The sequence below is a fragment of the Homalodisca vitripennis genome, chromosome 7 (assembly GCF_021130785.1).
Source record: "Homalodisca vitripennis isolate AUS2020 chromosome 7, UT_GWSS_2.1, whole genome shotgun sequence".
Taxonomy (NCBI): Eukaryota; Metazoa; Arthropoda; class Insecta; order Hemiptera; family Cicadellidae; genus Homalodisca; species Homalodisca vitripennis.
The window spans coordinates 109,332,818-109,404,906 of NC_060213.1; the positions used below are offsets into that span (position 1 = coordinate 109,332,818).

A 72,089-nucleotide genomic window follows, 5' to 3' on the forward strand; every position below is an offset into this window, starting at 1 on the left:
GAATGCTTTTGATAAATAGAGAAACGCACCTAGCGTGGTATTTTGATTTTATATTCCCTCCACAACCAAGTTGAAATGACTCACAATAGTGTCTATAGTAGATTTACCTTTCCTGAACCCTAACCTTTCATCTGAAAGAGAACTCTGAAAGTGAGACTGGCCTGAAGTTGTTTGTAGAACTGGGATCGTCCTCTTTAAAAATTGGAGTAACTTCCGCGGTTTTAAGGAGTGAGGGTTTGGTTTGAAAACTTATTGTTTGAAGGACAAGTTAATGAGTTGGGTTAAAGGTCTCAAAATATGCTTAGAACATTTTTTGTGGGACACATTGACATCAAGTCAAGAGATCATTTGAGGTTTTGGCTGGGAGCTGCTGAACAACTTTGTCGAGCTCTTCTTCAACGACAGGTACTAGTGCCATTGAGGATACTGGACACTATCTTCGCGTGGGATTTAGCTGCGCCTGTAATGGTCGAGGGTTTAGCTCACAAGCCACAGACGCAACGAATCTGTTGAACTCGTTTGTCACCTCCTTTACACCACCTAAAAGTTTGTCTCTAATTTTAATTTAATTTCTTTACAGTGTTTTTATTTGTTGTTGATGATGCCCCAAATAGTTGTTGAAACAGTTATAGAAGAAATAATTGATTTAGGGGCATCATATTTTCCATTTGTTATTGGATAATTTTTTAGGTTTTTGTATTTTAATACTTTTTGAAAAAAAAAAAAAAAACAGTAGCAGTCGTGGGACTGCCGATAGAAGTGAAAACGGAACTATTAAGTTGAGAGTAATTAAAACTATATGCAAAAATTATATGAAATTTTTTATGTTTTATTTATTAGTTACATATGATGGGTTAAACAAATCATGAACAAAATATAAATACAAAGTGGTTGAAAAAATAATTAATATACAATTATCTTAACAATCTATATATATAAAAATGAATGTTTGTATGTTTGTCCTTTATGGAATCGTGAACTATTGGACCGATCATGATGAAAATTTGTACGTATATGTATTTTTCCACGGAGAAGGTTTATAAGCTATGCCCATCCCTTTCCCGATTCAGGATTCCGCCCCACTGGTTACAGAAATACCCATAAGAAATGCATTGCAGCAAACATATGTTAACGTCTTTTCAAATTTTTAATCAGCTGTTCTTTGTAAACATATATTACACTTATAGTTTTAAAGCATAGAGTAAGCTTAAGAGAAACGACAAATTTTGTTTAAACTGTTTTTGCAATCACTGTTAAACATAGACTTTACTATCCAGATAATACAATTCAAATTTGACGTAAAAATTCACCTTTAACTGCAATATTTATTTAATATAAACCATGCTCATGCTTGATCAGAAGAGTAATGCAGATATCATAATTACTATCTTACGTTGGCTACAAATATAAAGAATGTTATAAAATCAACCTTAGTTGTTTTTTTTGACAGAAGTATGGTTCTCAAAACTCCGTGTATACATATTCTCTCGATCGAGACAACAAAGCAAGCTCAATCGTGGCATCGGAGATATAAACTAATTTAATCTAAAATTTATTATAGTAAAAAAAAAATTTACTAAGTAATATAAGGACTTCGGTTCTTAAGATTTGCGTGCGAAGCCGTGGGTAACAGCTAGATAGAGGCAGGAATATGGTACATACCTTCATAATACGCCCAAGAGGCTCACGATGGAACGACTATCAATTATCTCAGCAATGTTTAGAATGTGATAGAAAAAGAATAAGTGAATATAGTGTACTGTTTTCAACGGGAAATTGCGTGCGAAGCCGCGGGCAACTTTTGCAAAAAATTATTGAAATGCGCAGCAAAGCGCGTCGGGCCCGCTAGTATCTTAATAAAAACAATAAATGAACATATTTCATAAAATCTAAAATTATTATAAAACTTTTTTAATTTTCCAATTTTAAAATCCACGAAAAATATTATCAAATAACTAGAAATCTATTTTACCACGCTAGTAAGATAAATCTTATACCGTAATAATATTCATTTCATGATGAAGAGGTTAAATATTAATAAACATAGAATACAAGTGAGTAAACACCGAGTGAACAACAGTGAGTTGAACACCGTTGTAAATAATACAGTTATTGCTACGGATAAAGTATATAATTGCAATAACAATTAAACCCACAATATTTTTAAAACTAATAAATTAGTTAAATTAACTTGGTTCTTTCGTAAAGGTATTTTTATTGCACAATAAACTAATTTATTGAGTTAATACGGTATCAGTGAGCCAATGCGCCAACTACAGTTCCGGCAGAAACGTTCACTCATCACTTCATACGCTACTACAGGCTAAACTAAACTTCCAATAAAAAAATTATAAATTACAAAAAATATTCATCTATTTTCACACAACTTTCTCGCTGACAAATTTTGTCTGACCAAAAAATAAAAAAAAATCCTCTCTTACTACTTTTTTCTTGTCATTGTAAACGCTATATAAAATGTAAACAATAATCAAAATTATTTCGAAATTTTTTTAATATTTAAAAATGTAACCAATAGATTGCCAATATTAAGAGCTTTAATTTGACGCATCTTACAGAATTGTACGACATTGGCTTCACTTTTAAATCGCGAGAGGAAGCCGTAAAGGTCACTGATTTTCGCAGTCTGTTTTCATACTCCGCCGGGACAGTTTTAACACAGCGAGACTGACTTTTTCATGCAGGTTAGTAGTCCGCGGCCAAGTCTACGGTTAAAAAACACAGCGAGACTGACTTTTTCATGCAGGTTAGTATCATTAGCATGTCGGTGACGCGAACCGAAGATTTTACCCTCTACCAAAACGCTCAACGCGCCTAAAGAAGTTTTCACTTCAAAAAAACAAAACATATGAAGTTTTCGTTACAATTGTTTTTTTGAGAAAAAATTGAGGTTTTCTCTCAAAACCAATACAAACTATGACGATGTATGACTGCATATATTTATATGTCAAAGCAGAACATCGTAAAACGTTTTGAATATTTCTTTGAAGAGGCACGTATTGAGAAGTGCAATGTTTTTAGACCTTATGATTCTTATTGTTTTGCCAATTTTGGGCTCCCTTTTAATTCTCTTTCCATTAATTATAAACTCTTGCATATAGTGGTCTGAGATTGCTGTGCGATGTTTGTAAGATTGACATATGTCTATTTATGTTGGTTGGATGTTTGTTGTCCATGTCGTTATTGTTGAACTCGCCCGTCAGGATGAATTCTTGTCGTTGATTGGTACAAAAATATGCGGTAAAAAAGTAAGGATTCTAATTAGGAAACAATTTATTCTTTCCCGCAGGGAGACCTTTAGATTCAAATTAAACAAAAATATTTAAATTCTCTGATTGAAAATCGATACAGATTGCTTCAAAATCTCGTTCGACTGTTTTTGAATTGAAAATGAGGGGAATGAACATTGATTTTCCAAAATTATTGCTACGCGCCGCCTCCTTTGTAGTGGTGTCTTAAAAAACACATTAGTTACTTTATAATTATGCAAAGCTGAAGGTTTTCGTTGTTGAAACCGTTTCGGTCACAACAAGGACATATGTGTTTTTATCTTCACACATCAGTTGGATTTCATCTATTTTGTTGGTGACCGATTGAAAATTTTGATGAAGCAGTCGTATGTTTGGATCAACCGTAAATTTACTCCGCCGAATGCAGACAGTATCTCTAAAAAAGAAGATAAACTTACATTAGTAGGGACTGCTAATCAACTAACGGTCTCCCTATATGCAATGTGCTACTGCCTGGCTGCCGACTCTCCTGGATCAGCAGCGGACACTGCAGGGAGTGCGGGGACTCTCACAGTTGGCGGCAGCCACAGAAGGATCCTCCTGCATCCCGCGGGCACAGGGGGAGGCTTTTCTTAATCATCCCTGCCAGTAGCCACATAGAAAGATATTAAGAGTGTCACGTGCAAACCTCCAGCTGATTCCATTAAAGCTCAGCAACCGTACATTGAACCGGTCAGCCAGTTCTTCAATAAAGTCATTCATGAATACGGTCTGATCATGAATGAGGTTGTCAATGTCTAGGTCATGGCGGTGAGCTTGAAGTTCCCTGCTTTGGCCTGACACGCCACGATGTATCCTTCTAGATGGCGGTAAATGTTTGATTTGATAGTACCTTAAACTTGTTGTGTGTAGCTACCGTTACTGACCTTTTTAGGCTTCACAGATTCCACGGTTGTAATCCATTCACCTCCGCGTATTGTAGGTCTGTAACTCAAGTTTTAGATTATGATTTTGGATTATATGATAGTGTATTAAGTTGTTTCGTCTCTTCAGACACAGATATACAGCAGATTTCAGGTCACTGTGTTACAACGTACTCAGTTAGAGAATGTACTGTAAAATGTTGCATATCTTCAAGTACCAGTGTAGGAGACTAAACTTGATCACTATACCTGTATTTCTTAATTTTTAAAGTTAAAGCCGAATAAAGGGAGGAAACTTACGTTACAGAATATGAATGTGTTTTCTAAATATTTTATACTCCCTTATAAGGTTTGCAGTTAACGGATGAAGCAGGTCCTCATGCAAAAGAATTTGCGCTGTTTGGAGTTTTCTAAATTTTTAGTTTACAAAATCCGTATCATTTTATCAGTAATCGATGAGAACATTAATTTTCTATATCTATCGAGAAATAAGCCTAGTTGGAGAAATTATCTAGTTTGTTAATATTTTTTTATGAAACAGTATACTTTAGTTCCCTAAATTGGTAAGAGTATTAAAATTTTAACGATATTATCGTCCTTAAAGGTTCTCAGTTTTCACTTGATTTTGATGTAAAATGTCATAATTTTAAATCAGATTTGAACGACGAACTGAGAATGAACAATTCTTTCGATCCACGAGCAGCCATTTACTCAGCTCCAAACAGAAAACGTGAACAAATATCAATGAAGTTATCTCTCAACACAAACTGTTATAAATTATGTTTCTCCACTATGAAACAGCACTATTGAATTAAGTTCTTCTTCACCTACATAGCATTCCATTATATAGAGCGGCAGGAAGGAGTATTCCTCCATAACCGGAAGGTGTGTGGGAACGCGATCAAGGAAAACCATCACACAATTCATCAGTCATAAAGTTGCTCTTTGCAGCGAAGACAAACAAGTGATAACTACAATATAGAAGGTGGAGAGTATTTTATAGCGCAATAAAAAGGCAGTTGGAGGCTAGATACGAGTTCTAGAAACAGTCGGTCACTTCATCACAGAATACTACAAAACATGATCGCCCTTGCTCTAGGTGAGTTTGAATTATTAAATACTAACAAATTATGATCATAACATGATGGTGGATGGAAATTTCAAGCAATCATTAAGCAAATGACTTTAAATTGGGTTGCTTAATGCTATGCCACTAAAGATATTGTCTTATAGTATGAGACAAATCATTGCAAGACTCACTGCTGGCTTTAATATTTAGTAATAATTCAAAGAATTTCCAGTTAATAATTTTAATGCTAGTGTTATCGTAAGAAACTAATTTTCTATACTAATAAAAAATTTAGACGATATAGCTCAGGCTTATGTGTCTTAGTCTCGCAATGATAATATTGTACTATAGTAGTGTTTACTTGGTTTAAGAACATTTTCAAATACAACGAATAAGTTTATTGATACCAAAATATAATTGATTATATTAAACAAGGTGCTTTAGCGAACCTTTAACCATTCGAATTGGTTATTCTTGCAATAATAAATGAAAAGTTTCTATTGAGGTGCTTCCTAAACACTTTTATACTTAGAGCATCAAAGTACTAGTAATAAAAGCATTGAAATAATACGCTTTAAAATAAAAATTGATCTCCTCTAATCAAAATGTACAATGTTATAAACCTTTAAATTTTAAAGTTAAACATTTCTTTTGCCAAAAAAATTTAATATAACATTCATTTAAATTATATGATGAACTGAGTAATATAAATACTTAAATCATAGTATATAACATAAATACTGCAGAATAATAACAGTTAATAAATAATGCATACTACTTAATGTTATTGTATTGATTACCATTAAATATTTGATAGAACATAATGGAGAATGCTCATCATTAATGATGACATGTTCGATGATCAAAAACTGGTATTGTTCTGAAAAAGTATTATTATTGGTTTACTAAACTACTCATATTTTTTAATTGTGTTTCTCCATTATTATATTCTTGTGGTATCAAACAGTACTTGATCAGTCTTTTTTAAATGGGTCTTATTTTTTCTTGACGCTTTAAGATTAAAGGTAAGCGTTGTAATTTTTTACAGTTGTAGAAGTAGTAATATTTATAGCATTGTTTGTGTTTTTTTTGTAGGCTGTATTCAGTAGAGCACCTGTATATCCACGTTACTTAAAGCCTTACATTCGTCACGTATATTTTTTATAAATACTGCAGTATTTTATATTTCAACAGCAATGATGAGCTAAAAAAATAACTTGATATTCACTCAAGTTAAAATGTTTACAATTCTTTTGTGTGTAAATTTTGAGCTTCACTACAGATCACCTGCCTCTTAGTGCAAAATTTGAAATCTGATGATGTCACCGATTTGATTCCTAGAGTCGGCAACGATGAAGCTCAAAACAATATCGTTTTGACATAGGATATACATAGACTTCAAAATACTGTGTATTAAAGGTTAAGCTGTGTTCTGATTGTCTGATCAGGAGTACAATTCAGTGCACTTTGATGTTTCTGACACGGTCCAAAAGCAAGTTAGAGCAACCGTGTTTACGTAACGTAGCTACGATGAAAATGGTTGATTCAACGTGAGTATTTAATGAATTCAATGTAGTGTGATTCAATCAATGCCAGAGGAAGTTGAACTGTAGCTAAACTCATCACATTGATTCAATCTGTCCCACCATAGCTACGTATTTTGTGTGGTCTTTTGCGCTCCTAATTATATATATAAATTTTGTAAACATTTCCGTTAGAAAATATGATTTATGATGTTTATACTACTATAACTGTTAGTATATAACATAGTTTATGTTTTTAGAAACTCCAATGGGAGAAAAATAACTTACTCAAACAGCATGAGGGCAAGGCCTAGTGGCATACAGGCCAATAGTGACAACTGTTGTTTACTAGTCACACTCATAGTCTGAGTAAGGTATTTAGTTACTGATCAATGTGAGACTATAACATAATACCATTTATTTTGAAAAGGCAAACTTTAAACCTTTGGTTGTATTAGTTGTACAGGATATAAATCATTTATGCAGACGAGGTATGCTGAAGTCCGGGGGTTTATTTGTCTTAGTTCTGGGTTGCGAAAACAGGGCTGCGCCACAAAACTTGCATTGTACTTATACAAATATTTAATACCTGAACTACTTATTATATTTAGTAAATAATTCGTAGTACGGATCACATAGGCTTTATTCATTTTCCGTGCCTCAGTTTATACCATTGGATGAGTTATCTCTTTTGTAACTAATACAATCAAAACTGCAACTCGTGAAATAATATTTGTACAATTGACCTTAGTGTTGTGTTTCTAGGAGTATTAATTGCCTGCTCAGCAGTGAGTGGACTGCCTGGTCCCCGGCCAGGCCCTGCTCCACAGCCCCGCCCAGGCCCCTTAGCACGACCAGGGCCAGCGGCAGGCCCCCTTCCAGCTCCTGTAGCTGATCCTTCCTTCGGATTCCCAGGTTATGGATTCCCAGGTTATGGATTTCCAGGATATGGAGTTCCAGGATATGGAGTTGACGAGGTTATATATGAGCCCTGTGTCTATGGACCATATGAGCAGGTGTTCGAAACTCCAATCGCGTATCCGTACTTGTATTGAAACATAAGCACATTGCATATAGTTCCTTTTAGTTAGTTTATCGTTTTGTATTAAAAAATACAAAATAAAGTCACAGCAATTTATGGTGAAATCCATTCACACATTATTTACCTTAGTTCTTGTCCAACAGGTTGCTATATCATATAACATACTTACATGAGTCTACTAAGTAAAATAACAGATAAAATTGCTTTGAATTTTTTTCAGATTCAAACAATTTGGTGCAGTTTACAGTGTTTAGTGTAGTAGATTAAAATAGAGTTTGCATTGAACTATAGTTTTCTTAAAATTTAAGGAAAAGCATTGACAAAGACAAAAATATGAAAATTCCAATACATATACTCAATAGAAAACACGAATATGATTTCAAAATGTGGTAAAATCTAATGTATGAGTCATGAGTCGAAGGGGATTTTATTTAAAGTTGCATACCCAATCTTGTGTATCTGTAAATAGTTATAATGGGTGATATCATGAATAAGAACTCTTATAAGGTTATCTCTGATGATAATAATTATACTGTACTACTAAATATTTAGACAAATATATCAGTAGCGATAATACTGTATATGCTGATATAGACTATGCAACATTGTTTTACCTATAAAAAGTCAAGAAGATGAGGAGAAAACATAAATCACAAACGGTTATTTTGAAAATTTAAATAACTTCAAATATTCCGACAAACACAGTCTAAAGAAAGCTAGATTACGTTGTGTGTGGCTCTTGCCAAAAAATATTAAACCAAAAATGGTTTGTTATTTTACAAATTTTCTTTAACTGTTGAGATAATGATAATTAACTATTATCATTATCTCAATGATAATTACCTAATGAAAAATGATAAATATTCAAATGAAACAGGACTGCCCCAGCGTGATCTAACTATAACATTTGTAAGAATAAGGTTAGTATGTGATAACATACAAAACCACAAGGAAAAGGCTGGAAAATGTTACTTACTACAACGTACCTCAAAATTATAGAAACCTCCAGTTTTGTGTTGGATTCGGGATGATGTCTCTGTTTTATAAACTTCGTGCTCTAATAACGGGGCAGGATTGAGTGAGGAAAATGGAATTTACCAATTAACCACAAGTTATCTCAAATGTGCTGGAAGAAGTTCAGGGGTTTACATCAGGAAGCTGAGGCTTAAATACGAAGCGTTTTTTAACTGAAGATGTTGGAAGTTTTCAAATATCCTCCATTTTCGTTATATGTGCTGTGAGATGTGTGCGTGCCCAGTTTACAGCTGGGTTTCTGAAAACGATTAATTTGGAGTCCTTTAACGTATAATAGGGAGCAATGAGACGCAATAATTTATCTACGATTTATCTCAAGGATACTAGTGAACATTTCCTAAGAATACTAGTGATTACTAGTTACCAAGTAAAGTCTCTAAGTAAAAACGTTTGAATGATATCCTACAAATGGAAGTCAGAGTAGAGTGCAGAGGCTGTGAGAGTTCAAATACACGTAGCTTACCTTAGGAATACTATTGGTATCCATGTTTATATCAGGTTCCTAGAGAAGGATTCAGGATATGATCCTCTAGTAAGGATTGGAAATATGTCCACTAACGATACGAATAAGTTGCTGTGATATATTTTCCTTCCAGTTAAAATCTCACGAGTGTTCCCCGTTAGTGTTAAGGTTCAAAATAATGTCCCCAATGGAGTCAACGAGAACCTATCCTAAACTTGTGTCCAGTAGAGAAGACAATCGAGGGCGTGGCCCGTACGACCTACTACTTAGCCTCAGCCAACCAGATATGCTGAGTTGTCAAATTGTCCAAAGAAGCTATGTGGATTTTTCTCTACAAAACTATAAACCCAACCAAGTCTATTACGAATAGATGAAATGTAAAGCTCTTCAAATGATTGTTAATAGCATCCCTAAATCTGCTCCAAGAAGGATCAATAACTATCTAGCACACACAATACCATTCCACTATCAGAAGTGGCTTAGAGAGGGAATTTAACTTTCTGAGCAAGTAACAGTACTATAACTACTAATAATCTGGTTTAAAAAAGAGGGGAATTTCACAAACTGGACATTTTTGGAGACATAATAGGCTATAAAGTTGTGTGAATTCCTTCCATATCACTTTAAGTATAATCGTATTGAATATGAGCCTAAGTGAACGAGGGAGGTGCAGAAAGGTGCTAATTCATGAATTACTCAACCGTGCTACACGAGGGTATGGTTAATCTAGTTTATTTATTTATCCATCATATGGCTGCACATAATAGAATATACATAATAGTTTAAGTGCAAAAATTTACATAAAACTATACAAACACGGGCACAGATTAGTACCTTTTAAACATTCAATTTAAACACATAACCAATCGAAACGTTTGTTGCTATCAAGAGTTCATCCAAATCGCCCCAATATGCCATACTGTGGCATTCATCACTATGTGTTGTATGGTGTGCTTTTATGCCTCGCAATCACACCTTGTTGACTGTATTCTGCCCCTTGAAGAGTTCGCGCATATGCCATGGTTAGTGCGGATTTGTTGAGTGATGTCCAAATGTTACGACAATATCCCTGATATGATAGTGAATAAAACCGGTCCTCCCCAGGATCCATTGACAAAACATTTTCTACTGTCTCAGGATATACTAAAAAAATGTAGATTATTCCATCTTGGTAGATAAATTCCATTCCTTCAGAAATGTAACTAATTAACGACGTCGACGTCACTGATATTCACGAAACTCACGCCAAAAGCGATGACCAGCTCGCTAAAAGAGATAGGTTACTAGAGAACGACATAACTGGGACAACACACCACAATGCCTACGAACTCGCAACTTTAATACGATGAACTGTAGAACACGCTCAACTGCGCAAAACTTCTAGCAAAAACAACGTCCACGATGTGATTATTAGGGTAGGTAGTATTTATAACCCTCTCGTTAGCTTCTGATATGGCCGCAAACCCCCCCCCCCCCCCGGTAGACTTCAATAACCACCAAACCCTATAATCTTGTATAAAACATGCGAATAAACGTCAGTAGTAAGCAATCATGAACACTTATTGCAAACCCAACTGACAATTACAGTGTCTGTGACTTCTCAAAATGTGACAGTGACATCGTAGATTCATACGGCTTAGCCACAGTTTGAACCAAAACCCCTTCTAACATCCTACATAATGTTGAAGTGTATTTTATTTATTTATTTAACGGCATTGCCATTTTTACAGTGTTTACAAAGTGTGGTGCACAACAATACTATATGGTAATTACAATACTGTTTACATGCCTAAAACAATATCAGATAATAAATAATAAATGCTCCAGTATCCACACACACACACACACACACACACACACACACACACACACACACACACACACACACACACACACACACACACACACACACACACACACACACACACACACACACACACACACACACACACACACACACACACACACACACACACACACACACACACACACACACACACACACACACACACACACACACACACACACACACACACACACACACACACACACACACACACACACACACACACACACACACACACACACACACACACACACACACACACACACACACACACACACACACACATAACCAAATAATAATAATAATAGATAATAATATATATATAAATATAGATATATAAATATAAATATTAATATATAGAAAAATAAAAATAAATATTAATATATAGAAAAATAAAAATTAATATTTTAAAATTATATTTTTAATTCAAAATTTAAACACTCAGTTCTCTCTCTTTCTCTTTTTTTACTGAGATTAAATAGATGGGTACATAAACCAAAGACCCATTTTTTTTATTTATTCATCAACGGTATCCACCATTTTACAATCATAATTAACACTGTTCGTATAGCTAATACAATATACCAATATAAGCCTACTAATATTAGATAAATATACAATAATACGTGCATTAAATATGTGGACAGCAAATAAGACAAAAAAGAAGTCAGCTGGTGAGCAAAACCCGTAAATAAGTATAAGAAGTCTAGTGTCTAGACAAGAAAAAGAGGGCAACAATTAAAAATAAAATTTGAACTACTATAACAGTAAAAGTTTTAAAGCAATAACAAGAGATAAACTTTAAAACAAACTCTAAAAATAAGGTAAAAATTATAAAAATAACAACATTAAATTTCCTAAAGAAATAACAAAAGATACACCTAGAACAAACTTCAACAATCAGGACGATAACTAACTATATTAAGTTAGGTAAGCAGAGTGTAACACAAAAGTGTAGAAAATTTACCCTCATCAGAAATTGCTATTTTTGTATGATCATGCCACAACAAAAGCCTAACTAGGGTTTCATATAAACCTTTCTGAATCCAGTTGGCCTCATGAAGAAGTCAATCAGTGGGGCTATGTCACTGCCACTGCGGAGGAGCCTTGGGACTGACGAGTTGTACGCATAGTATGAGGGCATGGATCTTCTCTGGAAGATTGTCCTTGATATATTACCTCTTGGGATGGAGATGTCAAGATCACCGGGCAATCCAGCACACCACTCGCTTGTTCAAAAACACAAGGTCGAGGAACTTACTTCGGAGAGAGAGAGGGACTGCAAGCCAAAAAACAATTCCCATTGCACTATTTATTCATATTTATTTATTCAGAAATGTAAAAACATTTTTTACTTGAAATTATCGTACTGTAAATCGACACATATGCAAGTAAAATTCATACAGTAATAAATTTTAGTTTTTGCATGTATGCGCTGACCTATGAATACGTAGTATAATTTGCATTTTAACAGATCCTCTATAGTTTTCAATGTAGTATTTTATAGCCTTATAATACTCGTATATTTAAACTATACTGGTGCCATACCATTCTATTTTAACATTTTTTATGAAGGTGGCTAGCTACAACTAGGCCTAGGCCAAGGCAGGTTTACCCTTGTATAGCTTCCAGTATTGTATTATATTACAGTATAGCATATTGCTTATTTTTGTATTAGAACTGTTTTATCTTAGTAAATATCTATACATTATTGCCCGTGGAGTTATAATTGGCATATTTCGTAGATTACTTGTAGCATTATTGAAACAAACAAAAATTCAATAAAATTCATTTTATTTTGTATTTTATTGTTTTTTATGTAAAGTATAATTTATTTAAATCAATTTTCTGAGTTGTTTCCATACTTGAGTAATTATTGTTGTTTGTTAATCTTTATTTTTATTTTTTGTTATGTTTTAGATATTTATAACTTGTTATATCTTTGGATACTTATTATTTATTATCAAATTTGTGTATACATATTTTGTTACTTTATGTAGATTTTTCATCTGATTGTATTAATTTTATTTTCCGCTGTATTCTACCATCTATGCTTGTCTTTGTAAATTGGCTGCTGCCGTTGGAAATAAATAAATAAATAAACGTCATTCATCCAATGCAATTAGTGAAATTAACACGAAAAAGGTGTCACTAAAACTATGATTTATGTCGTGTCGTTTCATGTCTGTCTGTTTGGTTGTGTTTTAAATAAAAAATGTATAATTAAAAACAGTATAAATAAGGAGTTGTTGTTTTGCATATTTTTATGACTTATTCAGATATTATTTTCTGTTCGAAAGTAATAATTGCATGACTATGCCTAAATTAGCTAATAAATAAACAATGTTGGGCAATATGTAAGCAAAAGATTAAACAATAAGAAAACAAAACGTACGGTTTAGTTGTCCATTGGGCTGACTTTATGTCCCAATCAATGACCTTTACAGTGTGCATAAAAGTTTCCTGTTCTCCAATTGTACAATTAAAAAATCGAAAGGTGCAGTTATACAAGTAGCATTTATTTGATTTTGGAAAATTATTTTGTTTAGTTATAGGTAAACTTTTATCAGCAAATTACTTTTATTATCGTATTTTCCATTAAGGTTTTTCACCTTAATGATTTTCGTTGGGATAAATTAACCTAGAAATATGTTAATTTTATATTAAAAACAGGTTTTAACACCATACACTGTTTTATTTCTACGCTCTAAAATCCGCCTTAAATCCGTCTTCAGCTTCTTTTATTATTTGACTGCCGGTTTAGGGTTATAACCATAATATCAAGAACTTTAATAAAATTATAAAAATACGTACAGTACACAAAAATCATTCTGATTATTTCAGACTAGTTTAGTAATATTTAATTTATTTTCCATGATTGGCGGTGTTGAACGCCTTGGGTAGGTCAAAACAATTTCCATTTCCCTGTCTCAGAATCAAGTGCCTGGACTAATTAAAAAAACAAACATTGAGTCTACGGTTGTTTTAACATTCAAATTGACTCATTATTTTTAACATAAAATGAAATCAGCACATAAAGAAATAATCTTTTGAATACCTATGAAAATGTAGATAGAATGGAAATTAGTCTGTAATTGTTACAAATTACCATGCTTCCCTTTTTGTGGGGTGGTTTTACTACAGTATGCTTAAATGCATTAGTGAACTTGCTTTCTTAGATTGAGTTGTTTATTAAATAACATAACCGGTAAATAATAACACTAAATTCTTTCAATAAACCGCATAACTATAGCCAACAGATGAATAAAAGAAGTGAAACATGTTAGCCATAGCGAAGTGATCACTGACCAAGGCACAACTGCTATAAATCAAACGTGTATTATCAACTACTGCTTTTTGGGAAGAAATATTGTAATATGTTGCCCCACAAATATTGCCTAGATGTATTAGAATCAATTTCAATATTATAAAAAATTCTGTTTTAATTAAGATTTCCTTCCATTAAATGTTATTTTCTCGTGAACTCAACTTTTACACGATGATTTATATCAAGATTTATTTATTAGATTATATAAAAAGTGTAACTAACTTTTTCAATGTACCTTTAGAAAGAGTGGTTTATTGTTGAAAACAAATTTGGATATTTTTGGGAACGCTATATCAATTTAATGGTAGATAATTCATAAAAGGTATTACATTTGTCATTAAGCCCATTTAATAGGAAAAAAATCTATCCAGCTTTCATTTCCAATATAGCCCCTAAACCTAAGACACTGGATATTCTGTGTTGAAAACCGACAAGCCATTCTAAACTTAGGTCCAGAAAATAACAAATGCTAACTTGAGTTTTGCCACTTGTCCATCAGTGAATACGTAACTTTCATACTTTTTACAGAGAATATCAATTAAAATGTTATTAATCCAAAGTTTTAAAGACTCCTGTTTTTGTCATTATTAAAAAACGCGACTCGTACGTCGTCATTAAATTTAAGACGTTCACACTCGAACTTTGCTAGATGGAAAAAACCTATATAATGCAATTATTTCAGTAAATGTCTATACATTCTAAGCTTTTCTAGTTTTCTCTACAGGCCCAATGAATGGTGTATAAAAAGTTGACGTGAATATCAGTGTCCAGAAATATACAATATTGCAATATCAGTGATGTAATGGAGGATATATTTTATGATCGTTAGTTTCTTTTCAGGCTTCATTTCCTCCTCGCAACACATGCAACAATAAGTGGAGCAGTTTTACAAGTTCCGTGAAATGATAATTTCTATTGCTTTAGGTAAGCATTTTACTGTGTTAAATTTTACAAACATTAATTGCGGTTATTGATAAACAATTGGGTATTTATATTATTTTAATACTGTACAATTTTAAATACTAAGCACCACAGGTAAGTTTTTATGAAAATTAATTACATTGAAGACTTCCTTTCATTAACTACATATAATAGTAATACCTAACGTGCCCAATTGATAATTACACTCCAAATTCATATGTTTACCGTCCAAGACGCTCACGTGGAAAAGAATATTAGTCCTTGAGGTATGCTTTGTAGATTCCAATTGGATTCAATAATAGATTATTTGAACTATTATCTTATGTATTTAGTTAGTTCTCAATATTATTATCATTATGTAAGTATTATGAGGGCAATCCAATTAATGTATCAAAAGTAAATATAGAGATACGATAGAAATACGAGGGTATAATATATTATATTTAGTAAAACTTAAAATACCTTATAATAATTTTAACCGAAGTTTACGATGAAAAAGCCACGGAGGGCAAACACCAGTAGCTAAAGTATTGAGACTTTTGGTTCATTCAGATTATTATAAAACTGCTAGAGGTAGATCAGGCTTATAACGAATAATGCTTTTCTTTTGATACCCCTAGAATGAACAGAAGCGTAAAAATATAAATATTGTGACATCATGATTGAAATGTATACCTAGGGTTCAAGGCATTATAAGGGTTTGGCAAAGATACACAACGAAAATAATCATGACAGAATAAATTCACAATGATAGGTCAAGCTATATTCGTCAATATCACCAGTTTAAAATCCATTGACGATAACGTATGTTCAAGAGCGAAATTTCGTCATGAGAAATGAATTACTAACATTTGATTAAGTACTCTTAAAATAAATAATAAACACTATACTTAAATTAATCCAGTTCCTAAATAAAGGAATATCAGAAAGATGGTGCATAAATTAATGCACAATGTTGCGTGTGTTAGGTTTAGGGTTAAACTCCATTATTGGTATGTTTCGGTTTCATAGCAGTTTTAAAGTATAATAGTAATACAATAATGACGCGTTATTTTTTACAAATTGGCATTGTAATCTAAATGGAATAATTTATCGTTGTTTGATAATGACTTTCAAGCCAGAAACAATAGTAACAAACTTGATATATTTAACGTTACTTATTTAGTTGTAGCAAAACTAAATCAGTATTCATTTCTCTTGAGAGTTCTTTTCTGTGTCAAAGATTATTTATCTCAATTACTTTTTTTCATTTTACACCACAATTCAGGTTGTCCCAAAATATTAAAGGATAGAATTTTGAGAGCGATTTTACACGAGAACACTCCATAGATAGTTATTACTTGTGAACTTTATTTTTTCATTTAAGCTCATATCTAATTCCTTACGTTATAAACTTAATATTAAAAAAACAAGTCATTAGCAACCAGTAAAATTATCAAAGAACATGTCTTTATTAGAAACATTACACAAATTAACACAATTATTCATTATTGTATATTTCATGAAGCAGTTTTTCCAAAGCGCCGTGTTTAAAAAGCTATTCAACGTTTCACAGCTATCAAGATTTGTGAAGGAAACAGGATTTTTCCGGGCATTTGCCATCGTTAAGTGAAACAATAAATCAGTAACACTACGTTTCGAGATCTGCAATCTGATCTCTTCTTCAGGTAAAGAACTAACCTAATACATAATATTACAAACTATGTTAAAATAACTAGGTTTTTTTTATTAAGTGCATGTTTATAGAGTTAGTGAAATTGACAAACAACATGTAGGTTGTGATTCCTGACTTAGGCGTGCCACAACGCTTTGGTAAGATTTGTTTATTTTAACCTAGTTTGTAATATTATGTATTAGGTTAGTTCTTTACCTGAAGAAGAGATCAGATTGCAGACCTCGAAACGTAGTGTTACTGATTTATTGTTTTACTGAACGATGGCAAATGTCCGGAAAAATCCTGTTTCCTTCACAAACCTTCCATCATCAAAAATAACCTTCAAACAAAGTATCAAGATTTCACAGTCACCACTAACTTCCTAATCATCTAGAAGCCGGAGTAAATTTTTACTACATTAGTACACATACTGGGTTTTATAGAAATTGTTAGAGGAATTTTTCTCAAATAAATTCGGTCGCTTTAGTTTCCAAGGAGGTCAAAGTTAGAGAAGGGGGTATTAAAAGGGGTGCAAATCGAGTGTTAAGGCTCTTAAGACATAGGGGTAATATTTCTAAAATAATATTTATCTAGTTTTAAACTCTAAAAAACTAATGACAAATATTAAAATAACATTTATATAACCGCCAGGGAGCGATAAAAAGAGATTGAAATTCGCCAACAATTTAGTATTGAATATTTGACGGTGTCTTTTGCTGTGAAATTAGTGTTGGCCAAAATTGGTGTAAGGGTCTACATATAGTTAGCAAGCGCTGATTTTAAGTACATTTACGTTTATAAAGGATGGTGTTAAGTATTTGAAGCTGGAAAAAATATATGTAAAAAGATTTTTATTTCTATTCTTTTAAAATTATTCTTTTTAATTCTATTGATACTCTCCTATTTCGAACTTCATCAAAACTAGAGTGGATGGTGACCAATTTCTTTCTTAAGACAATGTTCTTTATAGATTTCAAGAAAACCCAAGCTTTGTGGTTACGGGTTCTCAGCTCAAAAACTAATTCTCTTTAGATTTTTACAACTGATCTGAACATAATTCACTCATGATTCCCCTGTAACATCCATCATAGTCTTCTATTTTAGATTTAATTAGAGCTCCACTGACTAATTTTTATAATTAACGGGCTATTCGAAATCTTTCTTCAACGATTAACCAAGAACCATAATAATCTATGGAGAAAGAATTAAGAGAGCGGCCTTTTAAGAACTATGGTCACAAAAATAATAACATGAATATATATACAGAGGCGCTATTGAAACAATTTTTCTGTATGGGTGTTTTTATAGGTAGAGTGGAGACCGTGTGAAAACTTCGTGGTCTGATCCTATTTCGGTCATAATATGGATCAGTGGTGGTAAAACGAAGTGGTTGAGTTGCCTAGTCTAAACTGTAATAAAGACAGACTAAAGTATGTGCAAATTTATTTATTTATTTCTTCCAACGGTACATAACCATTTAGCCTATGACTAAAAAAAAGAAAAAATGGCTTATATATCTAGGTATAAGAACAACTTAAAACTATGTTTACATGCATCATGGAATCAAAATCTTCCAGTTTACCAAGACAATATTAACAAGACTACATTGCAATTGTAACAATGAAAATGGTATTAACAGAAACAATCGAATATCAAAATACATAATATCAACAAAACAATGAGATAACAATACAGTAACAACATAACAAAGACTAGTAACAAAATAAATAATTTTAACAAGGCAAGAGAATAACAATAACATGTTACATCACAACAAAGTTAAGGAGTAGTAGGACCTATAATTAGTTAACAATTTTCTTGATTTTTTTCGAAAGGCGAAAGACACCCCAGGAAGAAACTATTTGTAGCCTTTAAAAGAATGTCCGATGTTTTTGGTTTGGTTGTAAACATTTGAGCATTGTTTACTGCTGAGAAATTTCATATGGATAATAAGATTGATAGAAAACATTAGGCATGATATAAAAAACCGATGAATAGGTCTGTAAAAACTGTGGTTGAAGTGATAGTCTATATTGGTAACTAGTGGTGGGTGGCCTAAATTGACAACTGGGGAGTCTAGTCTAAACATGTATGGGGCGTATAAATGCAATTTCTAACGGCATATCCTAGGGTACTTTCAAAACCATCCCTAGGGGTGACTAAGTTGGCTGCACTTCAGACGACGAGCAGCTAAAACTCCACGAATAAGTAAAATGCTCACCAATCTCTGGTGGTGTAACTCTTTATCGATTGATAGGTAGAAAATAAAATAAATTAGTTAACCCAAGGAATTTATAGTTATCACCCTATTAAACTGTGTAAATATCAAAGGTGATACAAAACAAAATCTAGTATACCCTTAAATGCGTTATAGTATGGGATTTGAAATATGAGTATAATGATAATTGTTACGATAAAATAGTGATTTTTACCAGTGAGGTCTATAACGTGTGATATGGACATACTTGACAGATGATATAATAATTTTTGTGCGTGTTTATGTCGCTAAACTCCACCTGAATGGCTATACCGATTTCAATGAAATGTTTTGTGTGTCTTTAGGTGGATTCAAGAATGGTTTAGAAATAAAAATGTAAGCAGTTACAAATTAAATTTAGAAAATAAAATATAAAGGTTTTAAAAGCACCTGCATATTATAAACTGCAGTTACGACACAGGTACATATATTAAATAGCCAAACACTATTTTAAGGAGCTAAGTTTTGGTGTATATTTGTTTTTGAAATACAAATATCATATCTGGTTGAACTTAAAACTTGATTGTTAGACCACTTTATAATAAAGTACATGTACGTGTAGCATGCGGTTTATTATAATTTGGTTTTATTTCGCACGACACCACAGCCTACAAAAAATATTGTCACTTATAAATATAAGCAGTAATGAATGATTGAATTTTCATTATTTATTAAACGTTACTTGAATAATTTCAGTCAAAATAACTTGATATTTTGTCATATCTTACATGTTATAACTGTCACAACGCGTGATTTAGTTTTGTTAAAATTACTCAAAACTATACCTACAAATCAAAATACTAATAATATTATAATTGCGAAAGTGACTTTGTTTTCCTTTTACGCATAAGCTATTCAATAGATTGCACTGAAATTTGATATGGACATTATTAGGGTTCCTGGGATGAATATAGGACTATTCTTATTTCGAAAATCCCTCATGCCTACGCCCTACTGGTCTTTAAAGTAGCAACAAAATCCCACTTTGGTATCTAAATTTGCTAAATGTTAATTATTAAAAGAGAATTTCTAAATTAATCAGCTGTTTTGACTAAACATTGTTTATTATATTCAATTTATTAACAATTATATTGGGTAAGGACATTTGTATAACAATTTTAGATTTCAGCGATTGAGTAATCATCTATATTATAAAATGTCCCAAAAAATAAAATGGTAAGAATTTGACACAGAAGACTTCCTTTGCAGCACTCTGCAAGAATTGCTATATGCTAGAAGTTCGCTGGACTGTGGTTTTTAACTGATGAACTAATTTCAGCTCTAAATGTTCTAAAGTATGAAATTGCGTGCGAAAGATCGGGTAATTGCTGTCAGTGTATATATAACAGACCATGTATTCCATTCTTTAAACATTTTTAACGTTTAACGTCTGTTATCAAATCTAAAAGAGTTTTCTTTTGGCATAAGAAGGATTCTCAGACCTGTGTATGAATACATATATTCTTGGTCGGAACAGAGGAAAAATCAGCAATGGAAAAAAAACTAACATCGATGTAAATTACTAATAAATATACAAAAATATATTTTCTTGATTGTGGGAAGAAGGAAAACTCAACATTAGAGTCGGAAATATAATTCACTCGAACCAGGAGTGCACATACAGGTGCACAACCTACGAGATGTCCGAATACATAACATAACCCACAAATTGGTTCAAGTGGGCCTCATTGACAGACTGCAGTCCGTGCAAAATAAATTTTTAAGGTATTTGCACTGGAGAGAGCCTGATAGGCCTCTGAACTTGCTTCGGCTACATCCACTGGTCGTTAGAAGGGAGGTTGCAGATGTTGTCTTTCTTTATAAGATTCTCAACTTTGTGGTAGTCTGCCCCCCTCTTTTGGAGCGAATTGCTTTTCGTCTTCCTTCTGGCACAAGATCGCGCTGCCTCTTCGAGCTGAGCCACTTAAACCGCAACTATCTCCAGTTCAGCTCTGTCCCAAGAATGCTTCGGCTTGGCAACGAGGTGTGCAGTGAAGTAGACTTTTTCTGCAATCGACTGGGTGCTTTGAGACTGCTGTGTTGACAGTGAGGCTGGAGGCATTTGAGTCAGAGTGAGCTTGCCGAGTCCTGCACAGTATTACAGTATTACAATAGTTACTCCATTGTTATCTTTGCCGATTTAGTCTATTACTGTTATCATTATTGTTATTGTTGTATTATTATTTTTTATTACTTGTTATATCACTACTTGTTATTGTTATTGCACTATTGTTATTGGTACCACTTTCGTTATGTTTCACATTGTATTAGTTTTATCTTGTTATATCTATTTATTTCACTATGTCGTAGGCATGGTCAATTGCTGAAATTGCTGAACTTGATTTTTCAAACTATACTTTTTTTATGAGAATTTATTACTGTTATTACTAGTCATCTTAAGTATTGTTATTTTGCAAAATGGTTATACCGTGGGAATGTAAATAAATAAATAAATAAACATAAGAATCTTCGGGTTATTTTTTGATTGCGGTTTAATTTGGCATTGAAACACATGCAAAAGCTAAGCAATTATTTGCCACTGTTCAAGCAAGGGGATTGAAATATATAGGCAGAACGTGTTGGATTTATTTTATCGACTTAGTACCAAATCAAAATAAGCAGAGCGTATTGTGAAAATTACCGAAAATATTTTAGCCGGAAACGTAGGATACAAGGAAGGACACGGAAAAACAAATTCGTCCTGGAATGCTATTTGTATTACATAAGATAATCACAGTTTGTGTTGCACGTGCTCAAATTAGGAATCACGTATGCGATATGAATGCTGCGTTTTTAGGCAAAATAACGAAATTAAAAAATCAATTTATTTCACCATAGTATATTTTATTATTACTTTCATCTATGTCATAGTAAATACAAGGCGATAGGACGCAACATTATGTGTCACTTGATAGGATTCGATAAGGTTGCGTTGCAAATTTCATGTCTATACAGGCATAAATACAATCATACTGAAAAGAAATGTTAACATCCGCAAGGCAAAAGAGAAATTGTGCCAGCCTTAGTATAGTATACACCACGTCCGCTGCATTATCACGATCCTCTGTAACTGTAAGTGATCCTGCATATTTAATGCGTTTTTATTGATGTCATTTCCTTATTTTAGCATAACTTTTTAAATTTTCATAATAAGTAAAATTTGGTACAGATCACATAGTATGTGTTTATAAATGATAAAATGAATGTTATTGAAGGCATTTGATATATTATACATGTATATATTACGCTTAATGAGTTTTATTGCCTATAATATCAAATATAGCATTACTATTGGTTATGTGGATAAACTGAATTGTAATACTTGACTGAATTACTAATGTCATTAGAGCATTTAAATTTATAATTATAATTTAATAGGAAGTTTATATTACTAGAGATGCAATAAACTCAGTCATTTAGTCTATGATATAAATGTGTCAGTACAGAAAACAAAAGATCAAAATATTTAACAAATTAAATTTATATTTTAGTAAATGCTATCAAGAGGTGGAAAAAAAAACAAAAGCAAAGCGTTTAATAGTCATTTTTTAATTAATTATTGAAATGTTCAGATAGGAAAACATTCATAGTCTCATAATGAAAGTTTGTATGTACGTGGTAGCATTATTTTAAAGCTTTTGGTTGTAGGATTTTTGGTGGCCATGACGGAAGTATCTGGTGTCCCCATGCCGGAGCCCCGTCCTGGTCCACTGCCAGCCCCCGCCGCCCTTCCTCGAGCCGCCCCTGGGCCCCGTCCATGTGAGCCGTTCTACGGTTACGGAGGCTACGGATATCACTACGCCACAGATAATGTGGAGTATTTGCCCTACCAGTACAGTGGATTTCCGGGACATGGTTTGGGATACGCTTTTGACTGTAATTCCTACGATGTGTACCCATACTATGGATCCAATAACTTTCTTTATTAAAAGTTAAAAAAAGAATATTTTATTTTACATGGCGGAATTAAGGCTCTCTACCAGTTAACCAGTGAACTAACGGCTTAAAGGTGACTTCCGAACCACCATCTATAGTCGGGCAGGTGGGCTTATTGCAAGGACAGGATCGCTCAGCGGTCACCCGTTCAAGCGGCAGCTACGCTAGACGGCTACTACAGTGCGTCATTGCGGAAACAGCAACATCTTCTTAAATAGCCTTAGTAATGGACTGGTGTGGATGTATTGTTAGTTTTGACGTGACAACGTCTTAAATTAGGTTACGGCTCGGAGTCACTCATGAAAAAGTGTAACGCCCGGTAACGTTACGATGCCCGTCCAGTGGGTCCGCCGCACGGGATCCGCACGGGATAAAGCAGATAACTGTGGGTCCGCCGCACGGGATAAAGCAGATAACTATGTTTATTCGTGAAAATGTGGAGTGCTTAGATTCGTCATTTACAACAACTACAACAAGAAAGGTAAATAATTGTACACTGATATTTCATTATCGTAAACTATGATTCATTGATTAATTGTTAGATTGACACAAAAGTTGAGAAACTGAGTTTATAGGTTATGTCATACTATTGACAAATGTTGATAGTGTTAAGTAAATTATTAGTTTAAATCACTCTGCAATCAATCGTAATTCAGTCGATTGAGAAGAAACAGCGCGTATTGCTAGTCAAACATTTAAAATAACAAATTATAACCTCTAACCTGTCATAACAGTGCGACCAAACAAACGAACTAAACCGACCAATCACCACGCGCGGAGTTAGAATTTAACTGTGTTTAGCAAGAATTTCAAATTCCAATTTTAGTAAATGTTTTATTCAACTTTACCATTTACAATAACAAATTTTAATTAATTTCAAATTATGTACAATGTTTTAGTAAACAAAATATATTTCTATAGTTAAAATTTGTGCAATTCTTATTTTCATTCAATTCCTTGTTCCTATTGTGCAATTTAATAATATTCATATCAATAAATATTCTACCGAGAAAAAGACGTTGTCACGTAAAATCTTCGCCCGTAAAACCGACTTTACAGGCAACCATAATTTTTTTTTGAAAATGTAATAGCTAACTTATCGTCATGAATGTAGAATACAGATATAATAAACAGTATTCAATGTGAAATGCACAACATTTTTATATATATGTAAATGTTAACAATAAATAGCTTTACAGTTTTAAAACTGTTTTCATACATACAATTGTATAAAAAAAGTAATAGATAAAAGCTGCCTTTAACATACTAAAATAAATACGTTTATTTAAAAATAAATACGTTTATTTAAGTTCCCTAACAATATAATCCAACAATCTTCCATTAATTCAACATAAACATGAATGGAGCTGAATTGTTTAAAAATAATACGATTTTAATAAAGTAAAGTCCAAAAAGCGGAAATGAAAAAAGAATAGCAGCTTAAACGGGTATAGTTGTATTTTATATTGAAATTTACTTGTTGAATATTTCATCTAATTTTAGTTTTAAATTAATAAATTGGTTTAACCTAAAAATGTGTAAGTAGCGTAATTTATTAATCCTATGAATGCCATGAATGATAATTTACAATTATTGCTTCTAGTATAGTTTCCTGTATAATGACCTTGTAAGGAGCTAATAATTACATTAAATTATGGGTCGTATGTCGTTATAAATAATGAAGTCAAGATAAGGAATATTACAAATCTATAAATCAAAGAATATTGACAATAAATATTCCCCACAGCTACTGCAAAGAAACGCTAGAATGTCACCTTCAAATAATTACATAAAGATACACTCGTGATAAATCAGCTCGTTTTAATGTACATTAAGTTCAGCTTGATACGATCGCCAAATACCTACTGAATTTAGATTATAAATGAACATTCATTTTTAATCACATTATTCGATATAAAAATAGGAGGATATGCATTATTTAGTGGGAGAAAGAAAATAAACTGCCTTGTTTGATATCGTTACTGCAGTAACGAAGACAATAAAATTAAATTTCTTGATCATAGACAATTGTATAGATCATTTCCATATAGATTATGCTATCCTAATAATTGGTGTTCCTTATTTTAGTTTTCATAACAAGTATTTCTTGTTTTATAACTTATTTGGCCAAATAAGCAAATATAATAATAATATTAAATTAATTATACAAAACATATTTAACTTATACACATTATTCAAGACTAAAATTTTAAGATGAAGGAGGTTGATTCAAGGCTGTGGGGCACCACTGACTGGTTAATCAACGGAAAAATAAGTCTGAGTTATTGAATAATATTTCAATTTTATTCAAAAATAAGTCTCAGTTTTACAAAGTCTTATAAAAAGTGGCAAGGTATTACACATTTTAGGACCCGTGTGATACTAATTTTTCAAACGTTAAGCTGGTGTGCGGTGGTATTACTAGAGCATTCTTACATCATGTTGAATACAAATGGGTATTGGAGAGAAGTAACTGAATATTTGAAAAAGTACAAATCGAAACTAAAAATATAAAAAAATGAAGGTAAAGTCAAATTATTTATCCCAAGTTATACCTCCCGACAGCTGTCATGACTACGCGGATCACACATCACTCAAACAGCCCTCTTCTGAAGTTTGAAGGCGCTGACAATCTAATTGACCGAAGCAGTGCCGCAATAAAATAAATGTATTTGTTAATATAGGTAAATAGTAGGGAAAGTAAATTATCCTATTGGTATACTTGCAAAAAGTCTTTGACATACGTACTTAATATGTCCTTGAACTATCCAATTTAGAAGTAATGTACAGTAGATTCCTGAATAAATACATCTTAAAAAAGAATAGCTACCTCACTCTCATCCTTTGTGTTCAAACATTGACTATTGTAGTTTGGTTGGGATTCAAGAAAAGTTAACTTGCAAAGAACCAAGATCTTTTTCAATTATAAAAGAGGACACTAATTGAGATGTAAGAGAGTCAGCAGATTCAGCTTGGATAGCATAAATAATTATTTAATAATTAAATATTGTAAGGTTACCAGAATTCTTTGTATTATAAGGAAATCAAAATCGGTTTTTGCCACGTTATTAAATTGTTTTATTTCGGTAAATATGATATTTAAATTTGATTTGGTTTTCTATTACTACCTCCATGCAACCGACCAAATAATTTCACAACCGTACATAATTTTCAATATCAAAGAAAATAAGTACACTGTGAATTTATAAAGTGTTAGCCTACGTGCAATATTAAACAGAGTATACAGGACTTTTTAAAAATTAATCCTGCAATAACATTTTCCATCACCATCAACGGTTATTTCCTAATTTAATAGAAAACTATCTGATTTACTACTATCTTGGCTGCCCTAAGCTGGTACATGGCTCGAGTCGCAGTAAAGATGTTAATCTGGTTGTTCTCATGGGCTATTGCCTATGCGAGAATCTTATGAAACGTAATGAAAGATCACATAGCACACATAATGAGGATTCATTAACATAAGCTATAAGTACTTCGTGGCTTGAAATACTGAAAAGTGGTTTTGTGAGATCTTAGAGAATTTTCCTGTACATAAACAGGGAAAGCCAGAATCAAAAATATGTTCTTATCGATGTATCAAACACACATCACTGAGCTATGTGTATGAGCTTTCTAGAAGGAGGTCGCTAAAGGTAATAAATCACAGAGATTAATTCATGTTGATATTTTAGTAGCGGAATAACCTACAATTTCCATGGAAGGTGGAATATAGCTCAAACATAACTGATTTTGGCAGAATGTTGCCACAAAAATTGCGCAAATATAACAAAAATATGGTACTAAAATAAGAGAAGATAGCACAGAGAAAAAAATTAAAGAAGCATATTAGTAACAGAACATCATAATCTATTCTTATTCACCTTTATTAAATGTTTTAAAACCTTATATTTGCTTAAAAATGAATTTGTTAACTTCCCAACTAACTTTTTCCTCTTGATCTCAATTTCCGAGACCATTGGGTATGATCTAGTACAGTTAGAAATAACATCCACTTTATAACAAAGAAGTCTTGTAGAAGAAGAGGGATGATAAAACCTATATATTTTGAAAAAATTGAGATAGAATAATCCTTCTATAGTATGACAATTTTATTAGAGAAAAGTGATAATTGAATAGAGCTTCTCATTACAACTGGTGAAAATTCACCTTCAGACCTTGCTCACGTGTAGAAATCAAGGACAAAGGAATGTAATTGGTATATCAAGAAAGAAGCATGCCAGAAGTACATGAAATTTGTAGACGGGAGTATATTTTTTCATAGCACTAAGGATCAAAAGCATCAATTACCCGACTTCTGCTTATCCATACTCTTACACTTACAGAAGATGAAGCAGCGTTTCGGCGAGCAAGAAAGTGGATGTACACATAATTGGTCGAGGATCTGTTCACCCCATATCTGCCACTTTATACAGAAATATGGTGAGTACTGACTTAATCTGGCATTATTTGTTACAATCTACACTTTGGGACTAATACTTAAAATATAAACTAACAAAATAAAACCAGTTTATAAAATTTTTTTACTCACAGAAGGCTATAGAAGCAACACAAAAACCATGATGGTCATCAAAAGATGAAAAATACCTAAAAAAATAAGAAATATTTGAAATTATGTACATAAGTACTTTTGAAACATATTGCTAACACATATAATATAGATTTCCTTAATATAAATTTCCTGTTTTAAATACCAATAAAAATAAATATTTTTATGTTATGTTGGCTCTTAAAAAAATACTCAAGTGTCTTTTATTTTGTTTGATGTATTTATAAGTCTATGGTACGTGCTGAAAAGGTTTGGAAAAACCCGTTTCTAGAGAAAAACGTTTAGAATTTAAAACGTAAATATTCTCACTTTGGAATGATAAAAATATGAATAGAAATGAAATCAGAGATCAATCTGAAATATTCAGTGGAAAATAAGTGTAACTCAAAAGAAAAATCATTAATGAAATTGAGATCAAACGTACTTTAAGAATCTCCACAAAAACAAAAAGAAAATACATATATTTGTTGCTCAGAATTTGGACTGACTAAATACAACTGATTATATAGGACTCCTTACTAATGAAACTTCCTGAAAAAATATTTAAAATCTTGAATTTGTCTAGAAAAAATCATTTCATGAATATCCTTGTAATGAAAAAATTAAGGGCAGGATCACCAGAATCAGTGACAGTCAGGAGTATTTGCAAAGTATAGGTATTACAGGGTAAATCTGAAGCTACTCTGAATCGATAGTGTTGTATTTTATTGTGTTTAGTAGTCTACTTAAAAAAAGATTTAGTGTACTTGAAATTGATGTATACATTCAATTGTGTAATTAGAATATCAATAGTAAACATATTTTATAATTATCTGATTCTTAAAAAAATTATTAGCAATTTAAATCTTGAAAAATATGCCTATCCTGTAGCCAAGTTTTTTCCAACCTCCATTAAGCAATAAGAAAGTTTCTTAGTATTAAATTTAGTCCGTGGTGATACTTTTCAGTAGTTCTTAGATTTAATCTTTGTTTAGAATTAAAACTACTCACAGCATTTTATGACCAGAGAAGAAGCTGTGGATATTTTTATGTCGATCACCTTAATTTTATAGCTGGCCAAGATCAGCCAGCTACTTTATGTGCAACACAGTTTGTACAGGTTTGAGTGGATTTAAACCAATACATAGCCCCTATGTCATAATCTTGTTAGGGTAAATTAACTAAAATCTACCACCTATGATCTTTTTAATCATAATTTTTATTAATATGTTGTGAATAGTACCAATTCCATTTAAAAGAAAGTAGGAGTACCCAACAGATTTTTATAAAGGTGCATGTAAAGTTAATTCCAATCTCAAGGGAGCCAAATCCCACGGATAGTCACCATCATTGAAATCACTGTTCTTAATATAGAAACGAACAAAACTTTAGGTCATTTCTTTTTCGCGATACTGTGAGGAGAGAAGACGCAGACAGACTTAAATCAAATTTATCCAGCCCATAGTAAATAGGCTATCCTAACCCTCCGCTAATAAAAAAAATACTATAGATTTTGGTAGTTTTTAAATTTAAACTGTAGAAGTAGGAAATAATAGGATCTTATGATTATTTTTTTCATCATTTGAGTCTCAACAGCTTACTGAGGAGTTCCGGAAATATGAATTAAGTCCTGGCAGTTTTCTGTTTCAGCGATATTAAAAACTGAAAACAACTGAAAGGGTGTTGCTGAGGGGAACGAAATTACCTTTGCTAAGCACACTGAGGTAAAAAGTAAGTGTTCCGATGTTTCGTCCCAATGAATTGTCCCTTGAAATGGAACTTTCGAACGATAATTTCTCAGATACCCAGTAATAAGGATCATCAACCTTTGAATTATGTTTGTGATCAGGAAGTAAGCGATCATTTTTTAATAACTTTACATGATCTATTATAAATTATTGCTACTAAAAATTAAAAATCATAGTATAAAAAATAAAGAACTACACGTAAAGTTGCTATGATGGGAAGGGTTGATGCAAAATGAATGTTGAGTTCAGCTCCAGTTCACCTCAATCCCAGTGCAGGGTCCGGAATCAGATGCTGTCATAGACTCCTTTAATCTGGACCCATGCTCGTCTGAAGAGATAGAAAAAAGTCGATAACGAGCAGATCAAAACAATTAATTTACATAGTTTCGACATCAGAGACACCTAGATTAAAAAATACCAAACTCCAGTATAATTCAGGTTAATTGGCGTTGGTCTCATCAGATGCACAATTGAGCGCACTATGATGTAAAACGCTATCTAGAGTTATATATTTATCAAGTAAACTAAAAAAACTGCTTTAGTCAGAAAATTTTGATTATTGCTTGTTATGCTTTTCCAATCTTATTGAAGCTGTGGTATGACTCTTTGGGGGAACAGGACAAACTCAAAAAAGTACTCGTCTAGCAAAAAAGACTATAAATTTGAATTATGTGTGCCATTATTTAACAAATTTCAAATCAATCTTCCAAGCATTTATGTTTATTAAAAGAAAATTTGAATAGCTTTTAAAATAGACAATATTTTCATTGGCATCATACAAGAAATAAATAACTATTAGACCTGCTCTTAGTTAGGTTACATAGAATTAAAAACAATCATATTTTATTGAATAAAAGTATTTAACAAGTTACCAAAAAGAGTATGAGATGTTCAAGTCAGTAAATGTAAAGTTATCATAGGAAAGTTGCTGAAAAGCAAGGCTTTTTACTTTGTTCATGACCTGTGTGTGACCTCTGATATTGGCTCTTTAATGATTTAATCCTTATTTACTTAGTCATAGGACTTTAATTAATAAAATGCTATTTATGTATTTGCTAAAGATATTGTATTTATTATTTGAGTATATTATACGATGATTTTTTTGTATTACACAAATGATTTAATTTGGGCCTTTATTAAGTTTAAGTTCTATGAAAATCTTGGATTTGCTTTTATGATGATTAAAATTTCCTAGTGGTTTTTATTCCCAATCCTAAGTATTTTCATGAACAGGAAAGTAGTGATGAATAAAATTATACTTGGCGGTAAAAATTGTAATACGGTATCTTTTACGAAACACAATTTAATGCTTGTTTACAAGATAGGAAAATCAATTATATAGAATTCTCAAGTGTATTTGCAATTGCTTCTTTACAGAGTTTAAAGGCATCTTCCACAATATGTAGTGAACTAATTTGCTCCGACAACAAGGCAACTGTTAGACAACAAGTCTTTACTGTAGCGAAGCATTGTGAAAAATAGTTCCGATAATGGCCTTTGATACCGACGCACAGTTATATAGCGCCATGACAAACATCGTTATCAAAATATATAGGAAGTAAATCAGGTGGTACTTTAAAACTTCCCCCACACTCTTAGCAATAAAAACTGCATTAGTTGCATTAGGCTGTCTCACCAGAATGCGATGGTGCTTACCAAGATGTCGGTTATGCTGATTGGTGCGTATTTTAATTACCCCACATGGATATCTCATATCTAACTATTAGTATACTAAGAAATATATATTGTAATATTTTAATAAAAAGTAGTAATAGTAATAATTATTTAAAATTACAATTTATTTGTTTTTAAGAGATTATTACATTTTAATTTAATTGGGTATATCCAATATTTTAATAGATAGTTAAAATATGGCAATCACTAATTTTAACTATCAACGCGCAAAAATATGTGAAAATGTACTGTTACTGCGGCATTGATTTTTATTTCAAAAAGACCATTTGAATAAAAAAAAAATAGCTAATGATTGAGTGTTTCGCAAAAAGAAAAATCAATAGATTTAAACTCAAAGTACATAATTTAAAACGTATTTATTGCTTTTGATGTATCTACACTAATAACACAATTAATGTACACAGAACTTAGTTTAATAAATGTAAAATGTTGCCACGTCACTAACCCGTTTCAAAGTATTCGAATGTTTTCAAGGTTTTTAGATATTATAAGTATATTCTAAAATCCTACTTCAATGTATTTATTGTACAGCTCCAAGCAAACTTTAAAAATGTAAACGGTATAAAATAAGAAAAATCTAAACAAAACAGAATTTTACTAAGTAGAGCAAGTAGACAAATAAAATGAATTTTCGTAATGTAGTAATTTAAATTTTTTTAGTCACGAAATACTTTAGTTAATATCATATCTAATATTTTTTAATTTATAAATAAAATATAATGATCTTTAAATGGTTTTTGTGTACATTCGCAGTATTTTACATGTAATAAACTAAGTAGTTCTGTGTACATTAGATCCGCAATAAATGGGTGGATTTTAATTTATCAGAAAAGCTATTATTATAAAAAAATTAAAAAAAAACACTTAAAATTATCAATTTAGTTTCAGTTATGATTTTTAATGTTTAAATTATTTGGAAATAATCTTTAGGTATAATACCAAGCAATACACGCGTTACAGACTTTAACAACCCAAACGCATTATAAGAATAATTTTCTACTTGAAATATTTTAATATTATCAAATAAGGACGGACGGTAAGTAGCATCATAAAGAGAAATGAAATGAAAAATGCATTTATTAAAGGGACAGAATTGGGGATGTACAGCCCTCTTTACCACTCAATCTCATATCATATACAGTACATTTACAATAGTTTAATTCAGAAACATGTAAATCGTTAACATACGTACTTAAACTTTAAAACAAAATGTAAACAAAAAACCTCTCAACATAAAAGTACTACAACATGCATATTCTATGGTATAGAATAACTCTATATATTGCACTAGATGGTACTCGTATGATAAGGTGTGGATGATCCTGATGAATGAGTAAATGAATAAATACGATAATATGATTACGAGCATTTGCAGTCGTTATGTGTACTAAAAATATAAATATGTAAATGCTTTAGACTCAATACATTCTTATTGTTAAATTTGTTTTTAGTGAGACATCGTCTTTTTTATCAATTGCTCACGGATATCCTAATGATGTTTGAAAATATTAAGCCCAATAAAGATATCCTATTTCACTTCTTGAATCGTAATTTTTTAAATAACGTTGTTGACAAATACCCGATGTAAAGTTGCAGATTTAAGAAAAACAGTCATAGCTTCTTAAGCTCCCACATTTTCTAAAGTTTTCCAGTATATATCACTTATATCTGAGTTAAATTGCCTTTGATTTTATACATGTCAGCCATTTAAAAATCATCTCCCAAGGTGTTCTTTAACCCATGTTACACAAAGATTTGGAAACATTAAGTGCAAATTTTAGTACGTAAACATGAAGTGATGCCTCCAGGGTCGGCGTTCAAAAAAGCAAGCACTGCGCTGCAGCGTCGGCCGCAGTCAATAAAAAACCTGAATTTTCTTCATACATTTTTTGAATATTCCAATATTAACAAATGGTTTTACTATTGATCTCAGAATAACAAATAGTGATATGTTATATGAATTAATATGTAGTAGAAATATTAGACTTGCATCCATGATGGACGAACCAAAACGGCCGCCAAAAAGGGGAGGCTGCTTTAGCGCCCCTGGAATAAGCAACCCCTCGGGCTTTGACGCGGGGGGTGCTAATTCAGCACATGGACATGGTCGAGGCCCTGAATTAACAAACCCCTGTTCCAAGGGGGTGCTTATTCAGCCCAGTCACTGAATTAGCACTCCCTAGCATTCAATCAGCAACACAAGCAGATTTGTCTTTAGAGATTGAATTTAATCGTAAATATAATTGTAGTAGTAAATATAAATGTGTAGGCTCTTTCCCTTTAAGTTTCTTAATAAAAATTAATTAGATTGCTGATTAAAACTAATAATAAATGCTGTTTTTGTTTAATGATTCATCCTTTTGAGATATAAGATTTTTATTATTTTTGGATTAAGTTCTTTCATGTCAACTATAAGAATACTATAAAACACCATAATTTGTTATTTTATCACTTCAATATATGATATTTACTGCTGTATGTACAGTTATATATTTTTGTAAAAATAAACGCTGTTATTGTTTGATTTGACATTGGGTTATTTTGTTATTTCAACAGGAAAAAGTAGATTTTTGGAATATTACGGAAAATAAAGTCTAATTATGGTTTTTAATACACAGGTAGTCAAGTATATATGCTGTGTCATTTTTATTCTACAGACATTGCTTATTGGGTTTTCTCAATAATAGAATATATCAGTGCAAGTTTAAGCTAATCGTGAAAACTAAATGGATCATGTTTCTCGATACAGTTAAAACTACGCTATGCTTATATGAAGCCATAATTAAATTACGTATTTGAAACGCGTATTTTCGTATAGCTTCACGAAAATTTAATTTTTTCTAAGTTTAATTATGTCAATAAAATAACTCATATAATTTTATTAGAGCCCCGATGTTTCCCAACACATAATTTACGCTAGTATTTTATACAAATAGTTCACTGCTATTTTCAGATTTTCTTGTTTTACCTGAGTAATATTTGATGTATAACTAAACCTATGGTCTTATTTTATTTAATTGGCACTTGAATATGTCTTGAAACATAATAAATGTAATGTTTAATGTTTAATTTAATAATTAAATTTCAAAATTAGTTTTCGTAAAATGTAACAATTGATATGCATGTTTCTACCTATGGATAGCATAGAATTTTATATTTAATGTTTAATGAATTTGTTTTAATCTCTGTAGTTTTATGACATATCTATTTACAAAACTACCTTAAACCTCCTAACTACCTTATTTAATCTATCTTTTTTTTTATAATCATACGACAATCAGATGTGTTTCCAGTAAAACAGCTTATCTATTAAAGCATTATTGTCTGAATATTACTATACGATTGTGCTTGTTGTTTATTATTCTTAATTTAAAACAGATAACCTAAAGTCACTCGTATTTAGTTTTTTAACATATATTGTGAATAAATTAAGCCTTATAGTAAATAAAGCAGTTTAATGCATCAAATAAGTTTGTGTTTGTCTGTCATTGTTCATAAAGGTGATCATTGTTGATAAATTTACAATATATATTAGTTTGTAATTTATTAGAAAAAGTGACTTCGCAACATATATTAATGAATTTCATGTATCTTAAATGAAGGAACTCGGATCTGAGCGTAGTTGGCAATAGATATTCGGGAGCTGCCGTTTATTCGGTTTTTGTATTGTGAGCTACTCACTGAGAACCTCATTTTATGGAACATACTAAAATTTAACGGGTAGTTCTAAGTAACTGTTCAACTCCATAATTTATTAACATAATGTATTTATGCGATCCCAATGAGATACAATGTGAGAGATGGTAGACAAAATACCGTAGGATATGATTATTTGACATACATCATATATGGGAGAAACCCAACCTTCAATAAGTACCCTGAAAGATCTACAAGAATGATTTTTTTAATATTGTGTTGTTTACCATTTGCTCAATTACTTCGATTGCATTTTTGTGTGCGCAAAGAAACTTAAAAAATTTAATTTAAATTAATTAAATCAGGGTTTTTAAAACAGGCTCTTCCTTTTCAACCTAAAAGTGCAATTTGGAATATTTTTTAATACATTATTTGTATAATCACAGTAGTAATCAAACTATCGCTCCAGATTTCAAATGTTGCACGTAAGAGGAAATTGAACTCAAAATTCGCATTGAATCAACCTTTCCTAGAAATGCTGTGTTATATGTAGGAAACTAAGCATTTTATAAACTGTAAAACAGGATTTACAGTGTACTGTGAGTTACTTAATTGCTTTATTTCAATCATCAACACTACCACATAACGGTTTAAAACAATAATATCTGAACAATGGACACAGTACCTACGCATAAGCGACCTTTGGAAACAGTAGAAATGAGAATTTCTTAATTAACAGAGTAGATATTTTTTTAATTTTATGAACGGAAACTGAGCCTCACGAAAATGATGGATCTGTATGAGCACTGATTATAACAATGGGATATGATGTGATTGATCAAGAATGCATACAATCAGTAATTCTATGGATAGATCATAATCCTTATTGATTCGATTTATTAATTAATTTACTACTGAAAAAATATACAATTCAATCAATTATCCACATTGATTATACAACAATATTATGGCTAACTAACAGAGTGACTGTAGTTACTAAGTGATATTCCTTTTTTTAAATTCTTTTAAAACCACTGTAGTCTCATAAAGCTCTATAGAATACCTAATAAACAACGAAGAATGTTTCTATGTTTTTGTAATAGTGTGCATTAATTATTTTACAACTAATTTCAGTGACTATCCATTTTGTCAACTCTTCATGTTTCAACTTTTATCAACTTAAACCAATCAGTAGGTGACTTAAAGTTTAAAATTAAACTTAAACCAATCAGTAGGTGACTTAAAGTTTAAAATTAAAAACTTTGTAGCATACCAGTTTAGTTTGTCACGCACGGTTACAGAGCCAAGGTAAGTTTGGTGATCATAAGCTAAGAAAGCAACTTGGTAATTTTGGTAAAATAATTACTAATCAAAGTTATTATGCTGCCATTATTGGCCTAGAAAACGAAATTTACAATATTTAAGCTGTGTTAAATAGTTTTACACGTGCAAAAATAGTAAATAAATTAATTTGTGTGACTGAAAAATAACTTAGAGCTTGAAAAAACTAAGGTTCAAACGATGTACTGTTACAGGATTCCTGATTGGCATCTCGGCGGTAGCCGCAGATCCCATGCCTGTGGCAAATCCTCAACCGAACGCGATGGCAACGCCTTTCTCACAGCAAAATCAAATGCAAAACACTCAGTCTGGACCAATGGCTAAGCCCAATCCCCAACCAAATCCAATGCCTAACGCAAATCCACAACCTAAGGCAATGGCATTTGCACAACCTTCAGCAAAACAAACTCAACAAGGACCAATGCCTACATCTCAACAAGGACCTAATCCAAGTCCTCAGCCAGGGCAGAGTGGTTCCTCATCTGGACCAATGCCAGGACCTCAACAAGGATCAATGTCAGGACCTCAGCCAGGGCCAAAGCCAAATCCTCAACAAGGGCCACTACCAAATCCACAACCGGGATCTAATTTTGGCCAATCTTCTGGACCAAAGGCGGGACCTCAACAAGGATCAATGTCAGGGCCTCAACAAGGACCAAAGCCAAGTCCCCAACAGGGGCCTAAGTCAAATCCTCAACAAGGGCCAATGCCAAGCCCCCAACCAAATTCTAACTTTGGTCAGGCATCTGGACCAAAGGCAGGACCTCAACAGGGACCAAAGTCGGGTCCTCAACAGGGACCGAAGTCGGGTCCTCAACAGGGACCAAAGCCTAGTCCTCAACAAGGTCCAATGCCAAGTCCTCAACCAAATTCTAATTTCGGTCAAAACTCTGGACCAAAGGCAGGACCACAACAAGGGTCTATGTCAGGGCCTCAGCAAGGACCGATGCCAAATCCTCAACAAGGACCTACATCTGCATCTCAACAGGGAACAAATTTTGGACCGAAGCAAGGTCCTACCCCTAATCCTCAACAAGGACCAATGCCTAATGCTCAACCTGGACCCATTTTTACACCCAATCAAGGACCCAAGCAGGGACCCCAACAGGGGCCAATGCCAAATCCTCAGCCAAGTCCTAGTTTTGGACCAAATCAACTCCAACAAGGACCAAGTCCTCAACAAGGGCCAAAGTCGAGTCCTCAACAAGGACCACTGCCAAGTTCACAACCAGGGCCTAATTTCAATCAAAATCAAGGACCAAATCCCCAACCAACAGTGAACTTTGGGTCTAATTCAGGACCCATGCCAGGGCCTAACTTTGGATTGAATCAAGGACCAATGCCAACTCCTCAACCAGGACCTAATTTTGCACCAAATCAAGGTCCTATGTCAGGTCCTCAACCGGGACCAAATTTCCCTTCACTAGGTAACCAAGGACCGGCTCCTACTCCAGTTCATAACCACGTACATGGCCCATTGCCCAATCCTCTTCCTACTTCCAGCTTTGGACCTAGTTTTGGTCCTGATGCCAATCCATCTTACAATCCAGGACCATCATTTGGGCCCTCTCCAAGTCCTCAACCAGGACCTTCATTTAACCAGCCCTCAGGACCTTCTCCAGGCCCTAATTTTGGTTTTCCATCAGGTCCATGGGCTAATCCCTCACCTACACCAGCTGCTACTCCTCAGCCAGAACCAAACTATGGACCAATGCCTGCCCCTTGGCCAGTTCATCAACATACTTACGCTGGACCAAACTTTGGTACTCAATCTGGACCATGGCCAGAACCACTTCCATATCCTGAACCGGGACCTGTTTTCAATTCTCAGTCTGGTTTTAATGCAGGGCCAATGCCAGGACCAATGTCTTTACCTAACTTTGGCCCTCAACCAGGGCAAATGTTTGACTCGCAGTCCTTTGGTCCAATGCCAGGTCCTCAACCTATCTACGGCCCTCAACCAGGACAAATATTTGACTCGCAATCATTTGGTCCAATGCCAGGTCCCCAACCTTACTTCGGCCCTCAACCAGGACAAATGTTTGACTCGCAGCCGTCTGGCCCAATGCCAGGTCCTCAACCTAACTTTGGGCCTCAACCGGGACAAATGTTTGACTTCCAACCCTCTGGTCCAATGCCAAGTCCACAACCAGTACCAAACTTCGGATCAACTCAAGGACAATGGTCTGGTCCTCAACCAAGTGGACCAAGTGCCAGTCAGCCTAACTATGGTTCCTCTTCTGGACCTTGGCAAGGTCCTCAACCTAACCCAAACTTTAACGGTTACAATTCACAGTCAGGACCAGGGTCTTGGCCATTAGCTATGAACTAACTGTTTCTCTCAACAAGCCGTGATGTTAGGCTCGAATAGTTTTAGGATCTGAATGTTATATGTCAGGTTAGAAGAAGAAGCTCACTAATATGTTATTGTGAACATAATACTTATCATAGCAACATTAGCATTCAGCATTAGCATTAGATATTCATTTAGATAATACCACAGGTTTAGAAAGTATCTGATGCTAACCGTTTTTTATAGCATATAGCATATAGTTTATATTTTGAATTTATAATAAATATATAAAAATGAACACTTGTTTTGAATGATCCCCACAGTTTAATAACACTACAAATGGAGTAATACAAAATAATACTGATAGTTATAGCAACTTATTAGTACCGTTTATCTGGATAGAAAAACATTTTATTTGTTGATAATATTACATAATATAATTAAAGATTGTTCAGTTTTTCTCATAGAAAGATATTTTTTAGTTAAAACCTTTACTTAAGGCTCAGGAGTATTCGCAAACGTTTTGAAGATACAGTAAAACTCCTTAATCTGGCATCCTATAGTTTGGCACGATTGGTAACGTGGAAAAACAAGCATTTTCTTGATCATCGCAAAACATCAATAATTTAATACGCAATGATGATTTCCGTTCGTGTTGGACACGGTGTTTAGGCGGGCTTATTCATATTCGGGTGACTTCGGGGGATATCGATTAGATTCGTGTCACGTGAATGACCTAGGCCTTTGGCTATTAGCCTGTGTAACCGGTTGCACTTTCGTAGCTATTGAGTCGTATTTCGCATTAATTCAACCGAGTTTAGTAATGGTAGGTAGCTTTTACAGTCAATGTACTCAGCACAGGTTTGTGATTGAAGGACATCTCTAAGAGAGTACCTTCTGAGATAGAGAAGGCGTTTCTGGAGAGGCTGTTAGTGGCAGTACGGTGTAGGGCTGTTATTAACCGGGATGAAACCGCCCTCGACCTTGATCGTGTTTCGCCTACTTATTGTGATACGTAGACAACGCACATAAAATTGTTCCAATTCTTAATCCATATATAAGGAATACCTGAAGGTTGAATTTAAATAATCGCGTTTTCACTGTGACTGATTATTATATTTGATAATCCGGCATTTCTCAAGTCCTGACTGTGCCGGATTAACGGTAGTTTAATGTATTTTAAACGGCAATACAGATTTGAAATGCGTGCAACAATTCAGTATTTTAAAATTTGATTACATATTCAAGCTCATACTCAATTTTATTATTGTATGTAGAATAATAAATATAAAACGTGTTTGAAGTTAAAATGCAAAACACTTTAAAAGTTATAACGAACATATACTTTTAGAGAACGTTAAATTGTATCTAAAAGAAATTACTAATGCGGAAATCTGTTCAAATAAGTGTACAAACATTCGTTAACTAGCATATATTTATAAAAGGCATAGCCTTCACTAAACGCACTACTATGTCTTACAATGCCAAATGCTATAGAATGCTGAAGTGAAAAGCATATACTAGTCACATACGCTGTATCCAAAAAGTAGATCGGGCGATTAGGTGATGGGTCAGTTTATGGTTTATTCCCTTTCGTGAGGATGACCAGTTTCTGTCTTCCAACGGCTGGGAAAAGAAATAACCCCTCAAGACAAGAATGAAATATCATCAAAAGTTACTATAGCCTTAGTATAATGGCTGTTTTAAAGGCAATATTTGGAGCACCATCCGGGCCTGGGTCATTTTACTACAGTCCTTTAACAGACCGGTGGTATGGTATATAGTTATTAATTAAATGTATTCTTAGCTTTATGTAGGCTATTCAAATTTATTATTGCGTATCAGTGCTTGGTGAATGTTAATTTTGCCTGATTGCACTCTGATGTAAAAAATTCTTTTTTTAATATGCAATTTTTTTGAAACGAATAGACAAGTGTATTTTTGTTTTTGAATAGTACCATAGTTTTTTATATTTTTAAAACTAGGCTATAGCCTCTACCAACTAGCCTACCAGTTACTTTTACAACAGCTTTGGAAATGTGATCAAATTATTCACGGTCTAATACATTATACATTATAAGGAAGGTATGTAATATACTTCTAGCCTTTGTTATATACTATAGGTAAGATATTTCCAGCACCATAGTAAATTTTGTCTTGCTGTCCCTATGAAGAAAAACATATATACGTGGGATTGAGAAGTTTACTTCGGCTAAATTGTGCTTACTTTCGGGCTTTTACGGCCTACGAGGAAATCTTACCTGCTTTTCTTTTCTAATTCATGTACAGGGGGAAATACTTCATGGAGCATTCCAAATTAATCGTTTAATAAATCGTGCAATAAAAATATATTTGCTGTTAAAATTCCTGTGGAATGAAATAAATTTATACTTTCAGGTTTTTCCTTGACATAACTAAAGTTTTTACTTTATATCCCGTAAAACCACGTGCAGTGATAAAAATATCATTTTGTATTATACTACTTTCAGGGATTCTGTTTAAAATAAATAGATCTCAAATATAATAGAAAATAATGGTAAAATGACTATCGTAATAATAGTGGTGTGAATTTATTACAAATTACAAATTACGGTACAAAAAAGTTGTGGACATGACCCAATCTTAAAAATATTTAAAGGGGGATGTTTCGTAAATAATATTTGCACGACGACTGGACGGTTTAGCAAATATTCTGGGAATAATATGAATAAGGTATTGACCTTATTGGTGGAAAGGTGTTTCTTGCAATACATCATGTGTGTGACAGGATTACTTGTTGTAAACTTTATTTTGGTGATATCCATGAGAATATTCAGGTAGTCAACAAAATAGTTAAGCAGTGTTTACATCAACGCAATAACATTTCAAACAAACTTCTAAACAAGATGTGTTATGATGTTCAAGCAAACGTTTTTATGTCTCAATTTCTACGGAAAATATACATAGCTGTTACTATTTGGTTGTCAATTAACAACAGTTAATATATTACTATCATTCTATCAAAAATGGGAGAATCTCCAGGTAAATCATTTAAAGATTAATCTCTAAGTAAGCTTTAGGCAGATATCTTGTCTATCTAATGTAATGTGTACTGTGAACTATTCTCTATCTATTTATTTATTTAATATTTTTTTATCACAATTACGACCATAATTATTAACTTTACGTATCTTGATATGAATGTTCTAAGATAATAAGATGAAGATCCTTGTTAAGGCCAATCGGGCCAAAAGGTGTGGAGCCGAGGATAAAATGTTCTTTTTACACAACTACTTATAGACTATCTTTGGTTGGATGGATATTTATAAAAACTGAAATGGACATTCTATGTAATAAATATTGCCACAGGAAGGCATTTCGATACATTCACGACAAGAATGCAGTGACATTGCAATAAAACTATTCCATATAAATATTACGTTAGACTCCATTTAGTTGGATAAGTTTCAGCCAAATATAACTTGATTCTTTTGTAGAATAAATAATAACAGAGGATAGGTTATAACTGCTTGATGCCAAGGAGGTGGACTCCCCAGACCAAGATCGTTTTTACAACAATACTATAGACGACTTGAGTCTGGATGGATTTTAGTCAAAATTGGAAAAAAAACTTTCCCAATTTGCGTTTATTTGAGATCTGTGTAAACCGTTGAATGCATGCTGTTAATAATGTTAACAAAGGATGGTTTTTGTACCTTTTGAGGCTCGGGGTAGAGCTATATGATGAAAGTAATTTTATAACGGTTTATTAAATACGACCTGACTTGGATTGATTTAAAAATTGGAATGAAATTTTTATGAAAAAAACAGGAAAACGTAATTAAGTTAGTTGAGCCTTGAGACAGAAGATATGTAAATTATGGTTTCTGCGCAATGTGTCACTTAAGTTATGAATACATTTAACAAGACACTCATATTAACAGTCAGCCATTATTTATTTAGATAATTTTGGCTAACGCATTAATTACGTGATCAGCTAACTTAAAATACAATAGTATGCATGTAAATGAGCAAATATTCACACACTAAATGTATGAATATGAACACTAGTAGTAGAAGAAAAAAGAAAATCCAAGTCAACGTTATCAATCTTTCAAGTATTCAATATAGTTCAATAAAATAAAGCCAAGAAAGAATTAACAAAATTAAATTTGTGTAATTTGGGAGGAATGGTTAAAGGGCTGGTATATAGCTTACAGGCTCTTATATAAAAGGCCTACCGGCAAGTAAGTTCGTTCCGGATTTATAGATTTGCCGTATCTGACAGTGGACAATTGATCAACTGGTGATTTTACATTAATCATTTCATTCTGATATTTTAACATTAGGGCCAAAAGCGACATCATGTATTTTATTACATTCTATATAACACACATTGCTATTACACTAGTACATTACCCTTTGGAATGGTAATGAGTAAATGAAGCAGGATGAGTTTAACTCTTAAATCAAAGTATAACATCCTATAAGTTACTATTGTTTTGTACTCTAGTTTTCTTATTATTACAATCTGAACACTTAATACATTGTTATTATTAAAATAATATTTTTTATTTGGGCCAATACTTATAAATTCATATATGTTGTCATGTTTAAATACAGTCAAATAATTATTTCTAAAGAATAAAGTATAAAATGTTTTAATCTGTGTTTATAAATATTTGTTACATTACAATGCTATTGTTGTAGGCTTTATTCTATTTAAATAATAAGTTTTATTAAAATACTGGGCACAAAAAATGTGTAATAACTGATGTTGATCCTAACATGTGTAATACTCGAACAATATATAAAAATAATAAAACATTTAGGAAATCGATTTTGTTATAATAACGCGGGTTTATTCAGAAGTAAGCTAATTGTTTGTGTGGGAAACAAGAAGCAATATGCCAGAGAATATCGCTGTTATTTTTAGATTTCAGATTTACCACTCTATTCGATGAAGTATTTAAAGGATATCAGTTTTACTAACGTGGAATGTCATTGCCGTAACATTTTGTTGTAAATTTCGTTATTGTTAAATTTGGAATTGTAAATATATTAATGCAATTTACTGTAAAAAAACTCTTTAATACAGTTCCATTAATAATAAGTTTAAGTTCTTTAATTAAACTCTATAAATTTCACATTACGAATACGAATAACGGCAGTTTTAATACAAAACAAACTGAACTGAAACAAACAAATATAAACAAACTGATATAAATAAAAGTAAAAACAAACTGATATGTGTAATATGTGTAGATATGTTGAAAATAACTACTAAAATTTAAATAGAATATTATACTAATCTGAAGTAATTTAAAGACAAACATACATTTGAAATTTTTAGAGGTTACCATTAGTATTATTTAAGTGTCAAATTTAAACTGATGGGAATATTGCAATTATCATAAATGGCTGAAATATTAGTTTTAATGTTTTGAAAGTAATAATATCAATTATTTCTGCACAGTTCTTACTCATTGTTGTGTAAAATGGCTTACGCAGTTTATATAATTTGAGGTTTCCGCCAAAGGATTATTTTGTATGCAGGTTTAGAAATGTTCTGTAACATATATCATTTTCTGAACCGCAAGGTATTGCAAATAACACTTAATTATTACCTAACCTTTATAAAATATGGTGGCACAGGTAATATACAATCAGGTTTTGGATTTGAATTATTTAAATTGCTATAACATTTAGTTGAATACTGCTAATAATTGTAATTGAAATATACGGAAATGTGACCTGGCATATTAACACTGATTGAAGGAGGAAAAGGAGGATGAGATTGCTGTCTATTGAGGGCCTAACACTGTATAGACACAATCCTTGATTCTCACACAAGATACAGATCGATGAAAAATGTGGCATCAAAAATCCTTTGTCCACTGCGAGGAGCAAATAAAATAAGGCCCCAACGCAAAGTGCAATATTTGATGGCTAAAATACCAAATTAGTGCAGCCAGCCCGTAATTCAATGGCGAGGAATGTGTTATTGATCAAACGTAACTTTATATAATGTCTAGTCTGCAGGTGAAGAAGATGCAAGAAGGGACGTTCAGGAGTGATAAGTAAGACACACAGTGTATTAAATAAGGTTTTGAGAGACCTTATGCATATTCTAAGAACTAAATCTGAGGACGCAAGAAGGATAAGAGAAGCGAAATGGCATCGCAAAGGTGTGGGTGTTTGTGCATTATGTAACATATAGAAATTTATATTTTTTGTAAACTTCATTTGAGCAAAAATATATATTCAGATTAAATGTTACACTTGCTAAATTTGAGTTTTATAACTACTAAAGAACGCTTAATACTCCTTCAATATCGCAACAATCTACAAAGTGGATCATTCATAAATATGGAACTTCTATAAAGATGCCTTTTCATATTCTTATTTCCTGCGATGAGAATTAAAAATTTAGTAGACAGCAAAGGAGAGAAGATCAGAGGCTATCTTGGAGGGAAATGGCAGCAATACCAAAAATTATCCTTAGATTTAGCCTCCGCCTTCTCACATATTTAGTGTAAGTCCATTTTGAGGTATCATGGCGCATCCATGTCTAGGGATTCTAAGAATTGGTTACTCGCTAAAAAGAAACATACTAACAAGAAAATTAACGTCACAGCGTCTCTCGGCGTGTCTTCTGACACAATTAACAGCGTCTCGCGGCGTGTAATCTGAAACAATGAGACAGAAAAGTGATAGTGTGGAGGGGGTAAGGGCATCGTTACAGCTCTATGTTCTGGTCCTAGACATTGGTGTCATGATGTGTGCATGAATGTTATTAGTTGGGGTTTTTTTATTTTTTAAATAATTTTATGCTTCCTTGTTCCTACCTCGAAAAAAGGTAGACTTATCCTTTACTTTGCTAATTTTATGTATGAAGTCTCAATAAGTATGCATGCAAAGAAATTCCACTCGTGGTGTTCTAAGTTGGCTTCATGCCATTGTGATGATTTTGGGATCAACAATGTGGAAAACTAGCCCTTTTTCGTATTTTCTGTATGCTCTTTAATTCTCACATTTACTACTCACATTTAGAGGTCTTTTTGTACCGCCTATGTCTTAAATATTGTATAAACATATTATATTTTAAGCGCAGTTTTGGAGCCCTATCTGCTATTTTTTTTGTTTGCTTTTTATGATCCATAGTCTACGGGTGCTTGTTATTCTAAAAGCGGTTCTAGTGGTATATCTCTACAAACTCATATAAATTTCTCCGATAATTCTGGCACAAAAGGAATTGAAATATATATAGATTATTTCTTGTTATCATTTTCTGTTTCACGATTTTTTCTATTGTTTCTTTTGACTTATGTATGACAGACTGAGACTATTCATAAAATATACGATTCAAAAATTTTGATTTATTCTCTTAACCCATCTTTGTTTAAGCATAAGCGCTTTCGTTTGCAAAAAAAGAATATGCTGATCAATAAGTCTGACAGAGTTTTGATGGTTCGATTGAAACTCTAGATATTGGCCCTATGTGTTTTCTGACGATAAACTGATGTCTTAAAGACATCACTATCTCTCTTACTAACATAAAAAAGAGGAGTTGGTTTTGGACTTCTACCTCCATGGTTAATTGAGGGTGGAATGCTGGTTACGTGGGACAAAAATGCATTCAGTTCAGTGTCTCCATGAGGTCCATCGTCAGATTTTTGGTTTTGACTGAGTTGAAACCAGGGCTTTTGCTCTAATTCTCCAATTAAGATTTTAGCTAAAATAGGGGTTAGAGGAGATCCCATCGCAATTCTCTAAATTTGATAGTAACTTTTAACCCTCTAGTTTAGTTAAACATTGAGTGCATAGCTGTGATTACGTGGATACGAAGTTTCGTTCTCTAGTTTATCGATTGATCTTATTTTATCAAAAATTCAATAACTTTGAGTTTTTCTGGAACTGGTTCCTTGTTAACAGACTTTCAACGCCAAGACCTGTTGGTTTCAGCCTGTATCCATGTTTTTAACGTCTCAACGAACGTTATTATTTGAAATTTTTAATAATACAGTCAATTGTTTATTACAAGTAGTGTCAGGATGATTCCATACACGATGGATTCCGGGAAATAATTATTGGTCAGACAAGGATGCCAGTAACCAGTAATTAACATTCAAACAAACCTCGACCAACAAAGATCGCATACACACGATGACACTAAGGTCTAAGACTAAAATATGGATCTGGTTGGAACTGGCCTTCCCCCTTCCCCATCCAGACCATCGCCTTCCTGTCTCATTGTTTCAGATGACACACCGCTAGAAGCCCCGACATTTGATGTTCTAGTTAGTATCCCATGTTTGCCCGTGTTACTGTGACGTGTGCTAGTGCTGGAACTAGTGACTTGCATCCTGTGCCGTGACAACGTCTGGGTTTATTTTCTCCTCTCTGGTCTCCAAGAAGATTTTGAGTATATGAGACCTTTTTTCTCCTCTTTTTTATTTCCTTCACAAACTACATCCTAATTTTATGAAGAGGATAAATTTCTGATGATACGGAAAAGTAAACAGAAAACTGTAACTCTATGATCGATTTCTCTCTCTTCGTTTATCGTCTTTCTGTCTACTACTCGTGCTTACTAATGTCAAGAAAATGTAATACTGTTAATTCGATAACATGATTTTATTCAGTTATTATTTATCCGTTCGTAATAAATCAATTATTGTTACATTTTTCCATTTACATGCTCTCTATTACGTGTCTTGAATGTTGTTTCTTTTGGTGGTTATCATAAAACTTTTTTCAAAAGTTTCTAAAAATACCAAAATTTTGATACTGTGCCTGCTAGATATTCTTTATTTAAACTGTAGGTAACATCCTAGAGCGACATACTAAACTATGGCGGTATGGCTTCAACTGATTGTTAGATATTACTTATTAAAATTAAAAATACAGACACAGAGTGAACGAATGTACACCGTAATGTTAATAAATCTGTGTTTTATTTTCCCCATACCGAGGCCCCAATATATCTTTTTTTCCATGTTGTTTATAATTTAACAAATATATGTTACATGTGAGTTTATGTATGGGATAATTTATTAACAGGGTTAAAAAAATCTCATTAGAAGAGTCGTATGTAATCAATGTTTTTGTAGAATTGTAATTTTATTTGTACAAACAATATTGGCAGAATAATGGAATCAATCGTCTTTTCCATGATCGTTTACTTTCACAGATTTTGTTGCCGTACACACCTGGTTAGTTACCAAACTTCTTACTGCCTAATAAAGCCATTTGTGAACAACTTTCATTGCAATATTATGAAGAAAATGATCACCATTCATGTATAGGCTTCAAGCACTGGGGTATTCCCTAATCTGTCCCACCCGTTGAAGTTGGAAAATAAAATAGTTTGGAGTAGTTGGTTGGTGGGGGATTGAGTATCGCCCTTATTATTCTTCCATCAGCCACAATATCCATCTGTTTTTGTCTATGCCAAACAGACTTTAAATAAAGGATTGCTACAAATTATTTCTCTATGAGAAAAGCTCCAAACAGTACGTTAAAACAAAATCGTTGGTTTATATTGAATTTTTTTGGTTTCCAGATGTATGAAAGCCATGTAAGTCTGCCAAATGCAGCCTATGTAGCAGTACTGCTATTTATACCACTTACCACTTTGAAAATTTCAATAAAGCATTCCGTTATCACGTGGAGCTAACATGGTTATCATACTACACACAGAGCTGTGTGCTTAAAACCCCACGTTTCTACACGACCTAAATACAAATTGTAAGATTATTTCGAAGATAATAGTTATTCTATCCTCTGGCCTTTAGTTGAGAAAATATCAACGCCTGTTATTGTTTGTCTGTAGAATATATGAGATAAAACATTCTGAAAGCCACACGTAAAGATAAAGGCCCATACACACAAAGGTGAACAAATAAGTAACTATCGCGATGGAGTCGTTGAATATTGTTTCTCGTCACTAGAAATAGGAAAGAACACGAGTTAGAGCGAAGCAATTCTTGTGCTATTTTTCCTTATTCACTGACCTGACCGTTCATCGGAGAGGCAGGATGAATACTATAATTTTTGGTGAGTGTGATTAAATGGAGTTAGTGTATATATACCATATTGATTATTTCTGTAGTATTTTTGCGATTTATTGTTACTAAAACGGCATTACACAGGGGTTACATTTTAAAACGACCGTTATCTGGGGTTTGGGAGCATTTTCGAATATACTGGCTTCAAAATTCATTCTATACTAATTATAGATATTTCAGTCCAAAACTGTACCGCTGAATCTTGGAATCATAAAATATGAAATTCTTTCTTAGCAACCTACGTATTATGTCGAATAAATTTGAAACTAGACCATAGCTACGGATTGTGGTGAAAGAAAAATCTATTTAACTTGTACGATTCATAAGAAATTGCATAGATTTATGGTCTTACATATTATAATATAGTTTTAAATTTAACGTATTCCATTACTTAATAAGATGCTATTTTTACGAGAATATGAATAATTTTGTTAGGCGTGGCGCTTGAAATATGGTACTGGATTTTATAATATCAAAAATTTAAACTTCATATTTTTATCTATGTGTTATGATACATCACCTAAAACTTTTGTACACCTTTAAACTCTTTAGAAATGAGTTTTTAGTCAAAATATGTATTGTTAATTTACGCGTTACGTGGTGTATAGTGCTGTGTGACACCTAACTTTAAAACTCGCATTAGTCTTGAAATAAGGTACCACAAGGTTTGTCTTTTGAGAAATAGAGAGGATGTGTTTTTCTAAAATACAATTAATTTATCACTCTGAATAATGACCCAAAAAGCAATTTAAGATAGGGTATTTTAAACGTTCACAAACTTGCTTAAAAATGGTAACCTAGTATAGAACACGTTATGGGTTTTCACTTATACGTTCCAAAACAGTTTAAAAAAATATACAATTTCAAAACTTTGATTCTGTTTGATTTAATTCTTAAAACCTTAGCAACATATTTCTTACCAAAAAATTGTCTTACCCTCAAAGAATTGATAGTTATGTTCAGCATATTCGCTACTAAATAAGGTCTTGGATGGTTAAATTGTGAGGATATAAAGTACATAAAGATAAATAAGTAAAAATACGAGTGCAAATATTATAAAGGATTAAATTGATATTAATTTGGTTAGTTAGTGTTAAAATCAAGCAGCTGATATCAACTTGTTTAATGGATTGGGAATAACTACCTAAGAAACACATGAGTATTTTATTAATCAGGTCTTTTAAACTAAGCAAAAATACTCTCATAAGATTATCAATAATACTTGGAAGCCCGCCGGGCAGATTAAGGCTAAACTATAGTATATAGTATAGCATGAGTACTCCCTCTTACCAAATCACTACGTCACACATCGGTTCGGCCGATCGTATACTTAATGTTTATCATAACTGATTAATTACAGGTTATCTTTTATTGGTTATCTGCTGCAAAATATTTTGCCCCATAAATGTTTTTAAAGTATGTATGTAATTTTTAAATCTCATGTTAAAAGAAAATATTGACTATTTTTATGAACAAACTATAACATCGCTATTCTGGCATGTTGATAACAAAAGAACTTCCTTTTTACTTCGGAGACAACAGACAACTGTACAAACTGCCTAATGCCATGGTACACAAGTTTTGTTTCGGAATAAGATATGGGCGGTTAGTAAATTTATGTTTGAAAATTCTTGTATCTTGAATGAGATTGAGATTCTTCATGGATAATCAATACAAATGGTCATATACATTTGCTCGTATTCTTGAAGTTACTGTTTTGTTAGATTTACAAAGAGGAATCTCAAGTATTTAAATTAAAACTGGGAAATGTGAACAAGGGTAATGATTTGTGTATCAGTGAAACATCTAAGAAGTACTATACATTCACAAATATAGGAGTAATATCTAATAAAATTTACCATTACATATCAAATAATTATCGTGTAGACTTGCTGTATATAGTTTTATAAATTTTTGTTTTCAATCCTCTGTTTTTTTCTAATTTGTGATTTCAGGAAACATAAGATTTCTATCTTATGCTTAGTATTCAGTAAATAACAAAAAAGTAACAGATGCGTTTTGTTTAGGGCTGCTGATAGCATGCTCAGCGGTGTCTTGTCTCCCGTCTGCGTCAGCTGACCCTGCTGCCACTGCAACCCCTCAACCAGAAGCTGAAGCAAAAGCGGCTGAACCTCGTGGCCCACAGCCAGAACCAACAGCCAGGGCTGAGCCACAGCCAGCTTCTACCTCTAGTGTTCAGCATAGTCAAACTGCAGTATCGGGGCCACACCCAAAACCCTATCAGCCAGCGCCATTCGCAGGTCCTAATCCTGCTCCTTATCCCATGCCAGCACCATTCCTTCCACCATACCTTGTCGGCGGACCTCAACCCTTTTCAGGCCCCAACCCACTACCTTTTCCACAACCTTTTCCACAACCTTTTCCACAGCCAGGACTAATGCCAAATGCTTATCCATCATCAGGACCAAGTCCTGGACCTCAACCGTATCCAATGCCCTACTTGATGCCAGAACTTTATCCGTATCCTCAACCTTTGCCTTACCCACAACCATACCCAATCCCTGACCCCCACCAATATTCAGGTCCTCATCCAGGACCAGAACCTTATCCAAAAGCAAATCCAGTGCCCAGCCCTCAACCAAACGCCATGGCAAGTCCCCAACCAAAACCAATGCCAGGACCTCATCCAGAGCCAATGGCCCATCCTCAACCACATCCAATGCCAGGACCACACCCACAGCCAATGGCCCATCCTCAACCACATCCAATGCCAGGACCTCAACCACAGCCAATGGCCCATCCTCAACCACATCCAATGCCAAGACCTTATCCACAGCCCATGGCCCATCCTCAACCACATCCAATGCCAGGGCCTCATCCACAGCCCATGGCCAATCCCAAACCGCATCCAATGCCTAATCCACAACCGAAGCCTATGCCCAGCCCTCAACCACAACCTACAGCCGGTCCACAACCAAATCCCTTGCCCGGCCCTCACCCGCAGCCTATAGCCAATCCCCAACCACAACCAAACCCGAATCCTCAACCAAACCCCATGCCCGGTCCACAACCGAAGCCATCGCCAGGACCCCACCCACAGCCAATGGCTCATCCTCAACCTAACCCAATGCCTAAACCACAACCGAAACCAAAGCCCAGTCCTCAACCAAATCCAAAGTCAGGACCTCAACCACAGCCTAAGGCCAATGCCCAACCTAACCCGATGCCGAAACCACAACCGAAACCAATGCCCAGTCCTCAACCAAATCCAAAGTCAGGCCCTCAACCACAGCCTACGGCCAATCCCCAACCACATCCAATGCCTAACCCACAACCAAAACCAATGCCCAGTCCTCAACCAAATCCAAAACCAGGTCCTCAACCAAATCCAATTCCAGGCCCTCACCCACAACCTACGGCCAATCCACAACCACGTCCAATGCCTAACCCACAACCGAAACCAATGCCCAGTCCTCAACCAAATCCACAGCCAGGTCCTCAACCACAGCCTATGGCCAATCCCCAACCAAACCCAATGCCAGGTCCGCAACCAAAACCAAATCCAGGCCCACATCCACAGCCTAATCCACAACCAAAGCCAATGCCCATCCCTCACCCGCTTCCCATAGCCGGTCCCCACCCACAACCGAAGGCTAATCTAAAGCCAAATCCTATGCCTAATCCAAAACCGAACCCATTGCCTAGCCCTCAACCACTTAATATAGCCGGTCCGCAACCAAATCCAATGCCAGGATCTAACCCACAGCCTACAGCCGATCCCCAACCACAACCGACACTTAATCCACAACCGAACCCATTGCCTAACCCTCAACCACATAATATAGCCGGTCCACAGCCCAATCCAATGCCAGGACCCATGGCTGATCCCCAACCACATCCGAACCCTTTGCCTGGCCCTCAACCACACTCCAGAGCCGGCCCTCAACCACATCCGATGCCTTCTCCACATCCGAACCCAATGCCCTCTCCCTATCCACATCCCATAGCTCATCCTGAACTACATCCATTACCTAATCCTCATCCTAACCCAATTTCTGCTACCCATCCCCATCCTGTAGCTATTTCGGATCCATTTCCAGTTTCTTTTCCAAAGCCAATAGCTACTCCCCATCCACGCCCAAAATCCCATCCTGAACCACATGCGGGGCCTAATCCACATCCAGTTCCTATCCCAAATCCTCACAAATTATTGTCTCATCAATCTGGACCACACTCCGAACCTAAGTCCCACGCTACGGCTAGTCCAGCACCACATTTTACTCTAACATCTTCAGGCCATCAAGCTACAGGTTCAGACGCATCTGGCCCTTCCCCTGGACATTCTACCCTAGTGTTTTCTCTTTGATAAACAGAATGTAATACCCTTGGGAGTATTTAACCCTACTCATATTTGATAATACATTTTATGGATATGATTATGGAACGTCAATGGATGCCCCTTACTTATTATTACTTTTATTTTTAGTTTTATATCGATTAATAAATAAATGTGAAAAACAACGTCTTTTATTCCGGAATTTTATTCAATTTAGACATATACACGTAGATCTTATCTTACCAATACAGTGCGACATATTACAGTAATGCATTATAAAGATCATGACCGCTGGTAGCAATACGTGTCATATCATCCAAGAAATGTGATTAATTAACTACTTAATTAATGAATTATTAATTAATATTATATTATTATTAATCATTAATTAATTTTGTGGGATAGTTAATTCATCTTTTATAAAATATTTGATTTTTTTAGTTCAAAACAGTTTTTAAACATAAGGAGTCACGATTTTCACAAATTTATTAAAATAAATTATTTACAGAAAAATTTTATGTTTGTTTCGTCTGTAAAGTAAATATACAAACAATTACCCGAGGCTTTCACACGACTCGAAGGAAATCGCACGCAATTTCATTGGAGCACCTGTGTGAGCACTTTGTGTATTGGTGAATTATATTTCCGACGCCAATGTTGAATTTGCTTTTTTGCCATGAGAAATAAAATACGTCAAAAAGCTTATAACTTTGGCCATTGTAATTTATTTAGTTCTTAGAATTAGTTGTTCCATTCTTGATTTTGTTTAGATTTCTAATCAAAAGTATATATATATTAAACTGTGGTAATAGAAAGAACTCAATGGGAGTGTAGGGGAAAAACTGTTTTTATGTACCGAAATCTGTGAAGATAGGTTGTTTTGTTCACTTAGGACAATAAGCTTAGAAAACTATTATTGCACTTAGTTCTCAAAGGAACTGTGCACTTTCTTCTGGATCGTGAAGATAGTGTGCACTCTATATCCATGAAATGTCAACTTGGAAGCAGAGGAAGCCAGCTCCGTTCAGGTTCTCCAGTATAGTGGGCAGAGGACAGTACTTGCTCATTGCCAGGCTAGCAAAACAGCAAAAAGTGAGCGCCACTCTCTCCAATAGCCCCCTTAACAGTTAACTATCTTGAATAAATGTTTAAACTTCAACATATAATATTTTAATGAGCAAGATGTATTTCTTGATGTTGAATCACACAGAGGTTTTGTAATAATTACCAAAGACTTGCAATTAGAAATTATATAAATTCAGCTCTTCTTAAAGCTAAAATTAAACTAAAAAATGTGCAAACAATATTCCAAAATCATATCAAAACGTCTTTATAGATAAAAATAATGTAATACAATCGTTAAAAAGCAAAGATGTTTTCTACCTTATAGAGAACAAAAGTAATATAATTGTTATTTAGATAAAAATGAATATTACTCAAGAGTGGGAAACATGCTTCAAGACGGTCCTTATGTGGAAATCAATAAGAAATCAACACATTGCGTCAGTGACACCTTCACTAAAACACCGCAAGGCAATAATATCTAAAGAAATATCAAAATCGCTCAGTGTAACAAATCGAATCATCCAAAGATTGTACTGTCTTTCTAAAATACATAAACCAAGTGATAAAGTGAGGCCCATAGTATTAAAATAGTATATAGTTGTATAAATTCTCCTTCTTATTTTATATCAAAATGGTTAGAGCAAGAATTTGAACAATTCAAATTATTATATATATATATATATATATATATATATATATATATAAAATAGAGAAAGTAGGGGGAAATTTAAATTGTTGAAACTCACAGTAGAAGTAATACTAGGCTTCTACTGATTTCTAAGAAATTTTGCTCAAATTATATGTCGCTTGAAATCTATAATTTACGCAATGTAACGGAAAATCTGCATGAAATATTATCCTAATTCCCTAAAAATAGGTATTTTTACTTATACCCGGGCAGTCCAGAGGATATCCTGAAGTGGAAAATCGATAATTACAAAATTAGAGATATTTGACCTGAAAGATACTTATCGATAGGTAAGGAGGTGATTGTTGAGATGGATGGAGCTGTCATGATGATAAACGTTTTAGCTAACCTAAGCGTAATATACAACGCTCCGTTGCTTTTAGCCACTGGTATAGAAATTTTCCTTCTCTTAAACGTGTAATGACATATATAACTAGTGTTCCTCGACATAGAGTCGGTCCGGACGCGATAGTAATCCTCATTCTTACCTATATTCAATAACTTACCAATTCCGAATCAACGCAGATTACCTTCAAAAGACAGTAAAGTAAATTTGATACTACCTATGTGTGTTCTTGGTTTAAAAGCTCGAGTAACATGTGACACCTCGGTGTTAACGCCCCAAAATTTCAAGAAATAAATTACTTTAACGTAATACTAAGGTGAGAATTCAACGAAAATATCTTATTGTTACTTTAGTGATAATTTTAATCACCTTTATATTGGTAAGACCTCCACAATATGTACCAATGCCGCCGTACACATCAAGTGGCACCCGGATAAATCTAGGAAATATATAGGCGTTAAGGGCACTGCAGAAGAAAGAGGCAGGAGTTCTGCCTGGCATTGAAGCCCGCGGGAGGATCGGACGATGTGGAAGCCATGCTCGGGAGTAGGTTACTTGTGCGGGAGGCAGCCGACGTTAAATTAGGCCCTCCCTCTCTCTGTCTGTCTGTCTCTCCCTCTTTCTCTCTCTCTCTATCTCTCTCTCTCTCTCTCTCTCTCTCTCTCTCTCTCTCTCTCTCTCTCTCTCTCTCTCTCTCTCTCTCTCTCTTTCTCCCTCTCTTCCTATTTGAAATTTTCGGAAGCCAAATTAAAAATTTTTAATTATGTATTAATTAAACCTAATTTGTTATTAACCTGATCCAAATTGTGTACTAATTTTAATCATATAATAGTTCGAATCCGCTGTTTAATTTCGAAAAGTTTATACAACCTTCCTCGCCACGAACCCAAGAGAAGACCCTTCGCCTCCCACTGGCCAAATGAAGGCCGGCTACCACAGAAATTAAATTCTGGAAATACACGAATAATATAAGTACTCTGTTGTGGTACCATATTATGTACACATGGTACATAACACGTCCACACAGGTGTGTAATTTAAAGATAAAACATAGTAACTTACAACAGAAAATAATCTTTGGATAAACCAACTCAATATCTTACACCAATAGAACAAAAGTGCTCAAAATCTGTAATATGCACTGGTACGTTTTAAATATTCTTGAACCAAATAATCTTTCAACATTGTCTAAAGGTTAAAAAGACTAAACAAGTTAAAACTCGTTTCTCAATTAGTGCATTTTTTATCGATATCATCGTTATGTACTGCATCTACTCATCCCCTAATTCTGTTTGTTAGATTCTCGCATAGGCCCATGAAGACGGGCATAATAAGGCTTAAAAACAACCTGATTCTCCGTCATTACTGCATGATTTGTGCAGAGTCTCAGTATTGTGCTGTCATATTATTTTTATTTCATCTGATAGACCTGAAACTTCACATGTGCTTAAATATTTAGAATCACAACTCATTATGCTGTTTGCAGGTTCATATTAACGCGTGATTGAATAATGTTACGTTATAAGTTATTTTTGTCACGATAAGAAAATGATGATTCAAATCCTTGAACCGATTATAAATTTTTTTTGTAATATATAACGTGCTCTATTTTTGTAATATATAACGGTGACAAATTTCGGTGTTAATTTTGTCCTTTCATATGATGATGTTATCAACCACCCGTATTTTCTGTATTTGAGAGAAATAACAACAAGAAACAATCATATACCCATTAAAATCAGGTCGATAAGCAGTCAGTAACGATTATTGAGTAAATTTACTCCTCCTCTAAAATTGTCTTCGTCCTACTGGGGCCCTGATCTCGTAACTTTCAACGCACACGTGTTAATGACCAAGCTTATTTGATGCCGAAATCTGTCCAGACACTCATGTAATCCATAACGATCATTACAACACTGATCTTACTCATTCTGGCGTCACCTAAAATGAATAATAAGAATCAGAGTTAAGAACATCGGTTCCTGTATCTACATAAATATTCTAATAAGCAGTCTGGTGTGAAGTATCATCTATCTATTCGGATTCACAGTAGTAGTGAGGTTTAATATTGCCACTGAACGTGTCCTACATAATTGCAATAATATTTACATAGTGGTCTATTTTTGAGATCTGCCATATAACTCAATTGACTCGGTTCTCAAAGCACTCCATAGAATATGCATGACAATTTTGATTGAAAGCAATGCAGTTTTGAGACTTACAAGGTATTTGTACACATAATGCTCCAGATCCTGAATCTCAGTATCTTTATCGGTCCAAATGGCTCTCAATAAAGCTGGCCAGTTAAAAATATTATTTCGGTTTAATATAACATTTATAAAAATATTTCCAAGATACTTTGTTGAGTAATATGTCTTTATTCGTGACATGGAAAGCAGATTTTGATGTGATGCACTTTATCGTTGGATCTCAACTCGATTTAGAAATATACTACGTTATTGAACAATCTTCTGAAATCCCCAGACGAAGTGTCACTTTCATCTGGGTAACTCTATGGATATCCAAGAGAGCCATACCACTAACTGCAAATATCGAGATATTTAGTAAAAGGGTGGCCGCCTCGCACACACGCATCCCCATACGTAGAGTGTTGTGGTAGTCCGACATCTGCTGGTTCACTACGTACAGTACTTTGCTTTTTTTTTGTATAGAAGTTTTAAATCACACTGTCTGATCTTTTGGACATTGATTTAAAAAATTATCCTATTCATTACTCTAAAACAAATTTGTTAAGAAGGGGGGAGGGAGTTTACACACAGTTTAGGGGTATCGAAGTTTGGGTCTAAGACATTAATTGGCACGATCTTTAATAATTAGATTTAATTTATAACATTGTAAAAGTTAAAGATTAGGATTACATGTTTAAGTACTTCAATAAAGTACATTAATACAAAACGTAAAATCGTTTTTCACTTAACTATACGAAACACAATATGGATGAAGTGGTTTAAAATCGGTTTACTCGAAGTCGTTATTTTTGTGTCATCGCGATATTTAATTTGATAAATTAATAAATTAGTGATCCGATTAAAAGATCCTGACTTACCCAAAACCAAAATTTTATGGAAAGACTTTTATTTTAGAAATATATAAATAAGTTGATGTTACTAAACTTATATTTGAAAACTATTACCTGTTTAAAGTTACATTAAGAGCTGGGACTGTTAGGATATCCGCTACTTTGTTTCAATTTTTTTATTTATAAAGCATTATTTGTTATAATAAGTGTAATCCTTTACCCTAGAAACGCAATTTTGCATTGAATAAATCCATTCTTCTTTGACACACACACACACACACACACACACACACACACACACACACACACACACACACACACACACACACACACACACACACACACACACATACAATCTGTTCCAAATTTTATGCTCACTCAAGAAATTTTGAAAGCTATAAGAGTTACAACAAAGCTAAAATTTATTAAGTTGTGTGTAAAAACAAAACCATCACATTAATGTGGTCAAGTTGATTATTAGTTGCGTCGTTTATTCGTCATGCTTAAAAAAATGTTTTTGGTCTAAAATTTCTGTTACAGCTCTTTTATTAGTACCTATATCAAAACGTTTTTACGTGAACTCTGTATGAAATTTATTTTATTTTTCAAAGACTATAACCGAAAAATTTTCAACCCCAGCAAGAACTAGGTATAAGGATCGAGTAATTATTTTAAATGCAACAAGCGCTGTTTTTACTTAATGAAAAGGAATTAGATTTTCTACTGATTTCAAATATGACTCGTGGTTTTCATCAAGTAATTAATACGTGTTTGCATGGTCGTGTGAATGTAATTAGTATTATGTTATACGGATACTTGACAAACTTGACTGATACTTACTGACTTTTTTGTAATTGTTTCCAAAAGGAACCATATAAATAATTAAACAACCTAATTAAATTTGTACACAGCTAATTTTACTGTAACTAATAATAGTTCACTGCCCCCACGTTCTCAAGAATTTGGCACCATTGGATATTTTTATTTGGCAATAAATCTCCAACTAAGTTTAAAAGAACAGCTATTGGGCTTACAAAAAACACCTGCAAGGGTAAACAATGAGCAAACTTCTAGTATTTTTTTGAGAGGTTATAAAGTAAAAAAGTCGGGTTTTCCAGACTTCTCCTATGGGTAATATTGCAAAAAGTACCTGCGTGCCAAATTTCTAGCACTTCTAAAAATATGTTAGAATTCGTCTGTATATATCAGTGAGTGAGTGGGTGAGTCAACTTCACGTGCGGTTGTATATTATATAGGATATATATATATCCTATATAATATACAACCGCACGTGAAGTTGACTCACCCACTCACTCACTGATATATACAGATATATATATATATGTGTGTTATTTTAAAATTTAAAGATTGATAAGTTATTTTAAGGGCACGTTATTACAGTAATGAGTGCATCTAGTATTAGAGAATCCTCATCCTGTGAAATATTCCTTACTTATTTATACACGATACCTAAGATGTGTCTACTGCGATATACCTATGTAGTCTATTGATTGTAAGGGCTCAGACATCTTTTCCATAACAATAATGATGATTATATAAATTCAAAATACTGGATTTAAAAGAGTGTTTTGAATAAGTCCGTTAATGTACATTAATTTAATTTTGAAGATGACAAATCATGTCTTAGTTTTATTTTAAGTACAAATAACAGATATTATATTTATGAAGTGGACTAAATTTTTCAACTAAAAATTATTAATTTTAATAAAGGTAAGTGATTTTGCTATTGACTTAGTTCTATCACAAAACTTGTTTTTACAGTTATTGTTAATTTATAGTTTACCCATTTTTATTTTATACTTAGTAGTAACATTATGTTATAACGAATAATTTATTGTAACGCTGTAGATATTATCTTGATTATTAAGTTACCAGTTGCTAGTTTTTCTAAGTGAACGGGCTTTTTAAAGAACAAATTTTAATTTAAAAGTCTGTTGAAGGGAATACTATTCAACGTTAGGAATAATTTTCTATAAACATTTCCGGTTGTAAAAAATACATGGTTAGTATATTGATAAGAACACAATATCAAAGACAGTGTACATACTGATACGTGTTTCTAAGTTTACAGAGCATAAATATCACGGCATCGATGTTGGTATATAAGGTGGCGAAATCATTTGTCATTATCAGTAATCATTTCTTCCATCTAGGACTACACATCCACCTCTACCAAGAACCATGATCGCTCTCACGCTTGGTAAGAAAAATAATGAATTAATTAAAATTAAAAATACTTATTCATTTCTAAACGTTTTGAAAAAAGAAAATCATTTTGCTAAGTTTCAATGCTTTAAACTATAGAAAACTTCTAATATGTAAAATATCAATTCACTTAATTTGTAACCAATATAACATATACTAAAATATAATAAAGTTCTATTTGTTTTAAACAAAACGTGCAAAACTAAATTAATATCTTATTCATTTTAATATAACGAACTAAAATAAGTTCATAACTGGTTTCAAATAAAAATGTTCTATATTGTGATCTATACATTATCCTACTGGAAACGTGAAAACAGAGACATATAAGCACAGCTGATCATATTAACTATGGATCTGACATTCAACACCCATAATCATACTAAGTTTAATAATTTATTAACTAACTTTGTCCTTTATGTCTAAATTTGTACATTTTACAATAATACCTATAAAATTTTACTCTGGTACAGTAATAAACATTTATTAATTTAATATATTTATATCAAACTAAATAATTAAGTAACGATTACACCAAAGTTATATTAAAAACAATAATAATACAGTTTCACTAAACCTTTCTTTCCTGAGTGTATACAAAAGTATAAATTAATATAATTTTTTTTACCTGCAACTTATTTAATTTAATTCATTTTATTAATATACTAGAACTTGAGATTCATCACAATTTAAAGGGTTTTAATAATAAATAATGGGATAATTGCTATAATTGGACGAATTTTTTGGAATGAAATAAAAATAATAGTATTTTATATGTTTATTTTATTTTTTTTCGAATAGTTGAAAATCACAATTGAAAACACGGAATTTAAGTATCAATAAGTGCATAAGTATCCTTTCCCAGAGTGAAGACTGTGATAAACTTTGCACTTACATTTAATTATTCAATTGTTATATTTGACCTTTTATATCGGAATAGTCTGTTGTCGGAAAGTAGTAGGAATCAATTCCTAGTTGCAGGCTAGAAATAAGGATTTTTCGTAGATTTTCACGGGAAATTTACCCAGTGTATATATTTTTTAAGAACACCAAACACACACACACACACACAAACACGTGTGTGCACTACAGCAAGCCTCAGATACACGCTAGGAATTCGGTATGCATCCGTTTCCAAATGTATGGATGGTGTAAAGGTCACACAGTTTACTTGTTGTTGTAATTGTGTGAACGGTAAACTTGTTTGTCAGGACTCTTGGTAGCCTGCACCTCAGTGCTCGCAGCCCCCTCTCCCTACCCAGGACCCCAACCGGGACCGGCCCCTTACCCGGGTCCCCAGCCGGGTCCGTACCAAGCTAGTACCGTGAGCGGTCCTACCGCCTCTGCCCAGCCACGCGCGTCTCAAGCCGGCCCTAGTGCAGGAGCTGACCCCTCCTTACTCCTCGGAGGATTTGGAGGATATAGAGGACTTGGATACCCAGGATTTGGACTTGGAGGATTTGGGTACCCATTCTATGGTGGATACGATTGTGGATACGGATTTGATGATATCTATTACGAACCATTCGGATATCCATTGTACGGAAACTTGGGATACCCATTATACTAGACATGTATTTATTGTAATGTTGGTCTACTCAATTGTCTCTAAATAGATTTAGGAACTTTTTCACTGAAATAAATGTTGCATTATTTATTAAGATTGTGTGTCGTATTTACTTCCAGCATAGTTTTTCATATCGCACAATAATAAATCAAAATAGTTGTTACTACATTTGTACCTAATTCAGTATTACAATTCAAATACACTTTAAAGTAAACTTGTAATACTACAGAAAATGTTGATAAAAAACAATTCTTATATTTTATTCACTGTGTTAAAATCCATTGCAAGGGTATAATAATGTCCCGAAGATGTAGGTGTCTCAATAACATATGCAAAAATAGTGAACTTCTAAACAAAGTGGCAACACTTTCTCTGCTGTTAGACATTAATAAATCTTAAAAAACAATGTAATCGTAATATAAAGTAAAAAATTACAGGGTTTGATTTCTTCTTAATATTGCTTTGTATCCCAAGCCATAAAAATTATTGGAAATTATTTCACTTGCAATATAGGTTAAATTACACGTTAGAAAAATGTATTAATTAAAAAAATTTTCTGATGTTCAAAGCCAATTACGTAGTTGGAGCTGAACCATGTGGTTCAATAATTCGTAATGAATGCTGATATTTGTTGCAACGGATTAAATCTCACTAATTAATTATTTAATTGCTTATACGTACCAACACGTTCTATTAATACAGAATGGGACCTACGATATTTTTTATTTATTTCAACCGTTAATTTGATACTTTGTGAGAGATATTTGAACTAGGAGCTTTAAAATAAGTTTACCTACTCGGAATTAAGGTAACAAGCGATATACACAGACAGTTTCATCAGAGAGCTACATGGAATCTCGCAAGCGAAACTGCCGCCAAAAACGTGTCTCGTTTCCTGTATACATGTGTGTTGAAAAGTTGAATTAAATTGAAACTACAACTTTAAAATAAAACCATTATAAATTAATAGGCCTATTTTGCATAAAAACAGTATGCCATCAAGCACACAGCATAAAGATGTCATTCGTTCTTTATTTATCTATATCAGAACCGGGTTATGTGTTAATAATCTTGAATAACTTCATTAATTTCTAATGTTTTCATCCCAGCGGCCCATTATGAACTCATCAACAGTGTAAAATGCCTTTGACACCGGGAAGTATTTTAGTCGAGCTTTAAATTCATTGGGATCGTTTAATTTTTCAAGAGAGGTTGGTTTAACTTCAGGAAGATATAAACACAAAACAGAGTACAACAGTTATAATTTCATAAGTCCTATGTTGTTACTGTTGTTGTCTTCCTGTATGTGTGTTTTATTTAATGTAATTAATCAATATCAGAACCCATTAAAGCAATTAACATGAAACTTGGTATTTATATTAAGCTAATTAAAATACAATATGAAAAATTCAATAAATAATATAACTTTCCAACTCTAAATTGTAGAATTAACAAGTTTTCAAATTAATTCTTTAAACAACTGTTAATTCACCTCAGGAATTAACTACCAAGAGGGTATGTAGCATTGAGGTAATCAGTAAAAATATTACCTAAATTAATAGTCCTCTGTGATATATAAACTACATTTCTTCCCATGGTGCATGTCAAACGCCTTTCAATAAACCTGGAAAAGTAATTTCCTAAAACTCTATGTAAATGTTTCCATTGATGCGGGGCGGAAGAAAAACCCAACATGTGGCCTCAAGTATACCACACCTTACATTTACACCAAACTGCTGCTGGTCAGACCCTATCATAGATTCATGAGGATTCTCTAGTGCCCAAGTTTGCATGTTGTGAATATGTAACATACCATCTGTCGAAAACGTGGCCTTGTCTCTATGTAACACCTTCTTAAAATAATTTGGATTCAAAATATGACCAGAAAGTTGCCAAAATTTTAAATTAATTCGTCGAAGGGTAGAATTCGGAGAGTAATTTTTTGAATTTATTGAGATGAATGGGGTATAGGAAATTGCGGTAAATGGTAAATTCTACAACGCAGTTTGCTTTCCATTTAGTCTATTATTAAAAATTTTCCTGGCACTTGTCCATGGAATTTTAAAATATTTCTTATATGAAATGGTTTAGTCCAACGGGCCTTTCTCTAATAGTTTTTAAAAACGTACCTGTCTCCCCAATGACGGCGAATAGCGATCAAGGATATGTCTGCCAAGAAACCGCTCCATGAAAATTACTTTTGCTTTAGCTCTTTCTCTCCAAACAGAGCCGTATACTTAAAACATATCAGTAACTCCTAATTGTAGTACATAGGTATCTTTTAAATAATTTCTACTGTAAAGGAATAAGTAGTGACAGTGAATACCAATTAAAAGCAAATTAAAATCTACTGCACAATAGCCCACCCACGTAATGTGAGACTATATTCGTGTCAATCGATAGCTTTTTGTTAATTTTACGTTGGTTTGGTCATTCCCGCATTTGGTCCACCCAATTAAAGTTGGTTGGAATAATTAGTTTTTTTTTTAGTTTGCACTGCTTTCTTATTATTGTTGTGTAGGTATGTTCTATTTACCAACGTAACTATCCTACAAGTTTTAAGTGGCTAGGCAATTTTGGGCATCCCACTTCACGGTAACCCACCCAAAAAATTAAGAATTTCAAATAATTTAAAAAATAGAAAATATCTTAAAGAGTCGGGATGATAAGAATAATTTAAGCTAACGATTCAAACCAGTTTTAAGTAAGTGGGACAATTTTGGTGGCCAAATGTTTCACAGACATGAGTAGTGAAGACTTAATAAAAAAGAAAAATTAACTTAGTAACGAAATAGTAAAGAATTTGATGTAGTTTGCCACAAAGTGACGTATAGGAGGGCTAGCGTGATATTAGACCACCCAAATTTTTATATCAAAAATTGACGGAAAAAATCGCTACAAACGTTAAAAATGTCAAAAAAGTACGCTAACTAAAATCTAATATTTCCAACAAGTCTCACGTCAGTGGGATTTTTTGGTAGTCTAACGTCACAGGCATCCTAATTAATATTATACGAGTAAATGTGAAAGTGCCTTTGATTGTTTGTTTTGCTTTCACGCGTAAAATATTAATTTGATTGTACTGACATTTTGGGAGAATATTCTTAGGTTCCCTGAGAAGAATATAGGCTTACTATTATTTCAAATATCCCTCTGCGCTACGCCCCACTAGTCTTTAAAGTAGCAAAAAATCCCATTATGTTCTCTAAAGTTGCGAAATATTATTTAAAAGAACATGTTTAATGGAATAAACTGTTAGGTGTAAACATAGTTTATTATTTTCAATTCCCTTAAAAAATTTAAATAGTAAAATTAATAATAAAAATTAAATTGTTATCGTGAGTACATTCTCTAAGGAATAACAATTATTTTTAGGTGTTTACGATTTCAGCTATTAGGTAAGTACTTATCTACTTTATACAATGTCCTAAAACATAAGATGGTAACAATTTGACACAGAAGACTGTCTTTGATTCAGCCGGAAAGAACTACAGTATGATAGATGAAAGTTCGCTGGGCTGTACTTTTGACCTAATGTACCAATTTAAGCTGTAAATGTTCTACAAAATTAAGAAACAGTTTCAGATTATATAGAAACAAACGAATATTGTCATTTTTTCGTAATGTAATTAATTATCAAACATGAATTATTCGATCCATTTGGAACAACAGTACAAGACGGTCTCGTACATGTAGAGGGCTGTGAAGTTTAATAACGCATGTTCTCTAAAAGAATCCCTACATGATTCTCTAATTCTTATTTTTTCCATGATTCGTACTGCTTTCTTCTGAGGGTCGAAACATCTCAGGAAATGGACATTTGCAATCCCTCCCCACAATGTTATACCGTATAACATATTATGTGGGTACACTAGGCCATAATAGGCCATTTTCAGTAGGTGTATTCCACAAAATTCTGCCGATTTCCTTAAAGCATAGACGCCTGAGGAAATTTTAATGCAGACATCGTTCACATGTTTTCCCAGGACAAACCTTTATCAATGTGAATTCCTAGAGACTTGCAGCTTAAAACATCATCAATGACCATATCATTCAGTACGATTGATGGACTGGGTTCATGGGGGCGCTCTGCGCCCTGACAAATAGTTGAAGTTTGATTTTGAGTCATTTGTTTGTAGATTAATATTTCATACAAATTTAAGACATGGATTTGAATTTACAAAGCAATCAATTTCCAAAGACTTCGCATTTGCCTTGGAAACAGAGGGTAGTATCGTGTGCGTACTGAACTATTTGACCAGATGATATAGCTGACCAAAGGTCATTTATATAAACTAAAAAGAGCACAGGGGCAAGAATAGATCCCTGCGGGACGCCACATTTTACGAGGGCGTGTTTTGATGAGACGCCATTTAAATAAACTTGTTGGTAACGGTGCAGCTAGAAGCTGACGGAGGCGCGCCGCTACATCAACAAAGAAGTAATTCAATAAATTTGCACCTAAAATGGGATCCATGATGGCATTTGCCGCTACAGTCAGTTCTATAGGAAACACTGCCTTTGTATCTTTACTTTCTTTTTTTATAATACTCCAAGCAGTTTTGGATATATTATTAGACGATTTTAATTTGTCATTACTTCATAAACTTTAGCCGGTTAAATAACTTTTTTGTAAAATTGTTTGTTGTTTTTGAAATATGTTTCGAAATTTTCATTGGTTGATATTTTTGAAATCTGATAACAGGTTTTTAATTTAGACCTCGAAACTAATATTCCGGGTGTAATCCAACTATTCCGTTTAGTTTTTCTTTTTTGAGATATTTTTCTAAACAGACACACGATGTCCAGGTAGTACAGTAATACTTTATTAAATGTTGCAAACACATCATCAGCTCTGAAGCAATTGCCGAGACAGTCCCAAGATTCGTCCTTCAATAATGCGCATAACGCGCAAATATTCTCGGGTCGGGTAACTCGGCTAAGAGTAACCAGCTGTGCGTCATGGTCGGAGACAGCCGTGACCATCAATGATACATCCACGGACGGAATGTTAGTGACAACGTTGTCAATCGCAGTGGCAGTGGTAGCTGTCACCCTTGTTGGCGAGTTCACGGACCAGTGCAGATTGTAGGTTTTCAACAGATCCCCTAATCTCCTTCTTTTAATGTCTGTTACATTAAGTATATCTCTGGTAAAATCGCCCATGATAACGAAAGATCTGTGGTTTTGAAAAAGGATTTGCAAAAGAAGGTTCATTTCGTCCATAAAAGTATCAAAGTTTCCATTAGGAGATCTATAGAGGCTGATCAAAAGTGTTTTTATTTTCTGTTATAATTGATATGGAAGCAAATTCAAAATATTTTTTGTGAGAAACTATATTGCATCCCCTTTTATATTTAATTCCCTCTTTCACAAACAAATCGACACACCCACTTGCATTGGTGCAGAATTTTGAATGCTATACTTTTTATGGAATTTGTTGTTTTTAACGAAATTTTTTGGAGGTTCATCTCAGACTCACGTCCTATTTTACATTTGTTGGAATTGTTTGTCCTACTTCTAAAAATGTATTTGGTTCGTTGGAACTTCGTCATCACGTTTACATGTTGACACTCGCCTGCCGTTGATCGTTGATGTGGTTTTCCGCTCTCCACGTCAGCCACTCTTCCAAAAAAATGTATATATTTTCTTGCTAGAAAAGGAGGCAAAATAAGCTATGGCAAAAAAATACTAACATCGAAGTAAATTACAATGACCATAAATGTACACTTTTAAGAATATTTTCTTGATCGTGGGAAGATGGCAATCTCAGAAATGGCGTCGGAAATATAATTCACTTGAACCAGAATTGCCCATATATTTGCCAAAGGTATGAAATTGTGTGCGAAGCCGTGGGTAACTGCTAGTTGTAAATATGGATGATAAAGCTTTTACGGTTTTATTTTATAAAATCTTAAAAGCTTTATATTTAATTGCAGCACGATTATCAACAGGAGAAATATTTTCTCAAGGCCTCTGTGGCCCCAATGAAAGAAACAAAATGTACATTACTGAACAAATACATTTAAAACATTAATTATGTTTTATTAGTAGGTACTATGTTAATAATCCTGTGATTTTTTCCAATAACAATAAGGTCTATTTCTTAGATACTACTTAACAAAACTAAAATTATATACCAATTCACTGAAGATTTTTGTAAAAGAGGCTTTCCACTTTATATAGTTTAGTTTGCAGTTAAAATAACAAATTAATATTTGTAAATATATAAATACAAACGGTCACTAAACAAATGTGGATGAGTATACGGATTATCAATACTAAAATAAAAATTTGAGAATGAAAACTCAGATGAATATTTTACGCATTGCTGTAAAAATTGTAGAGATTTTTCCTGTTCTTTTTCGTTTGTTATTAATTTATAAGATTAGTAAATCAGGTTACTTTAAAAACACTAGCTTACATCACTAATATATTGTAAAATGAAATGAGAAAAAAAAGTGTACCTAGCTGGCTATATATGTAAACTTTGCACCGGCGGATGGTCTTGGGATCTGGAAGACATGTTCGGTGAATTTATGCATACATCTTCGGGAGGTGCAGCATTGAGGATGATTGCTGTACTGATTTGTATACAGAATCTACTTAATAACACTAAATAAGTATGATAAATTATAGTTTTACTGTTGTCATTATAAATCCGTGTGTTTTCTCTAAGGCATAAAAACTGTTGACTAAGCATATCATGTTGGCTGTAACTGTTAAACAATTTGTAAATCTATGATTTTGACTCTATTTTCTAGGACTTCTGGTGGCTTGCACATCAGTTCTCTCAGCGCCTCCCCCATATTCTGGACCACAGCCAGGTTACCAAGGTAGTACTATAAGTGGCCCCTCCCCCGCAGCCTATCCGAGCCCACTACCAGCCGGCCCGAGTCCTGGAGCTAACCCTTGTATATATAGTACCGGATATACATACGGATGTCCATACGCATATGCACCATATGGAGGATATGGAGGATACGGATGCGGAGGATACGGATACGGATACTCACCATGCGGGTGCGGATGTCCAGGGTGTGGATATGATTTTACATGTGGATGTGATTGTGATTGTCTGTGTTAATGCTAAGGCAAACTGTTTTACATTGGTATACACTGTTTTTAGTCTTATTATGTTCAAAGCTGTTGATTGTAATAAATTAAACGCTATTAGTGTCCATTATGAGCATGTGTTTTCTTAATTCCTCATATCCGTTTTAAATGGAAGGTTTAACAGTGAATTAATATCCAAAGAATACAATAACAATTCATACATAATGTTATGACTAGCTTACAGAGATTTGCTTTGCGGTAGTGACATCACGATTGATAAAGCACTCTCTCCCCACAAAATCTATTGCATCTAATATAATAAACCCCTATTATCAATTATCTATTATCATAGTTATGTATGATGTAAATCGATTGCATTTTGATTTTTATTAGGATATCTTAACGGACATGTCCGTACATGTATATTTGTCATAAAATACAGTTTACAGCATTTCAATGGATATATTATGAACACCCACCGCTGACTTAGCTATAAAAAGTCCAACAGTACAAACATGGTAAACAGTTTTACCTTTTTGTATAACTTTATATAACTTTATAAATAATTAAAAATTAAGTAGGGGACATACATTATTACTTTTAATACTTAAGATTGTAATGTAAATATTTTTTGTTTTAAGATCCTAAAATATATGCAATTTTAAAATAAAGTAATTTACATTCGGTTCCTGAAATTAACTTTGTGAGTACTAATAGCATGCTACACGTTTCCCTCAGTGTTCGTAGTTTGAGTAGACACCGCTAGAACACCGGGGAATATTATGTTCCACAATCCTGTTATTTTAAAAAGGAAAAGCTATAATATTTTTTGTTACATTTAGTCTTGATTAATGTAAAAGTCATTCGGTGGTGGAAGAATTAGCATGCTCAAGGTGCGAACGAATGTCATTATAGTTCTTAACTTGTTTTCGCCAAATCTTCGGAGATGCTCCTTACGTGCAGCCCAATATGCAATAGCAAATGACAAAGCTATTTTGGTGGAATTTTTTGAAGACAGAATTTTAGATCCGGACGCGTAAAGTAAGTAATTACGTTTAGTCACTTTCACCAACTATGACTCAGCGCTATCAACTCGATTAAAGAAGTTTACAGTGTGAAGAAGTCAAAGTTACGGAGCACTTTTAATCGTTTGGTGGTTTGTATTTTGACTCATTATTTATTTTTTTAATTTAAAAATTTTCAGAAATTGTATAATAAGTCTAAAGTCTAAAGCGTATTTGTATTGTAATACATGAAAATAAAATGATTACAGTTTTTACTTAGTATTTGAGACGCACATTTTCCTCCATTTCAAGCATAGAAGCATTAATGGCTACAACTTAAAAAATTAAATTTTTAAAATGCGAATCCTTAGAATAGAAATATTTGTTATTTAAAAATCCAGAAAGATATCACTGTTAGATATATGTTATATATCTGTTAGCGGTATGCCTTATTATGAAAAATTAAATTTTTACAAGAACATATCTTTTTGATAATTCAGTACAGAACAGCACTGGTGTTATTTTTTCGAAGAACATTCAACGTCGCTTATAGGTAAGACTCAAACCGAGTGATCGCGGGTTCTATTCCACAGGTGTTCTGCAAATATTAGCAAATCAGTTCTTTCTTAAAATTTTATTATAAATCATTAAAAATCCTCTGGAAAAAAATTATCACTGATTAAAAATGTAGTTTAGTGCATGAAATCTTTTATAGCAATATTCCGTATAACGGTTTGTGGCCAATAACTCTATATATAATGCTTTATACAGCCATATAAGGCTAGCCTTGTCGATTTGTTTCATGCTCTTGTGTTTTAAAATTAGTAACAGTTGAATAGGGAATGTCATTGAACATATCACAAGGGTCAAATGGATGGATAGGAAATTATAATTGGTTGACGGCATTATAATGTAATTCTTATTTTCAAAATTTTCTACTTTTCTTACGGTTTACATACCGTGGAGTGGCAATGACAATTATAACCCTGCTTCCATCCATAATGCTACTTGAGAAGAGTATGCTACACACATGTAATACTCAACTATCTTAATGTTCATGGTCTAGAACGACTAGAACGAGAACATGACCAATACTGTAAGTTGTTACAAATAGGCCATCTGATTACTTATATTACTCATGAAAAATATGTTGCCACCATTTCCAAACATCTTGTCAGTTATCAATGAACCAACAATTAATGTAACTTCATAAATATCTTTTTGTCTCCTGTTTGTTAATCCGCCTGTGCTATAACTAGGCACATCTGTTCTTCTTGGTCCACGCAAGAACCCTATCAATAGGTTCACATTCAGACAGACTGTAATATTTTTAAATTGGTATAATGGATAACCATGATGTCAATGAGAAAATCGCAGGACAATAGATTGAGTAGAATCATACTTTCATTTTATGATATGACACAGTAGGACATGTGGTGAAATACTTTTCTAGGTAAAACTGATTATTTTTCTATGGGCGCTTCCATACGCCGTCATATCATGGTATTAACTTAGTATCCGCCACAGTGGGGTGTAACTGGTGTCAACCTGCATGGGTTTTAAGAGATATGTTATTCTCCTATAAGAATACCATATTTCTGTGTACTTAGTTAATAGTTTCGTATTAAAGAGCGGTTCAGTATAGAATTTAATATGTAATTAATATTTGTGGAGCCCTAAGAACGGTACTTTTAGGTAGAACTATGCTCCATGCAGCAAATGCACCTTGTGAACCTTGAACTAGGTCGAGGAGAGTTCTCGTATTTTTCTCCCAATTTTTAAAATAGTTCAGGTCGGGTCAATTAAAACAGAAAGCTAGGTATTCGTTTAAAGGATTGTTTTGTATGTAAATATTAAAAATGCACTTCCTGATTTGATTTAGTCGATGATATTTTTTTTTCAAACTCTTATTAGAATTAAATCTAGTAACGTGATAAAAATCAACCTATTTGTTGAAAATTACTCAAGATTAAAGCCAATAGTTATTTATATATAAAAATTCGTGAGTTCGTGATTTCATATTTTGTTTGAAGAGATAATCTAAATAATTACAAACACTGGAATTTTAAAAGAACACAGAATTTTAAAAGCAGGATCCTCAGTTGTCTATTGTACATGTACTGACATGTACAATAGACAACTGAGGATCCTGCTTTTAAAATTGTTTCTAACACATATCACATCAAATTTGTACTTAAAAGTTTGTACTAAACCGGGTTATGTAGTTTAGTTAATTGTGTTAAGTAAA

General features: G+C 33.3%; 5 protein-coding genes across 7 annotated transcripts; all 5 read left to right on the top strand.

Annotated features, from left to right (window-relative positions):
• The first annotated feature begins 5,004 nt into the window (after window positions 1–5,004).
• Window positions 5,005–7,909, top strand: LOC124366191 (U1 small nuclear ribonucleoprotein C-like). The gene is made up of 2 exons (XM_046822551.1): window positions 5,005–5,270; window positions 7,529–7,909. The coding sequence occupies exons 1-2, from the start codon at window positions 5,252–5,254 to the stop codon at window positions 7,816–7,818; spliced, it is 309 nt and encodes a 102-aa protein (XP_046678507.1). The 5' UTR covers window positions 5,005–5,251; the 3' UTR covers window positions 7,819–7,909.
• Window positions 7,910–15,317: 7,408 nt separating this feature from the next.
• LOC124366590 lies at window positions 15,318–23,583 on the top strand. 2 transcript variants are annotated; one of them, XM_046823184.1, is made up of 2 exons: window positions 15,318–15,401; window positions 22,958–23,583. In XM_046823184.1, the coding sequence occupies exons 1-2, from the start codon at window positions 15,380–15,382 to the stop codon at window positions 23,236–23,238; spliced, it is 303 nt and encodes a 100-aa protein (XP_046679140.1). In that variant the 5' UTR covers window positions 15,318–15,379; the 3' UTR covers window positions 23,239–23,583. The 2 variants fall into 2 exon arrangements, with proteins under 2 accessions (XP_046679140.1, XP_046679142.1); XM_046823186.1 differs by lacking the exon at window positions 15,318–15,401 and adding an exon at window positions 22,256–22,381.
• Window positions 23,584–30,969: 7,386 nt separating this feature from the next.
• LOC124366192 (vegetative cell wall protein gp1-like) lies at window positions 30,970–38,802 on the top strand. Its single transcript, XM_046822553.1, has 2 exons — window positions 30,970–31,218; window positions 36,406–38,802. Exons 1-2 carry the CDS (start codon window positions 31,185–31,187, stop codon window positions 38,541–38,543), a joined length of 2,172 nt encoding a protein of 723 aa, XP_046678509.1. The 5' UTR covers window positions 30,970–31,184; the 3' UTR covers window positions 38,544–38,802.
• Window positions 38,803–48,243: 9,441 nt separating this feature from the next.
• Window positions 48,244–53,035, top strand: LOC124366193 (basic proline-rich protein-like). The gene is made up of 2 exons (XM_046822554.1): window positions 48,244–48,542; window positions 50,581–53,035. The coding sequence occupies exons 1-2, from the start codon at window positions 48,524–48,526 to the stop codon at window positions 52,878–52,880; spliced, it is 2,319 nt and encodes a 772-aa protein (XP_046678510.1). The 5' UTR covers window positions 48,244–48,523; the 3' UTR covers window positions 52,881–53,035.
• Window positions 53,036–60,059: 7,024 nt separating this feature from the next.
• Window positions 60,060–68,967, top strand: LOC124366194 (chorion class B protein M3A5-like). 2 transcript variants are annotated; one of them, XM_046822555.1, is made up of 2 exons: window positions 60,060–60,209; window positions 61,426–61,875. In XM_046822555.1, exons 1-2 carry the CDS (start codon window positions 60,191–60,193, stop codon window positions 61,782–61,784), a joined length of 378 nt encoding a protein of 125 aa, XP_046678511.1. In that variant the 5' UTR covers window positions 60,060–60,190; the 3' UTR covers window positions 61,785–61,875. The 2 variants fall into 2 exon arrangements, with proteins under 2 accessions (XP_046678511.1, XP_046678512.1); XM_046822556.1 differs by lacking the exon at window positions 61,426–61,875 and adding an exon at window positions 68,546–68,967 and having other exon boundaries at window positions 60,074–60,209.
• The last annotated feature ends 3,122 nt before the right edge of the window (window positions 68,968–72,089 follow it).

Bases quoted from the DNA above. Each gene is read 5' to 3' on its own strand.
- LOC124366192 (XM_046822553.1), top strand. From the start codon at position 31,185: ATGGTGCTTACCAAGATGTCGGTTATGCTGATTG. The intron at 31,219-36,405 runs GTGCGTATTTTA...GTACTGTTACAG, and splicing joins GATGTCGGTTATGCTGATTG to GATTCCTGATTGGCATCTCG.
- LOC124366590 (XM_046823184.1), top strand. From the start codon at position 15,380: ATGATAATTTCTATTGCTTTAG. The intron at 15,402-22,957 runs GTAAGCATTTTA...TTTTGGTTGTAG, and splicing joins GATAATTTCTATTGCTTTAG to GATTTTTGGTGGCCATGACG.